The sequence below is a fragment of the Coregonus clupeaformis genome, unplaced genomic scaffold, assembly GCF_020615455.1.
Source record: "Coregonus clupeaformis isolate EN_2021a unplaced genomic scaffold, ASM2061545v1 scaf0141, whole genome shotgun sequence".
Classification (NCBI taxonomy): Eukaryota; Metazoa; Chordata; class Actinopteri; order Salmoniformes; family Salmonidae; genus Coregonus; species Coregonus clupeaformis.
In genome coordinates, this window is record NW_025533596.1 from 430,569 (window position 1) to 502,657 (window position 72,089).

Consider the following 72,089-nt stretch of genomic DNA (forward strand, 5'->3'; position numbering starts at 1 on the left):
ACCAATTTGTAAGTCGCTCTGGATAAGAGCGTCTGCTAAATGACGTAAATGTAAATGTAAATTTTATATCAAGGCTGGCAGCCATCCTCCAGAATAGCTACTGGGTGTGCAGGCTTTTGTTTTTCTCCAGCCCCATCCCTCAGCTTTTCACCAAAACAGGGGCGAGGAAACACTTTGTAATTGTTTCAACTGCTGATAGCCGCTGTAAAAGTTTCTCCTGCTCTCTCTCCTGCAGCAGCTCTCTGTTCAGAGGGTTGCAGTTGTTGTGGACCGCAGCAGCTCTCTGGTCAGAGGGTTGCAGTTGTTGTGGACCGCAGTAGCTCTCTGGTCAGAGGGTTGCAGTTGTTGTGGACCGCAGTAGCTCTCTGGTCAGAGGGTTGCAGTTGTTGTGGACCGCAGCAGCTCTCTGGTCAGAGGGTTGCAGTTGTTGTGGACCGCAGCAGCTCTCTGGTCAGAGGGTTGCAGTTGTTGTGGACCGCAGCAGCTCTCTGGTCAGAGGGTTGCAGTTGTTGTGGACCGCAGCAGCCGGAAGTAACGGTTCTTCTCAGCGTCAAAGTAGAACCCTGGCAGCTCTGGAGATGGAAGGAGGGAACTAAGAAGGGAAGAGGGGAGGAAGAAAGGAAGGGAAAAAGGACACGGTGGACATGCAAGGAGAGGACACGGTGGACATGCAAGGAGAGGACACGGTGGACATGCAAGGAGAGGACACGGTGGACATGCAAGGAGAGGACACGGTGGACATGCAAGTAGAGGACACGGTGGACATGCAAGGAGAGGACACGGTGGACATGCAAGTAGAGGACACGGTGGACATGCAAGGAGAGGACACGGTGGACATGCAAGGAGAGGACACGGTGGACATGCAAGGAGAGAGGACACGGTGGACATGCAAGGAGAGGACACGGTGGACATGCAAGTAGAGGACACGGTGGACATGCAAGGAGAGGACACGGTGGACATGCAAGTAGAGGACACGGTGGACATGCAAGGAGAGGACACGGTGGACATGCAAGGAGAGGACACGGTGGACATGCAAGGAGAGGACAACATTTAAAAAATAAAAATATGCCATTTAGCAGACGCTTTTATCCAAAGCGACTTACAGTCATGTGTGCATACATTTTTACATATGGGTGTCCCGGGGATTGAACCAACTACCCTGGCGTATCCAAGGTGTATCCGAATGCATGTTGTGATAACCTCCTGACACCGCCAGGCCAGGCCAGGTGCGGTTCACCAAACACCTCTGATATAGCCAGGTAGACATAAAAAGGCAGTCCGAGTGTAACTGACCTGGAGGATGATGAGGAGGGTGAAGATGAAGAGGCATCAGAACTAGGCCTACTCTCTGGAGTCCTGTCGCTGAAGGAGGGGCCTGCTCCACTGCTGCCATACCTGGGCTATACTGGACAACTCTCACACAGCCAACACCATAGACATTATAACAAAGCCTTGTGTCAATCAGCTGATAGCAGATGTACTAAACTAAATATTAAGAACATCAATGGTCCACTAACACATGTTGATTGCCTTGTCAGTTAGCTATAGGCTACACTGACTAATTTGGTCCAACCAACTAACCTGCAGTGATGAGAACCAATCATCATGATCACCATCCTACCTTTATTCCCGTGACTGTGTTCTCTTCTGTGCCTTGCGCGGTCCTGTTCCCAGTCCAAGCGGTGACCGTGCCGCCTCCTCTTCAACCCTGCTATTGGACACAAATACTGGACAGTAAACATCAACGTGAGATCTGTCACTTGCTTCTGTGTTGTTTACTTTGTAGCAAGTTAGCTGGTTCGGTTAGCCATTTCGCTTATAATAATAATATGCCATTTAGCAGACGCTTTTATCCAAAGCGACTTACAGTCATGTGTGCATACATTTTTACATATGGGTGGTCCTGGGGATCGAACCCACTACCCTGGCGTTACAAGCACCATGCTCTACCAATTGAGCTACAGAGGACCACTTATGTGGTAAGTAGACAATTTCAATTATCTATCTTTATCTTATTTAAAGATGCCCTATGCCGAAATCGGTCCACCATTCAAATTCTAATAGTTTGCCAAATTTCAGTTTATGTGACTAGTCTAGTGTAGAGAATCATTGTACCATCTAAACCACTGTGAAATATTTTTTCAATAACCTAAAATATTGTATTTTCTGCTGTTTGAAGCTGGTGTACAAAACCAGAAGTAAAATATGCAAAAATGAAACTTAAGCACAGGAAGCTTAGAAATAGCGCACATAGAACAGATCTACCGCTTCTTAGACCAGATCTATAACTCAAATTTCTATGTGAATCTGGTCGGGTCGCCCAAAAAGTTACATATTGCAGCTTTAAAATTAAATGGTGTTATTTGTGTATTAATAAGAGATTGCGATTTTGATCATTTACATTTACGTCATTTAGCAGACGCTCTTATCCAGAGCGATTTACAAATTGATCAAATATATGATTGAACATACTGTAGGAGCTTGACACAAAGTTCCTGTCCCTGCTACAATGTGCGTCCATTTGACCAATTTAACACCCGTCCGCCAAATCTCATTGGTTTATCGCTGACAATAATGGCCCTCTTTGAGGCTTTACGATTCGATGCTTGTGCTTTCAATCACTCTCCCCACCTCCAAAAGGACATGTAACATTTTAAAGATCGTTGTCATGAACTAAACATCGTAACAGAGAGTGGAAAATATGAAATGTGTTGTCTGTAGTGATACAGTAGTTGTGATTTGTTTACATTCTAGATAGAGCATCAGCCATTGCTCTGTTTGATTTTCTTGTGTACACAAACCTTCATGTGTTATTAATGCTTCTACAATATATACATCTAAATCTGCCTCATGTTAATGTATTTTACTGCACTACTGCATAATATATTATATATATATTATAATACCATTCTATTTGTTTTGCTAAATGCCACTGAAGGAAGAAGAGTCTCCATATGCTGAGAAAATATAAGATGGTCTGTTTGGGACAGGCACAAAGGAACACAGGACAACTGGCAATGTTTTTCCTTTTCCCTGCTAGAAAATGCAGCCACTCCTTCGTATATCTCTTTCATATGCCCGGGGATATACCCACGCTATTCAAAGGACTTATACTGACTAGTAAACTGTAATGATTTGCATGTGTGCAATATAAAGTTGTACTGTATGTAGCCTTGGTTCATCGCCTTTATGAAACGCTTTTTGACAGTTTTCTCATAAGCCACGCCTTTTCTCCTGGATCCTGGTATTGTATTGGTTAAGGAGCGGGGCGCCTTGGACCTTATTGTTTTGTTTTTTCATAGGTCCCAAACAGCTCCGAGATTTGGAATATTTGCTTACGGTCTAGCAGCAAAATGGCGACTGTCATTCAGAATCCTCTCAAATCGTAAGTAATTCTCAAAATGCTATATTCTATACCAAGAAAACGCTTTCACTTGCATGCAAAGGTTGCGTTCAAGAAAGAAGAAAAGGATAGCAAATTGAGTGGAATAATGGAATAGCTATTTTGATTTTATATGATGTTTATAAACATATCACAACGTGCATTAAAACAATTACACGTTAGGACAAATATGCGTTGTTTTGTTCGTATTTATTGGTTTCTACGCGAATGTTTTCGGAGCACAAAGCATGTCATGCACACGCTTTTAAGAAAATATTTTTCAATGTGCATGAAACATATTTCATTTTTCAATGTTCTTCTGCGCTCCGATTTATGCTCTGTGGACAAGTCAATTGTGTATGGACTTTTTCTTTCTTCAGAAGTTGTTCCATATTCTGTTACATGTATAGCCTAAGAACCTTAGAATAAGTGTTTGTTGATCTTTCACATTTCCATTGTCCTGGTCCGTTTTATTACTTGGAATTCATGTCAACCAACCAGCGCTTCTGGTGCGCTCGCTTACTGAGAGACAGCCTACAGTCTGTCTGCCCATCACTCAAAGATGTATAATGTGGGTTTTTTCCCCCACTGAAAAACATAAGAGTTGCAGAGATGATGGGCTATCATTTGAGTATGCATGGGACAGCTTTTTACTGTCTGCGACAAATTTAGGGAGCGAGAGGTTCGATCAGGCTGAGCGGGCATGAGCCGTGTCCTCGAAGGGAAACTACAGTATTTACCATTAGTGCCATCAGGGATCGCTTTCTAGGATCAGCTCATAGGCCTAGTTGTCTATTGTGATGAATAACAAGTCTGGCTGTGTGTGTCAAAAGTGTCAACACTGTTTTTGACTCTTCACTAGTCATTGTTTCTCTCCTGTAGTCATTGTTGCTCTCCTGTAGTCATTGTTGCTCTCCTGTAGTCATTGTTTCTCTCCTGTAGTCATTGTTTCTCTCCTGTAGTCATTGTTGCTCTCCTGTATTCATTGTTTCTCTCCTGTAGTCATTGTTTCTCTCCTGTAGTCATTGTTGCTCTCCTGTAGTCATTGTTGCTCTCCTGTAGTCATTGTTTCTCTCCTGTATTAATTGTTTCTCTCCTGTAGTCATTGTTGCTCTCCTGTAGTCATTGTTGCTCTCCTGTAATCATTGTTGCTCTCCTGTATTCATTGTTTCTCTCCTGTAGTCATTGTTGCTCTCCTGTAGTCATTGTTTCTCTCCTGTAGTCATTGTTTCTCTCCTGTAGTCATTGTTGCTCTCCTGTAGTCATTGTTGCTCTCCTGTATTCATTGTTTCTCTCCTGTAGTCATTGTTGCTCTCCTGTAGTCATTGTTGCTCTCCTGTATTCATTGTTTCTCTCCTGTATTCATTGTTTCTCTCCTGTAGTCATTGTTGCTCTCCTGTAGTCATTGTTTCTCTCCTGTATTCATTGTTGCTCTCCTGTATTCATTGTTGCTCTCCTGTATTCATTTAATTAATTTAAATATTAATTTAATTTAATATGCCATTTAGCAGACACTTTTATCCAAAGCAACTTACAGTCATGCGTGCATACATTTTTGTGTATGGGTGGTCCCGGGGATCGAACCCACTACCCTGGCGTTACAAGCGCCATGCTCTACCAGCTGAGCTACAGAAGACCACCATTCATTGTTGCTCTCCTGTATTCATTGTTTCTCTCCTGTATTCATTGTTGCTCTCCTGTATTCATTGTTGCTCTCCTGTATTCATTTAATTAATTTAAATATTAATTTAATTTAATATGCCATTTAGCAGACACTTTTATCCAAAGCAACTTACAGTCATGCGTGCATACATTTTTGTGTATGGGTGGTCCCGGGGATCGAACCCACTACCCTGGCGTTACAAGCGCCATGCTCTACCAGCTGAGCTACAGAGGACCACCATTCATTGTTGCTCTCCTGTATTCATTGTTTCTCTCCTGTAGTCATTGTTTGCTCTCCTGTATTCATTGTTTCTCTCCTGTAGTCATTGTTTCTCTCCTGTAGTCATTGCTGCTCTCCTGTATTCATTGTTTCTCTCCTGTAGTCATTGTTGCTCTCTTGTATTCATTGTTGCTCTCCTGTAGTCGTTGCTGCCTGTTGCCTGGATATAACCTCGTCTCTGTGTAAAGGCCTTTCAGCTCTATCTGTCTGTGAGAAGTGACATGGATCTATTCACAGACAGGCTGTATGTCTCTGTCCCAAATTGCACCCTATTCCCTATATAGTGCACTACTTTTGACACCCTATTTATGGAATAGGGTGCCATTTGGGACACAATCAGACTCTCCCTGGTAGACAAAGACTATCAGGAGATATTTACCCGCATTTGCTGTGGAATGTAGTGAAGGGGTCCGACACAGAGTTATGACACAGCTTATTGTTGGAGTGGTAGTCATGGTCCTCTGTAGCTCAGCTGGTAGAGCATGGCGCTTGTAACGCTAAGGTAGTGGGTTCGATCCCCGGGACCACCCATACACCCAAAAAAAATGTATGCACGCATGACTGTAAGTCGCTTTGGATAAAAGCGTCTGCTAAATGGCATATTATTATGAAAACAGGCTGCATTCCAGGTTTTCACTAAACAAGCTACATTGTTTGGTCTAACAGATGGGCCTTCACTGACATCAGAGCAGAGCAAGCAACCAGACACAGTGCAGTCAACATGTTTGTGTCCGGACGGTGCGTGGGCTGAAATATGCATTCAGTTACACAAGATACCTACTTTCTTATGATGCCAATCATAGTCTCTTGACTGTTACCATCCAGTGAAGTAGCTGGCCAGTGGACAAACGAGATTAGGTTCTGGGTGCCGAGATTATGTCACGCACAACTCACTTTTCCAAAGAACTGATTGTAGTAAGTGTATTCTATATCATATTATTTAACCTGCCCCAGACTGTATCCCAGTCTGTCTATATAGTAGGGCTATTATTAACCATTGCAGAAGATCATTCCATGGGGAATTCAGTTACAGCAGGAAGGAAAGTACATTTTGTTTGCATTGTGTCAGAGGGAAAGAGAGGGGTCTGGTTTGACATAGATACAATTCAGATATTAGAATATATTCTCTTTGTGCTGGGCCTTATCACGTTGGGTTGAGTGGTTTCTATCTGACTGTCCTGTTTCTATGAGAGGTGTTGGGTTTGCATTTAGCTAGTAACAACAGCCCTGTTCTGTTCTGTTGATAAGAGCTATTCTGGCCTTCTTCCTGGTTTGGGACAGTGGGAGGTTCGTTGTCCATGGCTTGTCTCCTGCTCTCTACATAAAATAAAACCATTTTTATATGATTCTTAGGACATAGGCTTAAGAAGAGGGAATGCATTAGTTTCTGATTGTTTATTTAACTTTTGTTTATTATCTATTTCACTTGCTTTGGCATATGTTTCCCATGCCAATAAAGCCCTTAAATTGAAATTGAATTGAGAGGGGGAAGAGAGAGAAGGGGGAAGACAGAGAGAGAGAGAGAGGAGGGAGAGAGAGAGGAGGGGAGACAGAGAGAGAGAGAGAGAGAAAGGGGGAAAGCCCCATCTGCTCACCAGGACCCCACTTCTCCCCTAAACACACACACACACACACGGAGGATCAGGGACAACTCCTCCCACTACAGAGACATTGGTCCCAACCTACGTTAGTATAATAAGACACTGTGTCCCAGGGAATGGTCTATAGTGGAACCTTTATTTTCAGTCTTCTGAGGTTTGAAAGAGACCAGGGCCCGTATCCACCCAGTGTCTCAGAGTAGGCCTGCTGATCTAGGATCTGTCCATATCATCTTTGACGCCAGAAAGGGAAAAATATTGCTTACATGCCATAACAATGCAGCTTGCAGAACAATACCATTACCCACAAAGACAGTCGGCCACGATGGCCTACTTCTGCAGGGTCGCGCGTGCAGTGCACTCACTGTAAATGTTTGTCTCTGTGTGATTTGAACTGTGAGGTTGGAGGGAATACCCATGAGGGATATAGAGGTGGGCAGGTCCGGCTCTGTGTGTGTAAATTGACGGGGGCCGGGCTGTGCAGAGGGGAAATGTTTAGGAGAAGGGGTGTGTGTTGGCGGGAGAGGGGGCTCTGTGTGTGTGTGTACATGGGTGGGGTGTGTGTGTGTGTCCCAAATGTGTGTGTGTGTGTCTGGCCTACAGAAGTTTGGCCTGCGCCCCCATTTTGCATGAGAGGGAGAGGGAGCTAGAGTGAGTGATGGGGGAATTGTCTGTCTGGGTGCTTTCAGACCAACCTGCACTCTAAACACTGGAGCAGCTCTCCTGCTCCCTGGCCTCTCTAAACACTGGAGCAGCTCTCCTGCTCCCTGGCCTCTCTAAACACTGGAGCAGCTCTCCAGCTCCCTGGTCTCTCTAAACACTGGAGCAGCTCTCCAGCCCTCTGGTCTCTCTAAACACTGGAGCAGCTCTCCTGCTCCCTGGCCTCTCTAAACACTGGAGCAGCTCTCCCTGGCCTCTCTAAACACTGGAGCAGCTCTCCCTGGCCTCTCTAAACACTGGAGCAGCTCTCCTGCTCCCTGGCCTCTCTAAACACTGGAGCAGCTCTCCAGCTCCCTGGCCTCTCTAAACACTGGAGCAGCTCTCCAGCTCCCTGGCCTCTCTAAACACTGGAGCAGCTCTCCAGCTCCCTGGCCTCTCTGAACACTGGAGCAGCTCTCCAGCTCCCTGGCCTCTCTAAACACTGGAGCAGCTCTCCAGCTCTCTGGCCTCTTAAACACTGGAGCAGCTCTCCAGCTCCCTGGCCTCTCTAAACACTGGAGCAGCTCTCCAGCTCCCTGGCCTCTCTAAACACTGGAGCAGCTCTCCTGCTCCCTGGCCTCTCTAAACACTGGAGCAGCTCTCCCTGGCCTCTCTAAACACTGGAGCAGCTCTCCAGCTCTCTGGCCTCTCTAAACACTGGAGCAGCTCTCCTGCTCCCTGGCCTCTCTAAACACTGGAGCAGCTCTCCAGCTCCCTGGCCTCTCTAAACACTGGAGCAGCTGTCCTGCTCCCTGGCCTCTCTAAACACTGGAGCAGCTCTCCAGCTCCCTGGCCTCTCTAAACACTGGAGCAGCTCTCCCTGGCCTCTCTAAACACTGGAGCAGCTCTCCAGCTCCCTGGCCTCTCTAAACACTGGAGCAGCTCTCAGCCTCTGGCCTCTCTAAACACTGGAGCAGCTCTCCTTCTCCTGGCCTCTCTAAACACTGGAGCAGCTCTCCTGCTCCCTGGCCTCTCTAAACACTGGAGCAGCTCTCCAGCTCCCTGGCCTCTCTAAACACTGGAGCAGCTCTCCTGCTCTCTGGCCTCTCTAAACACTGGAGCAGCTCTCCTTCTCCCTGGCCTCTCTAAACACTGGAGCAGCTCTCCAGCTCCCTGGCCTCTCTAAACACTGGAGCAGCTCTCCAGCTCCCTGGCCTCTCTAAACACTGGAGCAGCTCTCCCTGGCCTCTCTAAACACTGGAGCAGCTCTCCAGCTCCCTGGCCTCTCTAAACACTGGAGCAGCTCTCCAGCTCCCTGGCCTCTCTAAACACTGGAGCAGCTCTCCTGCTCCCTGGCCTCTCTAAACACTGGAGCAGCTCTCCTGCTCCCTGGCCTCTCTAAACACTGGAGCAGCTCTCCAGCTCTCTGGCCTCTCTAAACACTGGAGCAGCTCTCCTGCTCGCTGGCCTCTCTAAACACTGGAGCAGCTCTCCAGCTCCCTGGCCTCTCTAAACACTGGAGCAGCTCTCCTGCTCCCTGGCCTCTCTAAACACTGGAGCAGCTCTCCTGCTCCCTGGCCTCTCTAAACACTGGAGCAGCTCTCCAGCTCCCTGGCCTCTCTAAACATTGGAGCAGCTCTGCAGCTCCCTGGCCTCTCTAAACACTGGAGCAGCTCTCCAGCTCCCTGGCCTCTCTAAACACTGGAGCAGCTCTCCTGCTCCCTGGCCTCTCTAAACACTGGAGCAGCTCTCCTGCTCCCTGGCCTCTCTAAACACTGGAGCAGCTCTCCTGCTCCCTGGCCTCTCTAAACACTGGAGCAGCTCTCCTGCTCCCTGGCCTCTGTGTTTCCTGCTCTGCTTTGGGAATGGCCGGGTTGGCGAGAGCGGAATGTGTTCCAGGCGTTGGGAATTAGAATGGCCGGGAACATTTTGTACGTCTCAAATGGCACCCTATTCTATAGTGCACTACTTTTGACTAGGGCCCATAGGGTAGTGCACTAAATACAGAATAAAATAGGGTGCCATTTGGGACGCAGGGGTTGTTTTATTGGGAGACTCCATGGAGGGATCATCAATCTCTTTTCCTGTTCAGCACATAGACCTGTGTGTAGGCTGAATGTATCAGGGGGAGAGGTAGAGGGGTGTGTGAGGTGTGTGTGTGTGTGTGTGTGTGTGTGTGTGTGTGTGTATATATTAATGTGTGTGTGTGAGGGGGGAGAGGGACAGGTTGTGTGTGTGTGTGTGTGTGTGTGTGTGTGTGTGTGTATATATTAATGTGTTTGTGTGAGGTGGGAGAGGGACAGGTTGTGTGTAGGTTATGTATGAGCAGGCTGACCACTAGAAGTAGACTTCGACCAAAATAATACAATATATTGCGCGGCAATGGCGCTAAGTCATGATGCTCGGAGGCGAAGCGTGCTGCAAGCCGGGAGAATACTTGATGAAACTTGATGGAAACAGCGAGTTGTTTTTAATTATTTTGCTTTAAGCCTTCCCCAAACAATAGCCCTGACCTTAACCACTCTGAATTAATACCTAAACTTAACCTGTTGAGTTGTTTCTGTTTTAACTCTGTAACCACGTGGAATTAATGAGTAAAAAATAGACGTTCATCCATAAAACGGCGTATTTCGAAGTGAAACTATGAGATCTTGTTGTGAATGAGAGGTGAGAGGGGGGGGGGGAGTGTGTTTCTGTGTGTAGGCTGCATCGTCCAGGGTAGGGGAGGGAATGGCCGGCAGGGATGTAGCTCAGTTGATAGAGCATGGCGTTTGCAATGCCAGGGTTGTGGGTTTGATTCCCACGGGGGGCCAGTATAAAAAAATATGTATTCACTAACTGTAAGTCGCTCTGGATAAGAGCGTCTGCTAAATGACTAAAATGTAAATGTCAATGTAGGCTGTCTGAGGTGAGGGGGAGGGGGATGGGAGGGGGGGGGAGTGTGTTTCTGTGTTTAGGCTGTCTGAGGGAGGGGAGGGGGAGGGAGTGTGTTTCTGTGTTTAGGCTGTCTGAGGTGAGGGGGAGGGGGAGGGGAGGGGGAGGGAGTGTGTTTCTGTGTTTAGGCTGTCTGAGGTGAGAAGGGGGAGTGTGTTTCTGTGTTTAGGCTGTCTGAGGGGAGGGGGATGGGGTAGAGTGTGTATAGAGACATTATTTTTGGCATGCCATACGACCTATGGACTTAGTTTGGGCTGTTGATCCACTGTGCTGTAAGTTAATCATCAGTGATCCACTGTGCTGTAAGTTAATCATCAGTGATCCACTGTGCTGTAAGTTAATCATCAGGGATCCACTGTGCTGTAAGTTAATCATCAGTGATCCACTGTGCTGTAAGTTAATCATCAGTGATCCACTGTGCTGTAAGTTAATCATCAGTGATCCACTGTGCTGTAAGTTAATCATCAGTGATCCACTGTGCTGTAAGTTAATCATCAGTGATCCACTGTGCTGTAAGTTAATCATCAGTGATCCACTGTGCTGTAAGTTAATCATCAGTGATCCACTGTGCTGTAAGTTAATCATCAGTGATCCACTGTGCTGTAAGTTAATCATCAGTGATCCACTGTCCTGTAAGTTAATCATCAGTGATCCACTGTGCTGTAAGTTAATCATCAGTGATCCACTGTGCTGTAAGGTATTCATCAGTGATCCACTGTGCTGTAAGGTAATCATCAGTGATCCACTGTGCTGTAAGTTAATCATCAGTGATCCACTGTGCTGTAAGGTATCCATCAGTTATCCACTGTGCTGTAAGGTAATCATCAGTGATCCTGGCTCAGCCCACAGATCAAAACCAAAGTAGATCTGGAGTCTTCCATCTCAATCTCTCTACCTGTCCCTCTCTCCCTCGCCATCTCTCTCTCTCTCTCCCAGTCTCCCTGTCCCTCTCTCCCTCGCCATCTCTCTCTCTCTCCCAGTCTCCCTGTCCCTCTCTCCCTCGCCATCTCTCTCCCTCTACCAGTCTCCCTGTCCCTCTCTCCCTCGCCATCTCTCTCCCTCTCCCAGTCTCCCTGTCCCTCTCTCCCTCGCCATCTCTCTCCCTCTCCCTGTCCCTCTCTCCCTCGCCATCTCTCTCCCTCTCCCAGTCTCCCTGTCCCTCTCTCCCTCGCCATCTCTCTCCCTCTCCCAGTCTCCCTGTCCCTCTCTCCCTCGCCATCTCTCTCCCTCTCCCAGTCTCCCTGTCCCCTTTTCTATCTCTATTTATCCTTTCCCTCTCTTTCTCCCTCTCTTCTTCCTACATGAGTCTGTCTGGGTCTAGGGGAACATGACCTTGGCATAAACCCCCTCTCCCCCCTCCTCTCCCTCCTCCTGTCCTCCTCTCCCTCCTCCTCTCCTCCTCTCCCTCCTCCTCTCCCCACTCCTCTCCCTCCTCCTCTCCCCCTCTCCCTCCTCCTGTCCACCTCTCCCTCCTCCCCCTCTTCCTAGAAAACCTCACAAAGGCTTCCCGAGCCCCTCCCCTGCTCCTCTTCTCCCCCCTGCCATCTTTTCCAGATCGGAGCCCCTCTCCTGGCTGTCTTTGTCCAGGCCAGTGGGGAGTCTCCTGGAGCAGGCCGTTGATATCATAACCTTAGCTCTAATCTGATTGAGCTCCTATGTTAGGGCCAGGAGGGTTCTACAAGGGCTTGAGGAGGGTTAGATAAAGGTTAGGAGGGTTCTACAAGGGCTGGTGGAGGGTTAGATGAAGGTTAGGAGGGTTCTATAAGGGTTGGAGGAGGGTTAGATGAAGGTTAGGAGGGTTCTATAACTTGTGGTCCTCTGTAGCTCAACTGGTAGAGCACGGCGCTTGTAACGCCAAGGTAGTGGGTTCGATCCCTGGGACCACCCATACACAAAAATGTATGCACACATGACTGTAAGTCGCTTTGGATAAAAGCGTCTGCTAAATGGTATATTATTATTATTATAAGGGCTGGAGGAGGGTTAGATGAAGGTTAGGAGGGTTCTAGAAGGGCTGGGGGAGGGTTAGATGAAGGTTAGGAGGGTTCTAGAAGGGCTTGAGGAGGGTTAGATGAAGGTTAGGAGGGTTCTAGAAGGGCTGGGGGAGGGTTAGATGAAGGTTAGGAGGGTTCTAGAAGGGCTTGAGGAGGGTTAGATGAAGGTTAGGAGGGTTCTAGAAGGGCTGGGGGAGGGTTAGATGAAGGTTAGGAGGGTTCTAGAAGGGCTTGAGGAGGGTTAGATGAAGGTTAGGAGGGTTCTAGAAGGGCTGGAGGAGGGTTAGATGAAGGTTAGGAGGGTTCTAGAAGGGCTGGAGGAGGGTTAGATGAAGGTTAGTAGGGTTCTAGAAGGGCTGGGGGAGAATTAGATGAAGGTTAGGAGGGTTCTATAAGGGCTGGAGGAGGGTTAGATGAAGGTTAGGAGGGTTCTAGAAGGGCTGGTGGAGGGTTAGATGAAGGTTAGGAGGGTTCTAGAAGGGCTGGAGGAGGGTTAGATGAAGGTTAGGAGGGTTCTAGAAGGGCTGGAGGAGGGTTAGATGAAGGTTAGGAGGGTTCTAGAAGGGCTGGTGGAGGGTTAGATGAAGGTTAGGAGGGTTCTAGAAGGGCTGGTGGAGGGTTAGATGAAGGTTAGGAGGGTTCTAGAAGGGCTGGAGGAGGGTTAGATGGAGGTTAGGAGGGTTCTATAAGGGCTGGTGGAGGGTTAGATGAAGGTTAGGAGGGTTCTAGAAGGGCTGGGGGAGGGTTAGATGAAGGTTAGGAGGGTTCTATAAGGGCTGGGGGAGGGTTAGATGAAGGTTAGGAGGGTTCTAGAAGGGCTTGAGGAGGGTTAGATGAAGGTTAGGAGGGTTCTATAAGGGCTGGAGGAGGGTTAGATGAAGGTTAGGAGGGTTCTAGAAGGGCTTGAGGAGGGTTAGATGAAGGTTAGGAGGGTTCTATAAGGGCTGGAGGAGGGTTAGATGAAGGTTAGGAGGGTTCTATAAGGGCTGGAGGAGGGTTAGATGAAGGTTAGGAGGGTTCTAGAAGGGCTGGGGGAGGGTTAGATGAAGGTTAGGAGGGTTCTAGAAGGGCTGGAGGAGGGTTAGATGAAGGTTAGGAGGGTTCTAGAAGGGCTGGATGAGGGTTAGATGAAGGTTAGGAGGGTTCTAGAAGGGCTGGGGGAGGGTTAGATGAAGGTTAGGAGGGTTCTAGAAGGGCTGGAGGAGGGTTAGATGAAGGTTAGGAGGGTTCTAGAAGGGCTGGTGGAGGGTTAGATGAAGGTTAGGAGGGTTCTATAAGGGCTGGGGGAGGGTTAGATGAAGGTTAGGAGGGTTCTAGAAGGGCTGGTGGAGGGTTAGATGAAGGTTAGGAGGGTTCTAGAAGGGCTGGGGGAGGGTTAGATGAAGGTTAGGAGGGTTCTAGAAGGGCTGGGGGAGGGTTAGATGAAGGTTAGGAGGGTTCTAGAAGGGCTGGGGGAGGGTTAGATGAAGGTTAGGAGGGTTCTAGAAGGGCTGGAGGAGGGTTAGATGAAGGTTAGGAGGGTTCTAGAAGGGCTGGGGGAGGGTTAGATGGAGGTTAGGAGGGTTCTAGAAGGGCTTGAGGAGGGTTAGATGAAGGTTAGGAGGGTTCTAGAAGGGCTGGGGGAGGGTTAGATGGAGGTTAGGAGGGTTCTAGAAGGGCTTGAGGAGGGTTAGATGAAGGTTAGGAGGGTTCTAGAAGTGCTGGGCGAGGGTTAGATGAAGCACTGCTTTCTATGGTAGGGACACACACACGTACAGGCAGCACGCTCACATATACTGTATACAAGCAACAAGCACTGGATAGTGTTGTCACGACACCGGTATCTCAACACTAGGAAGCAAAGAAGCAAAGGAAACAAAACATGAAGCGGACTAAATGTCTTGAGGAAAAGCAATATCCTGATGGATATTTAATGGATGTCTGGAGGGAACACTGTAAACATTTCCTGTGAGTGTCTTTAGAATGACCCAGGGGTTTAAACTGATACAGATGTGTTTGCCAGTGATACTGTCTTTCTCTGAATATGGCCGGCTAAGAATCTCTCTTTCCTCTCTTATTGTCTTGCTGACTGTCTATACAACTCTTGTTACAAGGTGGTGCGGGGTTGTCGTCTTCTTTGAAGAAACCTCTCTCTCTCTCTCTCTCTCTCTCTCTCTCGGTCTCTCTCTCTCTCTCTCTCTCTCTCTCTCTCTCTCTCTCTCTCTCGGTCTCTCTCTCTCTCTCTCTCTCTCTCTCTGTCTCTCTCGCTCTCTCTCTCGCTCTCTCTCTCTGTCTCTCTCGCTCTCTCTCTCTGTCTCTCTCGCGCTCTCTCTCTGTGTTTGTGTGTGTGTCTTTATGAGCCTGACAGCATAGGGAGTGATGGTGATAGAAACTTCAGGTCTTGGGGGTGAGGAGAGAGAGAGAGAGAGAGAGAGAGGAGAGAGAGAGAGAGAGAGAGAGAGAGAGAGAGAGAGAGAGAGAGAGAGAGAGAGAGAGACAGAGAGAGAGAGAGAGAGAGAGAGAGAGAGAGAGAGAGAGAGAGAGAGAGAGAGAGAGAGAGAGAGAGAGAGAGAGAGAGAGAGAGAGAGAGAGAGAGAGAGAGAGAGAGAGAGAGAGAGAGAGAGAGAATCCCTGCAGAGCTGCTATTTAATTAGAAACATAGAAGTGATCTTTCAATTTATACTCATGAACAAGAGGTTTGCCTGTTCCCATGGGGGAGGGGCTGTTACCAGCGTTTTATGCATACGGAATGTAATTACAATAGAATCTCAGCCATCCAATGAAAAGCTCCAGGTCATGATTATTCATGATTATTCATTAGGCACCTGTGAGTGGCCAGGGGGCCGTAGAGGTTGAATAGGAGGAAAGAGAGAACATTAGAATATAGAAGCGAGGGAGGAGACGGATATAGTGACAGGGGAGATGGAGGAATTGAGAGCGAGAGAGATGGAGGGAGATACACACACACACAGAGACGCAGAAAGAAAAATACATTTTTAAAGTCTGTTTGGCATTTCAGTTCTCCAACGTCTTGATAAGTGTCACTCGCCTCCTGACTGCTGCAGAGTATCACTCTCCTCTCCTCTCCTCTCCTCTCCTCTCCTCTCCTCTCCTCTCCTCTCCTCTCCTCTCCTCTCCTCTCCTCTCCTCTCCTCTCCTCTCCTCTCCTCTCCTCTCCTCTCCTCTCCTCTCCTCTCCTCTCCTGTCCTCCCCTCCTCTCCTCTGAAAACGTTCTACTGGCCTCTCAGTGTGTGTGTGTGTGTGTGTGTGCGTGTGCGTATGTGCGTGCGTGTGTGCACCAATTATATATATATATATATATATATATATATATATATATATATATATATATATATATATATATATAAACCCTGGATTGCTGAAGCTATTTATTGGCCATTGAGAAGCGTTAACGTCACCGGTCGGCCATATTGGAATTCTACAGTATTTCAATTAAATGTTTCAAGGACCAAATTACATTTATTTAAGTATCTTGTTGTTGTAGTGGGGACAGTAACATTAGTCATCTAAAAAAATAATACTTTAAGGGAAATGTTTTATTTTATTTTTTATTTTTGGAATGTTTAGTTCACATAATATATTTTAAAAGTATGCATCACCGTGTCGTTAATAGAATAAACGTAGCGAAAACTAATATTTTTTACAACGGTGGGGGAGTGCCAAGATTGAGGCGCGTTGGTTTCAAAACAGCGCTCCCTGTCAGTCATCTAGTGTATATATAAATCATTGTTGTGCACTCACGTGTCTGATCCTTTGGTTGCTACTAAAAAGTGGAGTGCATTTGAGTCCTTTGACAATACTGACAAAGCTGTTTCCACTACCAGACACACAACAACAATGGAAAGATTCCATCAGTATCCAGGGGACTCTGCCTGGACTATTCCATCAGTATCCAGGGGACTCTGCCTGGACTATTCCATCAGTATCCAAGGGGACTCTGCCTGGACTATTCCATCAGTATCCAAGGGACTCTGCCTGGACTATTCCATCAGTATCCAGGGGACTCTGCCTGGACTATTCCATCAGTATCCAGGGCACTCTGCCTGAACTATTCTATCAGTATCCAGGGGACTCTGCCTGGACTATTCCATCAGTATCCAAGGGACACTGCCTGGACTATTCCATCAGTATCCAGGGGACTCTGCCTGGACTATTCCATCAGTATCCAGGGGACTCTGCCTGGACTATTCCATCAGTATCCAGGGACTCTGCCTGGACTATTCCATCAGTATCCAGGGGACTCTGCCTGGACTATTCCATCAGTATCCAGGGGACTCTGCTTGGACTATTCCATCAGTATCCAGGGGACTCTGCCTGGACTATTCCATCAGTATCCAGGGGACTCTGCCTGGACTATTCCATCAGTATCCAGGGGACTCTGCCTGGACTATTCCATCAGTATCCAGGGGACTCTGCCTGGACTATTCCATCAGTATCCAGGGGACTCTGCCTGGACTATTCCATCAGTATCCAGGGGACTCTGCCTGGACTATTCCATCAGTATCCAGGGGACTCTGCCTGGACTATTCCATCAGTATCCAGGGGACTCTGCCTGGACTATTCCATCAGTATCCAGGGGACTCTGCCTGGACTATTCCATCAGTATCCAGGGGACTCTGCCTGGACTATTCCATCAGTATCCAGGGGCCTCTGCCTGGACTATTCCATCACTATCCAGGGGACTCTGCCTGGACTATTCCATCAGTATCCAGGGGACTCTGCCTGGACTATTCCATCAGTATCCAGGGGACTCTGCCTGGACTATTCCATCAGTATCCAGGGGACTCTGCCTGGACTATTCCATCAGTATCCAGGGGACTCTGCCTGGACTATTCCATCAGTATCCAAGGGGACTCTGCCTGGACTATTCCATCAGTATCCAGGGGACTCTGCCTGGACTATTCCATCAGTATCAAGGGGACTCTGCCTGGACTATTCCATCAGTATCCAGGGGACTCTGCCTGGACTATTCCATCAGTATCCAGGGGACTCTGCCTGGACTATTCCATCAGTATCCAAGGGGACTCTGCCTGGACTATTCCATCAGTATCCAGGGGACTCTGCCTGGACTATTCCATCAGTATCAAGGGGACTCTGCCTGGACTATTCCATCAGTATCCAGGGGACTCTGCCTGGACTATTCCATCAGTATCCAGGGGACTCTGCCTGGACTATTCCATCAGTATCCAGGGGACTCTGCCTGGACTATTCCATCAGTATCCAGGGGACTCTGCCTGGACTATTCCATCAGTATCCAGGGGACTCTGCCTGGACTATTCCATCAGTATCCAGGGGCCTCTGCCTGGACTATTCCATCACTATCCAGGGGACTCTGCCTGGACTATTCCATCAGTATCCAGGGACTCTGCCTGGACTATTCCATCAGTATCCAGGGACTCTGCCTGGACTATTCCATCAGTATCCAGGGGACTCCTGCCTGGACTATTCCATCAGTATCCAGGGGACTCTGCCTGGACTATTCCATCAGTATCCAAGGGACTCTGCCTGGACTATTCCATCAGTATCCAGGGGACTCTGCCTGGACTATTCCATCAGTATCCAGGGGACTCTGCCTGGACTATTCCATCAGTATCCAAGGGACTCTGCCTGGACTATTCCATCAGTATCCAAGGGACTCTGCCTGGACTATTCCATCAGTATCCAGGGGACTCTGCCTGGACTATTCCATCAGTATCCAGGGGACTCTGCCTGGACTATTCCATCAGTATCCAGGGGACTCTGCCTGGACTATTCCATCAGTATCCAGGGGACTCTGCCTGGACTATTCCATCAGTATCCAGGGGACTCTGCCTGGACTATTCCATCAGTATCCAGGGGAATCTGCCTGGACTATTCCATCAGTATCCAGGGGAATCTGCCTGGACTATTCCATCAGTATCCAGGGGACTCTGCCTGGACTATTCCATCAGTATCCAGGGGACTCTGCCTGGACTATTCCATCAGTATCCAGGGACTCTGCCTGGACTATTCCATCAGTATCCAGGGGACTCTGCCTGGACTATTCCATCAGTATCCAGGGGACTCTGCCTGGACTATTCCATCAGTATCCAGGGGGACTTTGCCTGGACTATTCCATCAGTATCCAGGGGACTCTGCCTGGACTATTCCATCGGTATCCAGGGGGACTCTGCCTGGACTATTCCATCAGTATCCAGGGGACTCTGCCTGGACTATTCCATCAGTATCCAGGGGACTCTGCCTGGACTATTCCATCAGTATCCAGGGGACTCTGCCTGGACTATTCCATCAGTATCCAGGGGACTCTGCCTGGACTATTCCATCACTATCCAGGGGCCTCTGCCTGGACTATTCCATCACTATCCAGGGGACTCTGCCTGGACTATTCCATCAGTATCCAGGGGACTCTGCCTGGACTATTCCATCAGTATCCAGGGGACTCTGCCTGGACTATTCCATCAGTATCCAGGGGACTCTGCCTGGACTATTCCATCAGTATCCAGGGACTCTGCCTGGACTATTCCATCAGTATCCAAGGGGGACTCTGCCTGGACTATTCCATCAGTATCCAGGGACTCTGCCTGGACTATTCCATCAGTATCCAGGGGACTCTGCCTGGACTATTCCATCAGTATCCAGGGGACTCTGCCTGGACTATTCCATCAGTATCCAAGGGACTCTGCCTGGACTATTCCATCAGTATCCAAGGGACTCTGCCTGGACTATTCCATCAGTATCCAGGGGACTCTGCCTGGACTATTCCATCAGTATCCAGGGGACTCTGCCTGGACTATTCCATCAGTATCCAGGGGACTATGCCTGGACTATTCCATCAGTATCCAGGGGACTCTGCCTGGACTATTCCATCAGTATCCAGGGGACTCTGCCTGGACTATTCCATCAGTATCCAGGGGAATCTGCCTGGACTATTCCATCAGTATCCAGGGGAATCTGCCTGGACTATTCCATCAGTATCCAGGGGGACTCTGCCTGGACTATTCCATCAGTATCCAGGGGGACTCTGCCTGGACTATTCCATCAGTATCCAGGGGACTCTGCCTGGACTATTCCATCAGTATCCAGGGGACTCTGCCTGGACTATTCCATCAGTATCCAGGGGACTCTGCCTGGACTATTCCATCAGTATCCAGGGGACTTTGCCTGGACTATTCCATCAGTATCCAGGGGACTCTGCCTGGACTATTCCATCAGTATCCAGGGGACTCTGCCTGGACTATTCCATCAGTATCCAGGGGACTCTGCCTGGACTATTCCATCAGTATCCAGGGGACTCTGCCTGGACTATTCCATCAGTATCCAGGGGACTCTGCCTGGACTATTCCATCACTATCCAGGGGACTCTGCCTGGACTATTCCATCACTATCCAGGGGACTCTGCCTGGACTATTCCATCACTATCCAGGGGACTCTGCCTGGACTATTCCATCACTATCCAGGGGACTCTGCCTGGACTATTCCATCAGTATCCAGGGGACTCTGCCTGGACTATTCCATCAGTATCCAGGGGACTCTGCCTGGACTATTCCATCAGTATCCAAGGGGACTCTGCATGGACTATTCCATCAGTATCCAGGGGACTCTGCCTGGACTATTCCATCAGTATCCAGGGGACTCTGCCTGGACTATTCCATCAGTATCCAGGGGACTCTGCCTGGACTATTCCATCAGTATCCAGGGGACTCTGCCTGGACTATTCCATCAGTATCAAGGGGACTCTGCCTGGACTATTCCATCAGTATCCAAGGGGACTCTGCCTGGACTATTCCATCAGTATCCAGGGGACTCTGCCTGGACTATTCCATCAGTATCCAGGGGACTCTGCCTGGACTATTCCATCAGTATCCAGGGACTCTGCCTGGACTATTCCATCAGTATCCAGGGGACTCTGCCTGGACTATTCCATCAGTATCCAGGGGACTCTGCCTGGACTATTCCATCAGTATCCAGGGGACTCTGCCTGGACTATTCCATCAGTATCCAGGGAATCTGCCTGGACTATTCCATCAGTATCCAGGGGACTCTGCCTGGACTATTCCATCAGTATCCAGGGGACTCTGCCTGGACTATTCCATCAGTATCCAGGGACTCTGCCTGGACTATTCCATCACTATCCAGAGGACTCTGCCTGGACTATTCCATCACTATCCAGGGTCTCTGCCTGGACTATTCCATCAGTATCCAGGGGACTCTGCCTGGACTATTCCATCAGTATCCAGGGACTCTGCCTGGACTATTCCATCAGTATCCACGGGAATCTGCCTGGACTATTCCATCAGTATCCAGGGGACTCTGCCTGGACTATTCCATCAGTATCCAGGGGACTCTGCCTGGACTATTCCATCAGTATCCAGGGGACTCTGCCTGGACTATTCCATCACTATCCAGAGGACTCTGCCTGGACTATTCCATCAGTATCCAGGGGACTCTGCCTGGACTATTCCATCACTATCCAGAGGACTCTGCCTGGACTATTCCATCAGTATCCAGGGGACTCTGCCTGGACTATTCCATCACTATCCAGAGGACTCTGCCTGGACTATTCCATCAGTATCCAGGGGTCTCTGCCTGGACTATTCCATCAGTATCCAGGGGACTCTGCCTGGACTATTCCATCAGTATCCAGGGGACTCTGCCTGGACTATTCCATCAGTATCCAGGGGAATCTGCCTGGACTATTCCATCAGTATCCAGGGGACTCTGCCTGGACTATTCCATCAGTATCCAGGGGACTCTGCCTGGACTATTCCATCAGTATCCAGGGGACTCTGCCTGGACTATTCCATCACTATCCAGAGGACTCTGCCTGGACTATTCCATCAGTATCCAGGGGACTCTGCCTGGACTATTCCATCAGTATCCAGGGGACTCTGCCTGGACTATTCCATCAGTATCCAGGGGACTCTGCCTGGACTATTCCATCAGTATCCAGGGGACTCTGCCTGGACTATTCCATCACTATCCAGAGGACTCTGCCTGGACTATTCCATCAGTATCCAGGGGACTCTGCCTGGACTATTCCATCAGTATCCAGGGGACTCTGCCTGGACTATTCCATCAGTATCCAGGGGACTCAGCCCAGCCTCCTGAGTGGCGCAGTGGTCTAAGGCACTGCATCGCAGTGCTAGCTTTGCCACTAGAGATCCTGGTTCGAATCCAGGCTCTGTCGTAGCCGGCCGCGACCGGGAGACCCATGGGGCGGCGCACAATTGACCCAGCGTCGTCCAGGGTAGGGGAGGGAATGGCCGGCAGGGATGTAGCTCAGTTGGTAGAGCATGGCATTTGCAACGCCATGGTTGTGGGTTTGATTCCAGTATAAAAAATAAAAATGTATGCACTCACTAACTGTAAGTCGCTCTGGATAAGAGTGTCTGCTAAATGACTTAAATGTAAAATGTATAATAGAATACTGCATAGAATGAATGGCTGGTTTGCTCATATCTAAAAGCCTACCTGTGATTTGGCTGGAGGAATGGGAGGAAGGACTATACATGCATAATGATCTGCATGTCATTGTGTCAGTAAGGGGAAAACACTGCATGAAACCTTCTACTCTTCAGTTAACACACACACACACACACACACACACTTCCCCCGTCTCCCTCTCATAAACACACCACTCTCTCTCCCACAAACACAAACACACACTGCTACCAACTTTAAAAACACTAGACACCAAAGGGAATATAAGGATCACCAGAAATAAATGGATTGTTGATATAGTTTAATCTTCCATTAGGCCTATACCTTTGAAGCACATCTCATGAGTAGCAGACCCCTTTCCTGTCTTCCTGGGCCAATCAAATGTGCCCAAACGTACTGTCAAGTTAACAGGTTGTTAACTAGCTAGGAAACATGACTGAACACCGTTGTGCGTTATCAAACCAATAATTAGCAGCCCAGGATTAGTTTACAACGGCCCACAGCATGGTTCGTGAAATTATATAAAATGCGTGTGAATCCCGATAGAAAGAAGAAAATACAGTGAGGGAAAAAAGTATTTGATCCCATGCTGATTTTGTATGTTTGCCCACTGACAAAGACATGATCAGTCTATAATTTTAATGGTAGGTTTATTTGAACAGTGAGAGACAGAATAACAACAAAAAAATCCAGAAAAACGCATGTCAAAAATGTTATAAATTGATTTGCATTTTAATGAAGGAAATAAGTATTTGACCCCTCTGCAAAACATGACTTAGTACTTGGTGGCAAAACCCTTGTTGGCAATCACAGAGGTCAGACATTTCTTGTAGTTGGCCACCAGGTTTGCACACATCTCAGGAGGGATTTTGTCCCACTCCTCTTTGCAGATTTTCTCCAAGTCATTAAGGTTTTGAGGCTGACGTTTGGCAACTCGAACCTTCAGCTCCCTCCATTGATTTTCTATGGGATTAAGGTCTGGAGACTGGCTAGGCCACTCCAGGACCTTAATGTGCTTCTTCTTGAGCCACTCCTTTGTTGCCTTGGCCGTGTGTTTTGGGTCATTGTCATGCTGGAATACCCATCCACGACCCATTTTCAATGCCCTGGCTGAGGGAAAGAGGTTCTCACCCAAGATTTGACGGTACATGGCCCCTTCCATCGTCCCTTTGATGCGGTGAAGTTGTCCTGTCCCCTTGCAGAAAAACACCCCCAAAGCATAATGTTTCCACCTCCATGTTTGACGGTGGGGATGGTGTTCTTGGGGTCATAGGCAGCATTCCTCCTCCTCCAAACACGGCGAGTTGAGTTGATGCCAAAGAGCTCGATTTTGGTCTCATCGACCACAACACTTTCACCCAGTTCTCCTCTGAATCATTCAGATGTTCATTGGCAAACTTCAGACGGGCCTGTATATGTGCTTTCTTGAGCAGGGGGACCTTACGGGCGCTGCAGGATTTCAGTCCTTCACTGCGTAGTGTGTTACCAATTGTTTTCTTGGTGACTATGGTCCCAGCTGCCTTGAGATCATTGACAAGATCCTCCCGTGTAGTTCTGGGCTGATTCCTCACCGTTCTCATGATCATTGCAACTCCACGAGGTGAGATCTTGCATGGAGCCCCAGGCCGAGGGAGATTGACAGTTATTTTGTGTTTCTTCCATTTGCGAATAATCGCACTCAACTGTTGTCACCTTCTCACCAAGCTGCTTGGCGATGGTCTTGTAGCCCATTCCAGCCTTGTGTAGATCTACAATCTTGTCCCTGACATCCTTGGAGAGCTCTTTGGTCTTGGCCATGGTAGAGAGTTTGGAATCTGAATGATTGATTGCTTCTGTGGACAGGTATCTTTTATACAGGTAACAAACTGAGATTAGGAGCTCTCCTTTAAGAGTGTGCGCCTAATCTCTGTTCGTTACCTGTATAAAAGACACCTGGGAGCCAGAAATCTTTCTGATTTAGAGGGGTCAAATACTTATTTCCCTCATTAAAATGCAAATCAATTTATAACATTTTTTACATGCGTTTTTCAGGATTTCTTTGTTGTTATTCTGTCTCTCACTGTTCAAATAAATCTACCATTAAAATTATACTCTGATCATTTCTTTGTCAGTGGGCAAACGTACAAAAGCAGCAGGGGATCAAATACTTTTTTCCCTCACTGTACGTCTCTGGTAATATGGGTCATATTGTTTTAACAACTCTGGTAATATGGGTCATATTGTTTTAACAACTCTGGTAATATGGGTCATATTGTTTTAACGTCTCTGGTAATATGGGTCATATTGTTTTAACATCTCTGGTAATATGGGTCATATTGTTTTAACATCTCTGGTAATATGGGTCATATTGTTTTAACATCTCTGGTAATATGGGTCATATTGTTTTAACATCTCTGGTAATATGGGTCGTATTGTTTTAACATCTCTGGTAATATGGGTCATATTGTTTTAACGTCTCTGGTAATATGGGTCATATTGTTTTAACGTCTCTGGTAATATGGGTCATATTGTTTTAACATCTCTGGTAATATGGGTCATATTGTTTTAACATCTCTGGTAATATGGGTCATATTCTTTGAACCATTTAGGCTAGAGGCAAGCCGTTTTATTTGCTGTAAAGCTGCATGCATGCCTGTCGCAAAGCTATGCTCCATTTTCCCTCTCTGTCACTCAGAGGCTTCTTGACAGCGAACTTGCAAAGCCTACTCAGACTGGCCTGTGCTCTTGGTTATACCAGGCGATGAAATGATACAATGTATCAACTTTGCTAAGCTCTGCGTGCTGCTCCAACAGATAACATGTACAAATGTAACAACTCATCAGGGTCTGCATCCCCGCCCGTCACCACGGCTAAATTGGAGAGCTGAGCCCATGCATGATAGTATTTCTGATTGTCTTAACTCACCACCACTAAGGAGCTATGGAGCTTCTCAAAGTAATTTTTTTCTTCACCTCAAACAGCAAATAAACAAAGTCTGTTTTTACATCCATTGAGAATGACAATAGTTCCTCAATGTATTAGAAAAATATTTCCAGCTCTCTCTCTTTTATTTGTACCCCTTTTTCTTCCCAATTGGTAGTTACAGTCTTGTCCCATACAGACTCAGGAGAGGCGAAGGTCGAGAGCAATGCGTCCTCCGAAACACGACCCTGCCAAACTGCACTGCTTCTTGACACATTGCTCGCTTACCCCGGAAGCCAGCCGTACTAATGTGTCGGAGGAAACACCGTACAACTGGCGACTGTGTCAGCGTGCATGCACCCGGCCTGCCACAGGAGTCGCTAGAGCGCGATGGGACAAGGACATCCCGGCCGGCCAAACCCTCCCCTGATCCGGACGACGCTGGGCCAATTGTGCGCCGCCTCATGGGTCTCCTGGTCGCGACCGGCTGCGACACAGCCGGGGATCGAACCCGGGTCTGTAGTGACGCCTCAAGGCCACTGCGCCACTCAGAAGGCCCAGCTCACTCCCTTTTTATAGTGGGAAACTCTGATGCCCCAGAATAATTGAAGAACATAAACAAACCTCCACGTGTAGCCAATGTGATTTATAGAATATTTATTTTTATCAGAATATTTTCTACCTGCAATGTTTTTATTTGTTGGCTTTATGTAGGCAATTTTTTACCAATTTGGCAATAGAACAAAAATACGTTATTATAATTAGAAAATTTAACTGTTGCACGAAAATGTGCATATTCAAATCGTAACTGGCACGCAGATCGGCAGAAATGGTAAGATAAATTGGCACTCCACATGAAAAAGGTTGCCGACCCCTAGTCTAGCCTATTTACCAGCAACATCAAGAGTGTTACGGCATAATCTGTGAAGGCCAGCAGGAGCGGGAAGAGGAGGGTTGGGAACATTTTTTTTTTTTCCTTCTGGTTATCTTGATCTCTGGCTCCCTCTTGGGTAATTTGTGTGTCTTAATTATTTCATCAAACAGTGCACTTAAAGCATCAGACAAGCTCAGTGCAAATAGTTGATTTTATTAAAACACAAGGTGTGTCTATATATGGGAAAAATATACGTTTTAAAAGTTTGTCCAATCGATTGGTTGAAAGAACAGATTACTCTCGGTAGACCAGGATTTATTTTAGTCAGGGACAGCCCTAGCTCCCTCCCTCCCTCTGAACACTGGTCTTCTTTGTGCCCTGGGTGTGACAACAGCCTGTCTTCATTGTCTAGCCTGGCATTCCTCACAGAGTAATCTGTGAATCTTCTGGGGGAGGGAGCGAGGGAGAGAGAGAGAGAGAGAGAGAGAGAGAGAGAGAGAGAGAGAGAGAGAGAGAGAGAGAGAGAATCAGATCTAATCAGACTAGGAGAGAGACCCACAGACATCCAGACAGGTCCATGTCGACTGAGATCTACCCAGGGAGAGAGACACTCTGACCCCTCTCTCTAGCTCTCTTCCCCTCTTGTTCCTCTAATAAAGATGTAATTGAGGACTTGTCCCTGCTGTTCTCTTGGTGTGGTATTGGGCACAAACATCAGCCTGATCCACCATCCAGATCTTGCCAAAGTCTGCTCTGTGTCCCCAGTCTGCAATGGCTGAACTCTGATGATGATTCACTGCTGGGGTTAAAACACACATCCGTGTCCCCAGTCTGCAATGGCTGAACTCTGATGGTGATTTTACTGCTGGGTTTGAAACACACACTTGCAGCCATGCTTAAGGTTTTCCATTAGGAACATAGTGACCGGGAAGAGTTTAATTTAGCGGCCATTTGAGAAATTTACCGGACCCATGGTGTGTAACCCATCAGGGCGTCCACCCACGGTGCTCAGAATGACATAAATCACGTTTAAATTATGGTAATTCATCTTAACAGAACATGCAACTCCTGTAATGAAACAGCCAATAGAACGTCATTTTCAAACAATTCCCCAAAATGGAATTCCCGGGATAACACCATTCTAAACAGCGCACCTGATGCGAGCAGTATATGACAGAGATGAAAATCTCAGTTAGAAACTTAGAAAGAGGGTGAATCTAAAGATGCAACAACTAGGATGGGGTTGCTAATATGACTGGGATTGTGCCCTTTGGCTTCTGGACAATCAAAGAAAGTTGATATGTGACCGACCGGCTCGATTCGGTCTTATGTAGCAACATTTGCAATTGTGTTTTTTACATTGGATAAAAATAGAGACTAAGAGCTACAAAATGGTATATAATACACTACAGTTGAGGAACAATGGGAAAGTAATTGTGCTTTGACAGTTGATAAACTTGTACCCTCACTTTTGAGAAAATGGCCCTTGAATGTTTTGGTAAACCTACTGGCTCTTCTTTGTCTACACCCATTCAGCATCGTTCACACCCCCATAAGCCTTAGCCCCACCCATCTCTTTAAGGATTCCCATGTGAGGCCATGTACTAAACAACCAAAGATTTCAAGACTAAAGGCTGGTTTATACTACGGGTGTGTTCGTACATTCAATCTGGAGTGCCAGAGTGCACTCTGGGCGTTCGTAAGCTCAGAGCGTTGTCAGATTGTCCGTTCGTAAATTCAGAGCGTTTCGCTCTCGGAGCGTTCAGAGCGCACACTGGACGTTCTGGCCGAGGAATAGGGTTGATCCAAGCATTCAGACCTAACAACAGCAGTCAAGCACCCAATCTAACTGGCTAACGTTGGCTAGCTTGCTAGCTACTTCCAGACACAAATGAGAGAACAGCTCACACTGACCATTTTACTCGCCCTAGCAGAGCTGGTTAGGCTGTTTTTATGTTATCCAGAGCCCTAGTCTTTTGTTTAGACATGTAGCTAGGTAGCTAAACAATGAACCATAATCCCAACTCCTAACGTTACTACCCTGCATGAACCTGCAGGTAGCTAACCAACCAGGTTCAATGTTAGCTAGCTAGCTAACATTAGGCTATAACTAGCAATGCAAATGGCTCTGAGATATGAATAATATTACTACACAGATCTTACATGTAATGTTAGCTAACGAGCCAGCCAGCTAACGTTAGCTAGCTAGCTAACAGTATGCTTTAACTTGAAATGAAAACGACTTTCTGACAAAATTTGAAACGTGTAATATCTGAAAATGTAGCTAGCTAGACTATCTTACCCGTATACATGGATGGACGCTTCTCCCTCTCTGTCACGGATGACATGGTTGCCCTTAGTTTGAAGATGTAATCCGGAGACAGGTGTTTTATACAACAGCCTTCTGTGTGTTCTCTTTTCGACTCCCTCTGCGTATTTGCAATCAAACGAACGCCAGAATTTTCTCCATCTCCTTAGCTATCATACTCTAATTCCACTGATTTCAAAACTCGGTCCTCCAGAAAGTGGAGAGCAACACTTTTGCAGTTCTACTTTGAGATATCTTTAAAAAAAGCCGCGTTAGAAAGGATTAACTACACATACTGACCAGCTCATGTTATAGACAGAAGCGTGCCATATGGCAGACCAATCCAAACTCATCTCTCGGCATGTCCAGCCCACCCATTATCTCAGTCAATCATGGCTAGCGGGAAGGTTCCTGTCTTTTTCCGTGGCTAAACCAACTAGGCTCCTAATGTAACAATTGTATTCGTATTTACAGATGGCATACAAGTTTGTTATTAAGGCACATGAAAGTTGACATGTTCCAGAAGGCATTTCTGCCAAAAACTGAATTTTGATTTTAAAAATAAAGTTTATGTTCAAATGGCTCTCCTGTGAAGTAGTGACACGCGACATACGCCTAGTTTCCTGAAACGAGTCACGTATGAAAACCAATAGAACAGGAGAGAAATGGGATATGAGGAAGTATTTCATAGGGCAGCGCACGTGGCAAAAGTAGTCCCCTGTAGCTCAGTTGGTAGAGCATGGCGCTTGCAACGCCAGGGTTGTGGGTTCGTTTCCCACGGGGGGCCAGTATGAAAATGTATGCACTCACTAACTATAAGTCGCTCTGGATAAGAGCGTCTGCTAAATGACTAAAAATGTAAATGTAAAAAAGGCCTAGCTGATTATTGAGTTGTGGCTGTCAGTGAAAAGCATCTAAAATATGTGTGAAGATAATGCGTCTTGAGTATAATTTAAAATGTTGAGACAAGAAGAAGGGGAGGGGTGTGTGGCGAAGATAGCCTATAGGCTGGTCTCTCTCCAGAATGCATGGGCTCAGCTCTCCAGAATGCATGGGCTCAGCTCTCCAGAATGCATGGGCTCAGCTCTCCAGAATGCATGGGCTCAGCTCTCCAGAATGCATGGGCTCAGCTCTCCAGAATGCATGGGCTCAGCTCTCCAGAATGCATGGGCTCAGCTCTCCAGAATGCATGGGCTCAGCTCTCCAGAATGCATAGGCTCAGCTCTCCAGAATGCATGGGCTCAGCTCTCCAGAATGCATGTGCTCAGCTCTCCAGAATGCATAGGCTCAGCTCTCCAGAATGCATGGGCTCAGCTCTCCAGAATGCATGGGCTCAGCTCTCCAGAATCCACTCAGCTGTCTCCCGCCAGTTCTTGTGCTTTCATTGTGTGCATTGTTTGCCCTTTGATTGTTTGTTTTGATCAATTCCCCATTACATATGTCACCAGTAGTAAATGTACCGTAACCGTTAATCCCCATTATTGGGTTACATTAATTGCTGTTAATGCATTGTATTACTAATTAGGCCTACAGTAATTTACCATTCTCATTCTCAGAGTGGAAACGTTGTTTGCAGAGTTCACAACCTGCTACTACACTTGTGAGAAACAAGTTTTGGTTTATTTCATAACCATTATTTATGAGATTTGTAAATTGTTTTAGTTGTCTTTTGTTTGGAGTGCTCCATGTGATCAATGAGCATGAGTCTGGTTTCTCTGTCCTGTTAATGTAGAGGGAGCGGTCACACCTGAGCATGCATAGAAGGAGCCTACCTGGCCTGCTGTGCAGAAATATAGGAAAGTGCCCATTTGGGGATGTGTGATGTGTGATTGTCTGAACTCACCACGTCCACCACTAATGAGCTCCTCAGTCAATTATTCTTCACCCCACACAGTCAATGAAGTCTGGTTTGTTTTAACATCCATTGTGAATGATAGCTTAATAGTTCCTCACAGTAGGCCTATTTGAAAAATCTTTCCAACAATCTCCCCCTCGATAATCACCAAGCCTCGGTGTGAAAGAGTAAAATATAATAATCTGATGATCCCATATAGCCAGTGGAAAAGTCATTAAAAAAGAAAGAATCCCTTGCGCAAAAACAGCTATCTGACCCGAGCTCTCTGGGGCGGGAAATTCCGGAATAGGCTAGTTGATACAATGTTGCAAGTTCACTAGAGACAGCTTCAGGACTGATCCAGTTGATTGATTTGATACAATGTTGCACTTCACTAGAGACAGCTTCAGGACTGATCCAGTTGATTGATTTGATACAATTTTGCACTTCACTAGAGACAGCTTCAGGACTGATCCAGTTGATTGATTTGATACAATGTTGCACTTCACTAGAGACAGCTTCAGGACTGATCCAGTTGATTGATTTGATACAATGTTGCACTTCACTAGAGACAGCTTCAGGACTGATCCAGTTGATTGATTTGATACAATGTTGCACTTCACTAGAGACAGCTTCAGGACTGATCCAGTTGATTGATTTGATACAATGTTGCACTTCACTAGAGATGGCTTCAGGACTGATCCAGTTGATTGATTTGATACAATGTTGCACTTCACTAGAGACAGCTTCAGGACTGATCCAGTTGATTGATTTGATACAATGTTGCACTTCACTAGCGATAGCAAAGGGGCGGCAGACAGGCTGAGTAGAGAGATTCACGTGATTGAAAGAAACTGATTTTTCATCAGTATATGTTCTACTGTTTTTATATGTCGGTTTTATGTATTTTTACCTAGTTTGCGATGGAAGTTAGAGGCCAACGGCTGCGTTGGGCATCTCTGAGTTCCATGCGCTCATTTAGGCTATTTAGCTGCCAATGATCAAGGTGTATCAATGTGTCCATATGCAACCTGGTCTCAGAGTATTTCATATTATTCTGTATGTAATTCCGAGACACTCAAATGAATATGAATGTTACGTTTTGTCTGGTATGTGTTAATTTTTTTATGATATGTTACGAATTACAATTCGTATTATATGTTACAATTGAGCTAAACTAACAATATGTTACAAATTTGCTAAACGTACAATATGTTACGAATTTGCTAAACCTATGATATGTTACCAATTCTAGCTAAGTGGCTAGGTGACTAATGTTAGCTAGGCTAGGGGTTAGGGGTTAGGGTTGAGGTTAGGGCTAAGTTTAGGAGTTAGGTGAAAGGGTTAGGGTTAGGGGAAGGGTTAGCTAAAAGTGTTAAGGTTAGGTGAATGGTTAGCTAAAAGGGGTAGGGTTAGGTCTAGGGGAAGGGTTAGCTAACATGCTAAGTAGTTGCAAAGTAGCTAAAAAGTAGTAAGGAGTTAAAAAGTTGATAACTAGCTAAAATTGTCCGTGATTAGATTCGAACTCGTAACCTTTGGGTTGCTAGACGTTCGCGTTATACGCCCACCCCGACCATCCAAAATGTAGCATATCATACTAAATGCATCGCGGATTGTGTATCGGCTTACGTACAGAATAATACGAAATGCGCTGAGACCAGGTTGCCATATGGCATAAGTTTGAATTGTAACTTTTATATTTTTATCTCTTTAATTAAGATTTTTATGATTTACCACGTGACAATGATTTTGAGAAACTAAAACATTAAATTAAAATGAAACTGTTCCACAAAAATGTGCGTCCGTCCTGTCTGTCTGTCTGTCTGGTCTGGTCTGGTCTGGTCTGGTCTCGTCTGGTCTCGTCTCGTCTCGTCTCGTCTCGTCTCGTCTCGCTGATGGATGGCTTCCTGGTGTTTGTGTGTGTTTTAAGTGCGTGCGTGTGTGTCTTGGTGTTCCCCAGCAGTAAATCATTTGTGTGTCTGCCATAGCTCTCCCTCATTCATCATTCCCTTAACCCATCCATCTATGTGGACAGTAAACATCTTCCCTATAGTAACTCTTCTGTCCACAGTGTGTTTCTCCCTGTTAGAATGCTTTACTATACTGTAGGTTGTTGAAATACATTAGGATAATGGAGTATGTTTGCACAGCATAGCCACCAAGCCACAGTGGTGTTGGTGTTGCTGTGACTTGCCCTAAACTGCCTACAACACTTGATTTATTCTGGCCCGGCTGATGCATTCAGAGTAACTGAAATCAACTCAGCACGTGTCTCCATGCTAATAAACAACCCTAACAATGTTTGGTATTCAGAGGACATGTCTCGGTAGCAGGACGGCTCAACAGCAGCTGTGTGCTCTGACTAAGACGAAGGGGATATGGTAAGCTAAGATAGCTCTAGCATGCTACATTAACCTGAGCGAGCTGAAGACAAGTAGCATCCCAGTATGTACGATTGATTAAGAGGTCTGGACATTTGGCACCAGGTTTAAGGCCTGTTCCAGCTGCTCCCTCAATCACTATTAGCCTACTAAGCTAACCTAACCTAGTTAACCTAACCTAGTTAACTAAAATTGTCTCTGTTCTCTTGTGTCTGTAGGCTAGGCGACCAGTTCTACCGGGAGGCCATAGAACACTGTCGCAGCTACAACGCCCGTCTGTGTGCCGAGCGGAGCGTCCGTATGCCCTTCCTGGACAACCAAACTGGCGTGGCCCAGAACAACTGCTACATCTGGATGGAACAGCGCCACCGCGGGCCAGGTGGGTGAACTGCAGGCTGGGGAAGAGAAATGGCACGCACACACACACACACACACACGACACGACACTTGATAGCCCTTCAGTGTCTGTAGATACATAACTGGTCTTAATAAACTAAACTGTTTTCATAGTTTTAAAACCAGCGGACTGTTTACAGTCATGATTACATCTAAAACATAGAGCTGGTCAATGTGGACAGAAATCCATATTAATCCATATGAATTATAACATTAATGTGCACCAGTTTTTATTTTATTATCCTTTAAACTACTACTACTAGTTTGATGGTTTAAGCCATCAATTGTCCCATTAACGATCACCTATATTAGCAAACTTATTTCATTTCAAACTTCACATTTCTCAAGTGTAGGCTACTTATCGTAATGAACGATATCAGCAAAATGCCTGCGATAAGTGGTCGGTGTAATTTTCGGTTTATCATCCCAGCTCTAGTAGAACATCTCACGAGAGAGAGAGAGAGAGTCAGAGAGAGAGTCAGAATGAATACATATAATGGAACCCAACAGGCCACAAAGTATAGGGTGTGGTCCCAGGGCCCAGCATGCTAGCTGAAGGGAGAGGCTATTGGCCCAGCATGCTAGATGAAGGGAGGGGCATCAAAACTATGAAATAACACATATGGAATCATGTAGTAACCAAAAAAGTGTTAAACAAATCAACATATATTTTATATTTGAGATTCTTCAAATTGCCACCCTTTGCCTTGATGACAGCTTTGCAGCCTCTTGGCATTCTCTCAACCAGCTTCACCTGGAATGCTTTTCCAACAGTTCCCACATATGCTGAGCACTTGTTGGCAGCTCTTCCTTCACTCTGCGGTCCGACTCTGTCACGTTCGTTCATTGACGGGTCAGACCAAGGCGCAGCGTGATATGCGTACATGTTTATTAAAGTAATAAACAACACGACAAAACAACAAAGGAAACGAAACGTGAAGTCCAAGGTAGTACAGAACAACAAACCTTACACGGAACAAGATCCCACCACTAGAACGTGCCAAATAGGCTGCCTAAGTATGGTCCCCAATCAGAGACAACGAGCGACAGCTGCCTCTGATTGGGAACCACACCGGCCAACATAGATCCATACATACTAGATCGACAAACATAGAACAAGTACAACAAGGAATATACACACCCTGACTCAACATATAAGCGTCCCCTGAGTCAGGGTGTGACAGTACCCCCAAAGGTGCGGACTCCGACCGCACAACATAAACATAACAGGGTAGGGGCCGGGTGGGCAATCCGCCTCGGGGCGTGACGACCTCTCCCTCTCTGCCTCCCCGTTGCGCCCCTGGTCTGGTCTAGACCTCGGCGCGCTGCTTCCCCTCTCCTTCCTCTCACGATATGCCAGGCCCTGTCTGGACCCTGGTGTGGGAGACCCCGAACCTGGGGAGGGGCTGACGTCATGGTCTGGACTGGAGCCGCTGACCGGAGCTGGACTGGGCACCGGTGGAGTGGACTGCTTTGGCTCCGGAGTGGAGCCGCTGACCGGAGATGGATCAGGCACCGGTGGAGCGGACTGCTCTGGCTCCGGAGTGGAACGGCTGACCGGAACTGGATCAGGCACCGGTGGAGCGGACTGCTCTGGCACCGGAGTGGAGCAGCTGACCGGTGCCGGACCAGGCACCGGTGGCACGGGCCATGCCGGACTGGACAAACGCACCACTGGTCTGGTGCGAGGAGCAGGCACGGACCGGACTAGGAACACGCACCACAGGCTTGGTGCGAGGAGCAGGAGCAGGCCGGGCCGGACTGGCGACGCGCACCACTGACTTGGTGCGAGGAGCAGGAACAGGCCGGGCCGGGCTGGCGACGCGCACCACTGGCTTGGTGCGAGGAGCAGGAACGGGCCGGACTGGCGACGCGCACCACTGACTTGGTGCGAGGAGCAGGAACAGGCCGGGCCGGACTGGCGACGCGCAACACTTGCTTGGTGCGAGGAGCAGGAACAGGCCGGGCCGGACTGGCGGCGCGCACAACTGACTTGGTGCGAGGAGCCGGAACAGGCCGGGCCGGGCTGGCGAAGCACACCACTGGCTTGGTGCGAGGAGCAGGAACAGGCCGGGCCGGGCTGGCGACGCGCACCACTGGCTTGGTGCGAGGAGCAGGAACAGGCCGGGCCGGACTGGCGACGCGCACCACTGGCTTAGTGTGGGGAGCAGGAACGGGCCGGACCGGACTGGCGACACTTACCACTTGCTTGTTGCTTGGTGCGAGGAGCAGGACTGGGTTCCTTTATTAACCCCCGCTCCTTCTGCTGCCTAACCAGCTCCTCTCGCCGTGCCTCTACACTTTCCTTCTCCCTTTTAGCCTTCTGTAGCGCCTCCCTCTGACCGAATAACTCCTGCTCCCTCTGAACCAACAGCCCCCGTAACATGGTGGCCTCCTCTCCTAACCTGCAAATCCGCCCTTTCACGGCCTCCTGCTGCCTCGTCGTCCACACTGTGTGCCCCCCCAAAAAAAAAATGATTGGGGTTGCCTCTCGGGTCTCCGTCGTCGGCACTGTTGGCGCCATTTCTCCTCTCCTACCTGGGCATCCTCCTTCATCGCCCTCCGATAACGGACGGCCTCCTCCTCCGTAATTCTCCCCCAACCGAGGAGGACATCTACTAACGTAACCTCCTGTTGAGTCCCAGGTGTTTGCTCCTTCTCGGCACGCTGCTTGGTCCTTGTTTGGTGGGATCTTCTGTCACGTTCGTTCATTGACGGGTCAGACCAAGGCGCAGCGTGATATGCGTACATGTTTATTAAAGTAATAAACAACACGACAAAACAACAAAGGAAACGAAACGTGAAGTCCAAGGTAGTACAGAACAACAAACCTTACACGGAACAAGATCCCACCACTAGAACGTGCCAAATAGGCTGCCTAAGTATGGTCCCCAATCAGAGACAACGAGCGACAGCTGCCTCTGATTGGGAACCACACCGGCCAACATAGATCCATACATACTAGATCGACAAACATAGAACAAGCACAACAAGGAATATACACACCCTGACTCAACATATAAGCGTTCCCTGAGTCAGGGCGTGACAGACTCATCCCAAACCATCTCAATTGGGTTGAGGTCGGGGGATTGTGGAGGCCAGGTAATCTGATGCAGCACTCTATCACTCTCCTTCTTGGTAAAATAGCCCTTACACAGCCTGGAGGTGTGTTGGGTCATTGTCCTGTTGAAAAATAAATGATAGTCCCACTAAGCCCAAACCAGATGGGATGGCGTATCGCTGCAGAATGCTGTGGTAGCCATGCTGGTTAAGTGAGCCTTGAATTCTAAATAAATCACAGACAGTGTCACCAGCAAAGCACCCCTACACAATAACACCTCCTCCTCCATGCTTTACGGTGGGAACTACACATGCAGATATTATCTGTTCACCCACACCACGTCTCACAAAGACACGGTGGTTGGAACCAAAAATCTCCAATTTGGACAAATTTCCACAGGTCTAATGTCCATTGCCCATGTTTCTTGGCCCAAGCAAGTCTCTTCTTCTTATTGGTGTCCTTTAGTAGTGGTTTCTTTGCAGCAATTCGACCATGAAGGCCTGACTCACACAGTCCCCTCTGACAGTTGATGTTGAGATGTGTCTGTTACTTGAACTCTGTGAAGCATTTATTTGGGCTGCAATTTCTGAGGCTGGTAACTCTAATGAACTTATCCTCTGCAGCAGAGGTAACTCTGGGTCTTCCATTCCTGTGGCGGTCCTCATGAGAGCCAGTTTCATCATAGCGCTTCATGGTTCTTGCTGCTGCACTTGAAGAAACTTTCAAAGTTCTTGAAATGTTCCTTATTGACTGACCTTCATGTCTTAAAGTAATGATGGACTGTCGTTTCTCTTTGCTTATTGGAGCGGTTCTTGCCATAATATGGACTTGGTCTTTTACCAACCAAATATAAAATATATTTAGATTTTTTAAAAACTTTTTTGTTTACTACATCATTCCAAATGTGTTATTTCATAGTTTTGATGTCTTCACTATTATTCTACAATCTAAAAATAGTAAAAATAAAGAAAAACCCTTGAATGAGTAGGTGTGTCCAAACCTTTGACTGGTAGTGTTTATTTGTTAAAGTAACTGTCCGGTGAAAATCTCACTTTTAGAAATTCATATTCTGTTAATTCATAACCAAATAATGTTGTTGACTCACATGTATTTGTGTCCAAAGCATAAATGAGAGAAAATAACACTTCAAAAACCCCACCTCAAACTTGTATCTTAAACAGACAGTTTCAAAAATGTTGCTTTTTCCTCATAGAGGATTATGTCATACTCCTGAGGAGGATGAGCTGGCCAATCAGTGGTCCAGAGGAGGATGAACTGGCCAATCAGCGGTCTAGAGGAGGATGAGCTGGCCAATCAGTGGTCCAGAGGTGGATGAGCTGGCCAATCAGCGGTCTAGAGGAGGATGAGCTGGCCAATCAGCGGTCTAGAGGAGGATGAACTGGCCAATCAGCGGTCTAGAGGAGGATGAACTGGCCAATCAGCGGTCTAGAGGATGATGAGCTGGCCAATCAGCGGTCTACTCACATTAATATTTTTAATGACCGCTATACGTCCACACCATTCTGTTGTTGGGGTACGCCCCCACCATTCCAACACAGAAAAGCTGCTTTTGAACATACTTAAATACCATTTGTTGGAATGACAACTATTTCACTTATATTATAATTAATTATAGGTTATATTTCATAGAAATCTGGACAGTTACTTTAAACAATTTTTGTTCTGACACTTTTGTGTGTGTGTGTGTGTGTGTGTGTGTGTGTGTCTGTGTGTGTGTGTGTGTGTGTGTGTGTGTGGGTGGGTGTGTGTCTGTGTGTGTGTGTGTGTAGGTCTGGCTGCTGGACAGATGTATGCGTACCCTGCACGGTGTTGGAGGAAGAAGAGGAGGCTTCACCCCCCTATGGACCCTCAGCTACGCCTCTGTGAACTACGACTGGGTAAGAATATGACACACCTCTCTCTCTCTCTCTCTCTCTCTCTCTCTCTCTCGCTGTCTCTCGCTGTCTCTCTTTCTCTCTCTCTCTCTCTCTCTCTGTCTCTCTCTCTCTCTCTCTCTCTCTCTCTCTCTCTCTCTCTCTCTCTCTCTCTCTCTCTCTCTCTCTCTCTCTCTCTCTCTCTCTCTCTCTCTCTCTCTCTCTCTCTCTCTCTCTGTCTCTCTCTGTCTCTCTCTCTCTCTCTCTCTCTCGCTCTCTCGCTCTCAATTTCTGTATTTGTCTCTCAATTAAATTAAATTAAATTTGCTTTATTGGCATGGAGATTAAATTATTCATTTACAATATTAACATCATTAAAATAATAATTATCAATATTGTCAACGGGACAGCAGTAACAACAATAATCAAGGGTACAAATAGCCATACAATGAACAGTAACAATAACAATGTCATAGAGGACATGTCCAGGTTGTTTGGTCTGTCAGACACTGTCCCTCATCTTATGGAAGGCAGCAATGTAGTGTGCTGCCAACCCACAGCTCTCTGTGTCCTCCCCCAACAGGACGGGTAGCCTATTCTCATCAGAGAGGTCTTTGAAACCTTGAATAAGGTTTGATTCTTTGCCTGAATCAATGCCTCCTCTCTCTTTCCTCTAGGACACACGCACACTCACACACACACACACACACGCACGCGCACGCAAGCACACACACACGCGCACGCACACATATACACAGACTCTCCTACATTCTCATGCCGCATGGACAAATGATTAGAGGGGCCCAGTACAGGGTGCTTATGTTCCTCAGCTAAGGAGAGGGCTGTGTGGCTGAGTGCGTGCGTGCGTGCGTGCGTGCGTGCGTGCGTGCGTGCGCGCATGCGTGTGGAGGAACCCCAGGGGAACCTGTTAAGAGGGCATTCTAAAGGCTAGTCTCTGTCCCATACTGTAGTATTCCCAGCTCTCTTCAGCAATATGATACTCTGACTTTGATTCCCAAATGGTACCCTCTTACCTTCGTAGCGCACTACTGTTGACCAGGGCCCGATAGAGGACCATTTGGGACGCAGCCATAGTTTCACCAATAACATATTCAGCTACAGAGGGAATCATTATCAGGAGGATATTCCTAGAGCTTAGCGTTGGCCATACAACAGTTTATGCATGAAATAAACACAGTTGTACATAGCTAAAGCTTTACCTTTCTTTATAAAGATTGTTTTAGGCATTTTGCATTATTCAGACAGATTAGAAACAGCGGGGGAGACAGACTGGTAGGAGACACAGTGGGAAGACATGAGGGTCAAACCACGGTGCCTGGACCTCCAGACAGACAGACAGACAGACAGGCAGATAGACAGACAGACAGGCAGATAGACAGAGAGACAGACAGACAGACAGACAGACAGACAGGCAGGCAGACAGACAGGCAGATAGACAGAGAGACAGGTAGACAGACAGACAGACAGACAGACAGACAGACAGACAGACAGACAGACAGACAGACAGTTCTCCAGGCAGACAGACAGACATACCTCCAGGCAGACAGACAGCTCTCCAGGCAGACAGACATACATACCTCCAGGCAGGCAGACAGACAGACCTCCAGACAGACAGATGAAAGACAAATGGCACCCTATTCCCTACATAGTCTATGGGTTCTGGTCAAAAGTAGTGCACTAAATAGGGAATAAGGTACCATTTGGGACACAGCCTAACAGTACACTGACTACAGTACACTGACTACAGTACACTGACTGAACCACTGATATGAATCATAACACCAGAAGACAGGAATGTAACAGTACCTTTTCTGGGTTTTAGAATATGCACCGTGTTTATTCTGTGAGAGAATACATTTATTTGGCTGTAGGAAGAGGAGGAGGACAGGGGTTAAAAGAAGAGGGGGAGGACAGGGGTTAGAGGAAGAGGAGGAGGACAGGGGTTAAAAGAAGAGGGGGAGGACAGGGGTTAGAGGAAGAGGAGGAGGACAGGGGTTAGAGGAAGAGGAGGAGGACAGGGGTTAGAGGAAGAGGAGGAGGACAGGGGTTAGAGGAAGAGGAGGAGGACAGGGGTTAGAGGAAGAGGAGGAGGACAGGGGTTAGAGGAAGAGGAGGAGGACAGGGGTTAGAGGAAGAGGAGGAGGACAGGGGTTAAAAGAAGAGGGGGAGGGAGGTTAGAGGTCTGAGACCTTGACCTCTGGTGGCGGCGATGGAAAATGTACAGAATTAGCTAAGAAAACGGCCAGACCTCTTCCCCATTGACCCCCCTGGTTTAGACCAATAGGAAACAGCATAACATTTACATTTTAGTCATTTAGCAGACGCTCTTATCCAGAGCGACTTACAGTTAGTGAGTGCATACATTTTTCATACTGGCCCCCCGTGGGAAACAAACCCACAACCCTGGCGTTGCAAGCACCATGCTCTACCAACTGAGCTACAGGAGGCTACAGGGGCATAAGGAAGGAGACTGGTCATTGGTGCTCTCTTGTCTCATACACACAGACATGATCTAGTACACACACACACACAGACACACACACACAGAGACACACACCCACAGACACACACACACACACACACACACACACACACACACGACACACACATACACACACACACAGACACACACACACACACACACACAAAGTCTACATGATCATAAAGGTCAGGGTGAAAAGGTCGCAGGGGTTCTCACTACGGAATATCAAATCCTCACAGAGCAGCTGAGAAGGAAGCTGTGCTATGGTAATTGCTCTATAACTAAAGGATGCTGATAGCATTAGTAGCACAGAGCTCAGAGGCCTTGCTGGGTTGGCTAGCTGCATATGTATGAAGGAGGACAGGATGGAAGGGCTTAGCCTCGAGGGAGCTAAACAATAATGAAACTGAATCATTCTCATATCTCTCTCTGTCTCTCTGTCTCTCTCTATCTCTCTCTGTCTCTCTGTCTCTCTCTCTCTCTGCCTCTCTTTGTCTCTCTCTCTCTCTGTCTCTCTCTGTCTCTCTCTCTCTATGTCTGTCTCTGTCTCTGTCTGTCTCTCTCTCTGTCTCTGTCTGTCTTTGTCTCTTTCTCTGTCTCTCTCTGTCTCTCTCTGTCTCTCTGTCTCTGTCTCTGTCTCTGTCTGTCTCTGTCTGTCTCTGTCTCTCTCTCTGTCTCTCTCTCTCTCTCTCTCTCTCTCTCTCTCTCTCTCTCTCTCTCTCTGTCTCTCTCTTTCTCTCTCTCTCTCTCTCTCTCTCTCTCTCTCTCTGTCTCTCTCTCTCTCTGTCTCTCTCTCTCTCTCTCTCTCTCTCTCTCTCTCTCTCTCTCTCTCTCTCTCTGTCTCTCTCTCTCTCTCTTTCTCTCTCTCTCTGTCTGTCTCTCTCTGTCTCTCTGTCTCTCTCTGTCTCTCTATCACGCTCTCTCCTTCTCCCCCCGCCAGAGGCAGAGCTGGCCCCTAAGAGGGAGCCCTCCCCAGTAGAGGCCACAGCTCTGGAGGCCTTGCTCAGAGGGGAGGGACTACTGGAGAAGAAGAAAGACATCATCAAGGAGGATGAGACCCTTCTGGAGATACAGGTACGGCAAGAGAGAGGAGACACACACACGGATGCATGCACGCACACACAGGTGAGAGGACATACACACGGATGAAGGCAGACTTCAACCCATACACAGTAGATGGGCGTATTGGTGTAGCATGCAGTCAAATACCTTAACTTCACATATCCTGCTCTAAGATTAGACTTTCAACTGTGATGACGGAAACGCAAGAAAAGCTTATTTTTCCTGATGTGTGAATTGTGTGAAATATCTACCTGTCACTCTCCTCTCCCTTCTCCTCACCCCTACTTCCCCTTCTCCTCCCCCTCTCCTCCCCCATCTCCTCCCATCTCCTCCCCTCTCCTCCCCCCTCTCCTCATCCCTCCTCCCCCCTCTCCTCACCTCTGATACTCCTCTGCAGAGGGTCTTGGAGGCAGACGAGAATGGGGACGGTTTCCATCATGACAACGAGGACTTTGAAGTGGACACTCCAAAGAGGAAGCAGAGGAAAGGAAGGGTGAGTGTTGGAGAGAAAGAGGAGGGGGAGGGAGAGAGAGAGGAGGGGAGGGAGAGAGAGAGGAGGGGAGGGAGAGAGAGAGGAGGGGGAGGGAGAGAGAGAGAGGAGGGAGAGGGAGAGAGAGAGCGGAGCGGAGGGAGAGAGAGGGGGAGAGAGAGTGGGGAGGGAGAGAGGGGGAGGGAGAGAGAGAGAGGAGGGAGGGAGAGAGAGGGCGGAGGGGAGGGAGAGAGAGAGAGGGGGAGAGAGAGGGGGAGAGAGAGAGAGAGAGGAGGGAGGGAGAGAGAGAGAGGAGGGAGAGAGAGAGAGGAGGGAGGGAGAGGAGAGGGAGGGAGAGAGAGGAGGGCGGGAGAGAGAGGGGGAGGGAGAGGAGGGGGAGGGAGAGAGAGGAGGGAGAGAGAGGAGAGAGAGAGAGAGGAGGGAGGGAGAGGAGAGGAGAGGGAGGGAGAGAGAGAGGAGGGCGGGAGAGAGAGAGGGGGGAGGGAGAGGAGGGGGAGGGAGAGAGAGAGGTCTCAAATTTTAAGTCTAAAATAAAAAAAATGGAAAATGTCTATACATTTCAGCTGTTTCAAAATCATTGCTCTGCTATTACCATTTATACTGTAGGAGTGTTGGGCTGAACGAGACAATTGTGTTCACACTGCCCTGCTCTGAGGGGGGCGACTGTCGGGCGAGTGTCGTGCGTTACCTCCAGCAAGTAGCAAGTTCGCAAGTTCACATTATTAAAAAAGGTATAGCCGAGGGTAGGGCTGTTGTGGTGACTGTATTAACGCCACACCGGTGGTCGCGAGTCATGAAGGCAGTCAAATTCCACGTGACCGTTTAGTCACAGTAATTAGGCTTCTCCAAGCTCTGATGCTGCTGATGGTCATTAGTAGCCTTCCAAACTTGCTAACTGCCTGGTACTCAGCACTCTATTGTCCCTCTAATCACTCTGACATCAATGCAAATGTTATTGAAAATCTAATCAAACACTTCATGAGAGCCCATGAGCTCATGTTGGGCAACATTTCTATAGGCTATGCAATTGCGCGAGAAGACATAGTGATGGCCTCTACTAAAAAGAGGAGGATCCCATCAGCTTTCTATAGGCTAGGCCTACTATATTTATTTCTCAACTTTGCTAATATTAAGCACATTGTTTATCTTTACAACAGGAGTATAGCCTACCTGGCTGGCATGAAAATGAACCACCAGAAAAGTATCCTCCATTCGCTATTTAGTAATAATAATAATAATATGCCATTTAGCAGACGCTTTTATCCAAAGCGACTTACAGTCATGTGCGCATACATTTTTACATATGTGTGGTCCCGGGGATCGAACCCACTACCCTGGCGTTACAAGCGCCATGCTCTACCAATTGAGCTACAGAGGCCAAAGAACTTCTTAAAATTAAGCACATTAATCCACTTTACAAGGGGTGTAGAGCCTAACTTGCATACATACGCAGCGTGTGAGTTTCAAGTTTGGGGAAGATAATTTTCACCATAAAAACGCACCTATTTAAATAAAACCAATACATGCATAATCACATTTGTGGTCACTTTTGATAATGGCGTTTTCCCACTAATGGAACATTCGCGCTTATCGCCTACTGCCATGTGCTCATTGCTGCTGCTAAGAAATAGCCTAATAGTTTATCAACATTTTAAAGCTAAACGTTCTGATCTGTTGCGTCAGCCTCATTGCATAAAAAATGTTTTTTGATGCTAGTGGTTGTATAAATTTGGGATCTATTGCATCCCACAAATGTCCCAGACTATGTATGGAATATTTATTTCTCACACAGAATTTAATAGGTCAACTTTTCTACTATGGGGGATAGTAGATTGACATAGGCTAGTGCTTTTGCTGTTTGTTACTCATCTTGATGGCTGACGAAAAGTAAATGTGGACAGTTCTTCCAATATCTTCAATGTGCACACATGCGGCTATTCTGTGTTGAGCGGTTAACAAAGAAATAGGTACTCCTATATGCTTAATTTAGAGTTATTCATGTAACTTTAGTTGTTCTACAAACGTTGGGCTATATGTTTGGATTTTTAATACATTGTAAGGCTACATGATGCGACTCTAATGATGATTTGAAAAAAGTCGCTTGAAATGCATGAGCACTGCCTTGTTTTTCGCGCAGGCTGTACACACTTCATCAGTCTCTCATTCACAATTTGACAAGCACTTGATAATGCCTCGAATTTCACTGCGGCATCCCCTTTGTGTGGCCGTAATGCACCCTAAAAAAATCCATGCCTTCTGCGGCCAGTGGCCATTGTGCCCTTGGCCCGGAGTACTGCGTTGTGCCCTTCTCCCTGAGTGCTGCGTTGTGCCCTTGGCCCGGAGTACTGCGTTGTGCCCTTCTCCCTGAGTGCTGCGTTGTGCCCTTGGCCCAGGGTACTGCGTTGTGCCCTTCTCCCTGAATGCTCCGCGCTCTGAAGCACCTCTCACTCACATGGCTCTCCATCACGTGATCGGGTCTTTCTCATAGGCTACATTGTGAAGACAGATACATCGGGGACAAAACTGCGCGCGTCCTTATCCAACACTCCCTCAAATCGTTTGGAGAAAATATTTATATTTTATTCAGCTTTTTCAATTGTTTTCTTCAAACTATAAAATAATATAAAATAATGCCACTGATTTCTAAGCAAATCCTGTTTGCTAAATGAACTAGTGTAGCCCACAGCCGTATGACATAGCCAGATCAGGACCTAACATATCGACAACTCAGAGTATGCTATACTGTTCTTCTGAAATAGACTACATTTGATTAATATCATGCTTCTTTAGACCAGTCTAAAATAAATAATGGATTTATTGTGAAGGTGTAGGCTATATTACATGGATTTATTAGACTTTTTTAAATGTAGATGTTCCAAAGGTCTGCACCAGTGGCTTGTAGGCTATGTGTGGAAGCCAGGAGATGCTAAATGTGTTTATGTTAATTAACGGTCAATTACCGTGAGACCGGCAGCTATTTGCTTGGCAATCACCGGCTGACTAAATTTCATGACCGCCACAGCCCTAGCCGAGGGTATTCTACCTCTAGGGAATCTGTCGTAGTGTGAAAAGGATTTAAGAATGAGAGATTTAGAGAGAAAAGAGAGAATGATCCTGTTCTTCTCTCCACAGGGCCGAGGATCCGGCCGCAGGAGGACAGAGGCTGTGTCCAACGACGACGTGGATAAACCTTATGTCTGTGACAGTAAGACAACAGCAAACTCCCAGACATCTCCTATATTTCTTTACTCAATATACATCTTTGTATAAGTTACACAGTTTAAAAACATGGTTACGTTAATAACATTAATAACGTGTGACCTCCTCATCAGAATATTCTTGCCACGTATGTAGACACAGTTTGAGTATTAAAAAAAAACGATTTTCTTGTTTTATTTGTTAGGTCTCAATATTCTCTATTTATTTTCTGAAGGTGAAGGTGCGTATCTGGACATTTTCAGCTGCCTGAGATAGTTTTAGATCAATCACCTTATTTAGCTTTCATTGGGATGAGAGCAACCCTCTTCCCTCTCTAGCATGGAGATAGCCGAGTATGTGGATAGTCCAGCTAGCATGTTGGACGTTAGCACAGCAAGCTACTTCTACTTAAAGGAAAACATTGAAGGAACTGGTGCTCATGTCATTGGATATTATATCCTCTTTGAATGAAACTCTTTATCTTCTTCTTTTTCTTTATTTTCATTTTCTTTCATTTCTTTTGTGTTTCCTTTGTTCCTTCTAGACAGATACAAACAAAAGCATAACTCAAAACACTGCTGACTCAGGTCACTATCTTTTCTCTGTCTGGCTCTCTCTAACGACAAGATCAGGTGCTGCTGGGGCTAATTTGAGCCTGGCCTGGGTCGTGTTCAGATGGGTACAACGTTACAGGATATCCAGATAGAAATAGAGGAAGTAGAAGAGACATGCGTCTATGTCATGTAGAATAGGGAATAATGTCAACTCTATACAGTATATTTCTATGTTGCACCCTCCTGAATGCGACCCTGCTTGGCTTTTTTTTGTTTCTACTTTGGCTAACAATAGGATTGGCTAAAGCAGAAATACCTTTGGCTTCCATGCTACGTTTGAGCTAAACCAATATGTATCACTATTAGGCTTTGTAATTGCATAAGCATTGATTGTTAATTCTAAGACCAAAGCGAGCTTGCATGGCACCAACATAACTCTACAGCATCTGCTGGTTTGTGATCAAGTTGCTGGGGAAGAGTGTCTCCTGAGTGGCGCAGTGGTCTAAGGCACTGCATCGCAGTGCTAGCTGTGCCACTAGAGATCCTGGTTCGAATCCAGGCTCTGTCGTAGCCGGCCGTGACCGGGAGACCCATGGGGCGGCGCACAATTGGCCCAGCGTCGTCCAGGGTAGGGGAGGGAATGGCCGGCAGGGATGTAGCTCAGTTGATGGAGCATGGCGTTTGCAACGCCAGGGTTGTGGGTTCGATTCCCACAGGGGGTATGAAAAAAAATAATGTAAGTCGCTCTGGATAAGAGCGTCTGCTAAATGACGTAAATCATTTTTTTGATTTACGTCATTTAGCAGACGCTCTTATCCAGAGTGACTTACATAATTTTTTTTTCATACCCCCTGTGGGAATGCTAACGCATGTTTCTCTAGCGTTGTAACAATGCTGTCGCTACAGTTTCTGGATATCACAGACAACCTAACCTGCTGTCACTGAGATGTTACCAAACAACCTAAGCAGTGCAAAGAAAACAACATTCTCAACAGAGTGTCCTTCGAGTGTTCACTCTTTTCCCACATCGTTTTGTTTTACAATGGCTACCCGGATGTGTTGAAGTATTACAGCGCTGTAACTTTCTAGGGAGTCATTTCATAGAGATGTTGTTTGTATAAGTGATCACATGCTACTATCCTAGTAGGAATTTGCTTGTAAATGAGTTCTCTAGTATTGTTGTTAGTTAGACAATTAGAAGTGTTAATACCTTCAGATGTCTTTTGGAAGAAAAAGCCCTCCTCAACGAAACATTGAGTACTGTGTAAACGGTTGGTCCTTTGCCTTGAGAGCTGGGGCATGTTCAGTAGTGCACACAGTAGCAAAACGTTTTGAAACAGAAACAGAACATTTTAGTTTGTTATTGGACTAGTTCAGTTAGAACCTCAGCATTTCCCTCTGTTTCAAAACATTTTCTCGTGTTCTGTGGTTCCAATGTATTCTAACGCTTCTGTGTTCTGTGTTCTGCAGTCTGTGGGAAGCGCTATAAGAACCGACCGGGCCTGAGTTACCACTACGCCCACACGCACCTGGCGGAGGAGGAGGGGGAGGAGAGGGAGGAGAGGGAGGAGAGGGAGGAGAGGGAGGAGAGAGAAGAGATGGCACCGTCCCCGCCACCACACCGATCAGACCCAGACCCTGACAACCACAAACGTAAGAGACTACTGTCTGATCAGGTTTTAAACTAATAGTAGTACAGGCTTATAAAAGTTGGTGATGAAACCAGTAATAGTGTAATAACAGCTTTTACAGATGACTGTATATGTGTTGCTAGTCCTCTATTGACTGTTACTGAACAACACAATCATGATCACAGTAGAACTGCATTATGGTAATGATTCGCCTAACACTGTGTCTTTTTGGGAACGCCGCCTCAAATAGCGTTTTTTTAGGACTTCTCGATTTACGTTCTTGCCAACTCCATCGCTGTCATTGTCAAGTCGAGCATGATAATTCCATCAGAAGAAGAAACGGACAGGCACCCAGACGACTTCTTCTCTCACACGTGTACTCCTGTCTTCCTCCTCCGCAGGTCAGAGGGCGGCAGACGGCTCCATCATCCCTAACGAATACTGTGATGGAGAAAGATAGATGCTGTAACTCTATAGACTATCGATAGATACTGTAGATGTTTATTTATCTCTCCATTATGCTTACAGCTCAGAGGGCGGCAGACGGCTCCATCATCCCTAACGACTATTGTGACTTCTGTCTGGGAGACTCCGACTCTAACAGGAAGACTGGCCAGGCTGAGGAGCTGGTGTCCTGCTCCGACTGCGGACGCTCCGGTGAGTAGACTGCACTACTCTGTGCTTGACTGCTGTGTACCTCTGGTTCAGCAGAGCTGTACGTAACTGTAGGAAGGCCAAGCAGCGTCCTTCATAACTAGAAATACCCACACTTTAAACTGTAAATAGATTCTTCAGGACAGAGACTGACTGTCATGACCTAGCCAGGATAGAGACTGACTGTCATGACCTAGCCAGGACAGAGACTGACTGTCATGATTTAGCCAGGACAGAGACTGACTGTCATGACCTAGCCAGGACAGAGACTGACTGTCATGATTTAGCCAGGATAGAGACTGACTGTCATGATCTAGCCAGGACAGAGACTGACTGTCATGACCTAGCCAGGACAGAGACTGACTGTCATGATTTAGCCAGGACAGAGACTGACTGTCATGACCTAGCCAGGACAGAGACTGACTGTCATGACCTAGCCAGGACAGAGACTGACTGTCATGACCTAGCCAGGACAGAGACTGACTGTCATGACCTAGCCAGGACAGAGACTGACTGTCATGACCTAGCCAGGACAGAGACCGACTGTCATGACCTAGCCAGGACAGAGACCGACTATCATGACCTAGCCAGGATAGAGACTGACATTGGAGCTCTCTATCTGTTAGGGTTCGGCAAGGTAGCACTGTGTGGTTGGCTGCGTGCCCAGTCCCATGATTCTCTACCAAGACTGTTTGGTGTCAGTGAGATGAGATGAGTGCTTAGGTTTAGTTTATGGCTCATCGATATCCCATTGACACTGATGAGAACTATGAATGGGTAACGTTTTTTATTCTTACTGACAGGGACAAGCCTGCTGTATCTAAATCAGCAGAAACCAGGCTGTATCTTTAATGGCTACATTTAACTGTAGTGTGACTTTAGCCACAACTTATGAATTACCTACCTATCTCTGAGAAGACAGACAGCAACAGGATACCTCTTTTTGCTTTATCTAACTTATTCACCGTTATTGCAGTTTATAAAACAATCGGAGCTGTTGTCTTTCTGTGTTGAGTTGCAATGTAAATGAGGCGTCCTTTTATTTTCTCCCTCCCTCCCTCCCTCCCTCCCTCCCTCCTCCCTCCCTCCCTCCCTCCCTCCCTCCCTCCTCCCTCCCTCCCTCCCTCCTCCCTCCCTCCCTCTCCCTCTCTCCCTCTCTCCCTCCCTCCTCCCTCCTCCCTCCCTCCCTCCCTCCCTCCCTCCCCAGGCCACCCTACCTGTCTGCAGTTCACAGACAACATGATGACTGCGGTGAAGACCTACCAGTGGCAGTGCATCGAGTGCAAGTCCTGCAGCCTCTGTGGCACCTCTGAGAACGACGTAAGTGCATTGGATAACTGTTCCTAGACCTGGTCCTGTATTCAAAAAGTGCCTACCCTGAAACTCTTTATTCTGGGCCCAGAAAATTCCGTTTAGACTGAAGACTCTTGTTAGCTCCTACAACTACCTAGCCTTTAGGCTTTAGCTCAGTGGGCTACCATTGTCTTGAAAGGCATTTTGTCAATTCACAGTGGAAGGGATTTTTGCATTGTGTCAGTTGTATTGTGTCAGTTACCACGTTGTGTAAGTTATCCCTGCTACTACTGTCTTGAGAAGTGAGTTAACATTGTGTGGTTGTCTCTGTGTCTTTAGGACCAGCTCTTGTTCTGTGATGACTGTGATAGAGGATACCACATGTACTGTCTGAAGCCCCCCATGACACAACCTCCTGAAGGTAAGACCACTGAGTTATACTGTATATATTATAGACCCAACCTCCTGAAGGTAAGACCACTGAGTTATACTGTATATATTATAGACCCAACCTCCTGAAGGTAAGACCACTGAGTTATACTGTATATATTATAGACCCAACCTCCTGAAGGTAAGACCACTGAGTTATACTGTATATATTATAGACCCAACCTCCTGAAGGTAAGACCACTGAGTTATACTGTATATATTATAGACCCAACCTCCTGAAGGTAAGACCACTGAGTTATACTGTATATATTATAGACACAACCTCCTGAAGGTAAGACCACTGAGTTATACTGTATATATTATAGACCCAACCTCCTGAAGGTAAGACCACTGAGTTATACTGTATATATTATAGACCCAACCTCCTGAAGGTAAGACCACTGAGTTATACTGTATATATTATAGACCCAACCTCCTGAAGGTAAGACCACTGAGTTATACTGTATATATTATAGATCCAACCTCCTGAAGGTAAGACCACTGAGTTATACTGTATATATTATAGACCCAACCTCCTGAAGGTAAGACCACTGAGTTATACTGTATATATTATAGACCCAACCTCCTGAAGGTAAGACCACTGAGTTATACTGTATATATTATAGACACAACCTCCTGAAGGTAAGACCACTGAGTTATACTGTATATATTATAGACCCAACCTCCTGAAGGTAAGACCACTGAGTTATACTGTATATATTATAGACCCAACCTCCTGAAGGTAAGACCTCTGAGTTATACTGTATATATTATAGACACAACCTCCTGAGATATTAGCTTCCTGAAGGTACGGCAGACCACAGACCACACATGGAGGCTCAGTGATAATCTCTCTTGACTTGATTTACGTGTGTACCGTGAGACTTTGAGTGTGGCTTGTGAAACAGAGAGTTCCTGAACAACGTTTTTAAATTTCACACAATAGACCGAGGTACAGCACACCACTTAGTGGTCTGAAAATAACACAGTCCAGAACAACAAGATCACCTCTCTCTCTCTCTCTCTCTCTCTCTCTCTCTCTCTCTCTCTCTCTCTCTCTCTCTCGCTCTCTCTCTCTCTCTCTCTCTCTCACTTTCTCTCTCTCTCTCTCTCTCTCTCTCTCTCTCTCTCTCTCTCTCCTTCTCTTCTCTCTCTCTCTCTCTCTCCCTTCTCTCTCTCTCTCTCTCTCTCTCTCTCCTTCTCTCTCTCTCTCTCTCTCTCTCTCTCTCTCTCTCTCTCTCTCTCTCTCCCTCTCCCTCCCCCCTAGGGAGCTGGAGCTGTCACCTGTGTTTGGATCTGTTGAAGGACAAGGCCTCAGCCTATGAAGAGCCATAGCATCACACACACACACAATGGATTTACAGGCTCAGGGCGCATATTCAGTCTCATCTCGTTCAGTTTCTCCGTTTCTTGTGTGAGGAGAAAGTACTATCCTTTACCTCTGAAATGGAAACAATGTCATGATGTGGGCTATAAAAAAACAAAGAAAACCCTCAAATAGTAATCTTGCTACACAGTGTTTGACACTATGGTGTTCTACCCTGTAGTGTCTTCTGACTGTTAGCTAGCTAGAGATGTTTGTGCTGAGGTCAAAAATGCATTATATACCGGAACAGGGAGAATTTGTGTCCGTTTGTTTAAATTTCAGTTTCCAGTCCTCTCCGTGTGTTAAGATTTCACAGTGACGTTCTTTCATATTGCACCAAGACATATTGAATATTTGAAATAGCGTTACTCACAGGACTTTTATTTATGTTTAATGCTATCCCCGTTAGGGGTCATTGCAGCAATTATTTAATTTCAGTTGGATCTTAGCCATGTTTGTGGTTACTAGGATACTAAAAGTACCTCATGACAATGATCTAAACAGTTATTAATTTAAAACTGGTCTTATTTATGCATTTCTGGTTATTGTGACTGTTACTATGGATGGATTCTTTGTTTGTAAGAAGAAGCAATGCAAAATGGTGGCAACCCTGTTTCCCTCCAAGCTCTGGTCTCTAGACCATATTGCCTGTTAATGTGTTACCATACAAGAGGGTTTACATGTTGTTGAATCACATTTTGTATATCGATGTAGGAAACTGGTAAAGTATAGGACTGCAAACATAGACCATAGAGAGAAACGTTCAGTGCCTTCAGAAAACATTCACACCCCTCCCTTGACTTTTCCCACATATTGTTGTGTTACAAGCTGGGATAAAAATTGATTTAATTGTCATTTTTTTGTCAACGATCTACACAAAATACTCTAATGTCAAAGTGGAAGAAAAAATAAATAAATAAAATAATCTTGATTACATAAGTATTCAACCCCCTGAGTCAATACATGTTAGAATCACCTTTGCCAGCGATTACAGCTGTGAATCTTTCTGGGTAAGTCTCTAAGAGCTTTACACACCTGGTTTGTACAATATTTGCACATTATTATTAAAATGGTTTTAATGCTCTGTCAAGTGGGTTGTTGATCATTGCTAGACAGCCATTTTCAAGTTTTGCTATACATTTTCAAGCCGATTTTAAGTCAAAACTGTAACTCGGCCACTTGGGAACATTCAATGTCGTCTTGGTATGCAACGACAGTGTATATTTGGCCTTGTGTTTTAGGTTATAGTCCTGCTGAAAAAGCAGACTGAACCAGGTTTTCCTCTAGGATTTTACCTGTGCTTAGCTGTATGCCGTTTATTTTTATCCTAAAAAAAAACTCCCTAGTCCTTGCCGATGACAAGCATACCCATAACAGGATGCAGCCACCACCATGCTTGAAAATATGAAGAGTGGTACTCAGTGATGTGGTGTGTTGGATTTCCCCCAACCATAACACTTTGTATTCAGGACATAAAGTTAATTTCTTTGCCACATTTTTTGCAGTATTACTTTAGTGCCTTGTTGCAAACATGTACATGCTTCCTTCTTTTCACTCTGTCATTTAGGTTAGTATTATGGAGTAACTACAATGTTGTTTATCCATCCACAGTTTTCTCCTATCACATCTGTTAAACTCTGTAACTGTTTTAAAGTCACCATTGGCCTCATGGTGAATTCCCTGAGCGGTTTCCTTCCTCTTCGGCAACTGAGTTAAGGTAAGAAACTGAGTTAGGAAGGACGCCTGTATCTTGGTAGTGACAGGCTGTATTGATACACCATCCAAAGTGTAATTAATAACTTCACCATGCTCAAAGGGATATTTAATGCCATCTTTTTTATTTTTACCCATCTACCAATCGGTGCCCTTCTTTGCGAGGCATTGGAAAACCTCCCTGGTCTTTGTGGTTGAATCTGTGTTTCAAATCCACTGCTCGACTGAGGGGTCTTACAGATAATTGTATGTGTGGGGTACAGAGATGAGGTAGTCGTAATAAAATCATGTTAAACAATATTATTGCACACAGAGTGAGTCCATGCAACTTATTATGTGACTTGTTAAGCAACATTTTACTCCTGAATTTATTTAGACTTGCCATAACAAAGGGGTTTGAATACTTATGACTCAAGATATTTCAGCGTTTCATTTTTTTATTAATTTGTCAAAATATCTAAAAATATAATTCCACTTTGACATTATGGGGTATTGTGTGTAGGCCAGTGACACAAAATCTCAATTTAATCCATTTAAAATTCAGGCTGTAACACAACACAATGTGGAAAAGGTCAAGGGGTGTGAATACTTTCTGAAGGCACTGGATTCACATAGACACAATCCATTCACACTTACATAGTCAGGAACATACACGACATACACTAAACACATACCTCGTAGCTCTACCACCACGTTTCAGTCAATCAATGGTACATAGCTATCATTCAGCTGGTGTGTAGGATACCTCACATTCTCCATGTGTGATGCATCAGTTTTTTGTACATATTTATTTTATGTATTAGTAAACGTCAACTTGTTTTATAGGCTTCCCTTCAACTTTGTATATCATTCAAAACTTTTCATGTAAAACTCCAAATTATTATATAATGATTCACGTTCTTCCATGTGAACAAGATGTTAATAGATTGCACTGAACACAGGTAATATACTGTATATTTCATATGGATTTCTTATAGGACTATTGGATAGATTTGAAGAATCCTGGAGAAAAACTATAGCCGGAAATACAATCTTGAAATATAGTGGCAGAAGACCAGAGGATGTTTTAGCGATGTTGTTAAAAAAAAATGCAATAATAGTATTTTAATGCAAAAATGAATTACAGTGTCGTGACTGGAAATGTCTTACAGCAATTTTCTTATTTTGTTTTGTGCTTTTTTTATTTGATATTGTTTCTCCACAGACAATCATGAAGTAGAGTGGATATTTGGGCTGCGTCCCAAATGGCATCCTATCCTATGGTAGTAGTATACACGGAGCAGGGTGCTATTTGGGACGTGTCCATGATGTGAAGAACATGTGAATGTTTTCCTTGTTCTTCCCCCCTCATGTCGGCCATTTTAACAACATGTCTTCCTGTTCATATCACCATGCCAACTTCCCACTCCAAGAAATATATGTGTCAATATCATTTTGTTTTATATTGGAGACCATCAATTATATATGGATATCATACTGTGTCAGTTTTGGGTACATTGTTGAAAGTTTGTATGTTCGTTTTTGTGTTGAAATAAAGATTTTTGAAGAAATCCTTAGTTACCCCTGACAATGAATTAGTTTGAGCTGGTTTGCATTATACTCAGAAGTTAACCTCACTCCAGACACTCCACTTCAAGGGTTTACGCGAGATGGCTGCTTTTCAAATCAAATCAACCTTGCTTTGTTGAATGTAGTCATTGTAAGTTGCTCTGGAGAGCGTCTGCTAAAATGGCTACAGTGTAAAGACGTGTAAAAACTTTTCAATTAGGAGTGCAAGAACTATGCAGGCTCATTCAGTAGGCTTCATTTCCTACATGTGATGAGTATTTTCTTCTCTGTCTGCACAAGTCATTCTTACATGTCTGTTCCCCCTCTGAGTTAAAAGGGGCCAAGAATATCTGCTTATTTCAATAACCCACTGTCTGAAGAGGTGAATAAGTTAGTTAATGCAGTTTCAACAATTGCATACGTATCATTAATAACCTGTTAGTTCAGAAGTAAATAATACATCATTTGGTGGGTGCTTATTTTTGTCCCATTTCACACGTCAATTAGTACGCATGTGTGAATTGGAAATGTGTTTCTTTGCATGTCCCAACTCCCCCTGAGACACCCTCTGAGAGTGGGGACACGGCCAGGGATCAGCCATTATCAACGGCTGTTGGATGAAGCTATTCAACATAGTTTAACCAGCTAAGGCATCTCAACCAATACAGCATATTAGTAGAGGCTTAGGGTTATTCAGTGACTCCATTTTAACCTCCACTCACAATGACATCCTTCTTCAAGCTTGACCCTTGACCCCTCCTAATGGCCCTGTGTGACCCCTGCACATGCTTTCCCTGAGGCGTTCACCGTGCTTCAAAATGGCCAACAAAGTGTTTGTCTTCTTGATGATGTTGGGATGAACCATAGCTACTTTAGACCATTACCAGATACTTTGAATGAATGAACACTTACTAAAACATGATGCCATAGACCAGGGATATTCAACTCTTACCCTGCTAGATCCCTAGTACTGCTGGTTTTCTGTTCTACCTGATAATGAACACCCAGCTGGTGTCCCAGGTCTAAATCAGTCCCTGATTAGAGAGGAAGAATGGGGGGGAAAAAAGCAGACTTCAAGATCCAGATTTGAATCTGATGCTACTGTACACAGGTGTCATTCAATGCTTTGAACACTGAGGTATAGTATTATCTGGAGACTGCATCCAAGATGTCTGCATCCAAGTCACCTTGTCTGAGAGAGATTTACATGGTTATCAAAACGTCACGCCAGGGCAAGCCTACACAAAACAGTGTTTCTAAAATGAATCGTGGAAAAACAATTGGAACCATTTCCCTGTTTGACTGCTAGGTTTTATGGGTATTATGACAACTCCACTGTGGGGCTCTATGGACCGGAACCTTGACCCCTTGGATTTGTAACTTCTTATCTATAATCCAAACGCATTCAATGACCAAGATTCAGTGCGAACGCGCTTTGTCTGCTATATGCACCATGTAAAGGTAATTGTGATTGAGACGACATATGCAGCGTTTATCGTGAATGCAGTCTCCGCGAACACGGTAACATTGCCTTTTAAAGGTGGGTAGCCGACAAATCGCGATCGGATTGAATCCTGGCCAATCTCAGTGAAGTCTGAAAAACAAGCTATTTCTGCAAAACATGGATAAAAAAAACAAAAAAACATCAGCTGTATTTGTGTCATTGTTCTTCTTTTTTATTATGATACTGTATATAATTTACAATTACAGTGTAAAATGCTGTCCATGTACACTCTGCCATCCTAGCACAGTATGTTACCGTTCCCATGTAAGATAGCTCGGCTTGGATGGAATGTGGGCCTGAGTCACAAATGGCACCCTATCCCCTATTTAGCGCACTACTTTGGACCAGGAACGATAGGGAGCTGGTCAGAAGGACTGCACTATAGAGAATAGGGGTGCCATTTGTGACGCAAGCTTGGAATGCTAAGAAGGTAATGTTCCCCATAACAAAGTGCTTCAATAACAAGTCTGCGTACCTACACTACCGGTCAAATGTTTGGACACACCTACTCATTCCAGGTTTTTTTTCTATATTTTTACTATTTTCTACATTGTAGAATAATAGTGAAGACATAAAAACTATGAAATAACACATATGGAATCATGTAGTAACCAGAAACGTGTTAAACAAATCAAAATATATTTTATATTTGAGATTCTTCAAATAGCCACCCTTTGCCTTGATGACAGCTTTGCATACGCTTGGTATTCTCTCAACCAGCTTCATGAGGTAGTCACCTGGAATGCATTTCAATTAACAGGTGTGCCTTGTTAAAAGTTAATTTATGGAATTTATTTCCTTAATGCGTTCGAGCCAATCAGTTGTGTTGTGACAAGGTAGGGGGGGGGGGGTATACAGAAGATAGCCCTATTTGGTAAAAGACCAAGTCCATATTATGGCAAGAACAGCTCAAATAAGCAAAGCAAAACAACAGTCCATCATTACTTTAAGACATGAATGTCAGTCAATACGGAAAATATCAAGAACTTTTAAAGTTTCTTCAAGTGCAGTCACAAAAACTATCAAGCGCTATGATTAAACTGGCTCTCATGAGGACCGCCACAGGAATGGAAGACCCAGAGTTACCTCTGCTGCAGAGGATAAGTTAATTAGAGCTACCAGCCTCAGAAATGGCTGCCCAAATAAATGCTTCACTGAGTTCAAGTCACAGACACATCTCAACATCAACTGTTCAGAGGGGACTGTGTGAGTCAGGCCTTCATGGTTGAATTGTTGCAAAGAAACCACTACTAAAGGACACCAATAAGAAGAATAGACTTGCTTGGGCCAAGAAACACGAACAATGGACATTAGACTGGTGGAAATGTGTCCTTTGGTCTGGAGTCAAAATTTGAGATTTTGGTTCAACCGCCGTGTCTTTGTGAGACGCGGTGTGGGTGAACGGATGATCTCTGCATGTGTAGTTCCCACCGTAAAGCATGGAGGAGGAGGTGTTATGGTGTGGGGGTGCTTTGCTGGTGACACTGTCTGTGATTTATTTAGAATTCAAGGTACACTTAACCAGCATGGCTATCACAGCATTCTCCAGCGATACGCCATTCCATCTGGTTTGGGCTTAGTGGGACTATCATTTGTTTTTCAACAGGACAATGACCCAACACACCTTCAGGCTGTGTAAGGGCTATTTTACCAAGAAGTAGAGTGATGGAGTGCTGCATCAGATGACCTCCACAATCCCCCGACCGCAACCAAATTGAGATGGTTTGGGATGAGTCGGACCGCAGAGTGAAGGAAAAGCAGCCAACAAGTGCTCAGCATATGTGGGAACTCCTTCAAGACTGTTGGAAAAGCATTCCAGGTGAAGTTGGTTGAGAGAATGCCAAGAGTGTGCAAAGCTGTCATCAAGGCAAAGTGTGGCTACCTTGAAGAATCTCAAATATAACATATATTTAGATTTGTTTAACACTTTTTTTGGTTACTACATGATTCCATATGTGTTATTTCATAGTTTTGATGTCTTCACTATTATTCTACAATGTAGAAAATAGTAAAAAATAAAGAAAAACCCTTTTGACTGGTACTGTATATAAAATCAAGGCTGAAAAGCCGAACAGATTTTCCAAACATGTATTCACTCATTATGTTCCATTCCATTCCCCGCTCCCATGTACTTCCTAACGGGCAGATCCCAGTGAGTGAAAGATCGGAAATAAAGTACTAATTCTAAATCCATTATGACATCAGTCAAAGCGTTTAAGCATTTTAATGTTTCTGTAATTGAACAACATAGCAGTGTAACTGTTATAATAAAGGTATCATACTGTATTAACACGAGCTGGGCTAGAGTAGAAGAAGTCTGACATTCCATTTGGTTATAGAATTGATTAAAAGGAACCTAAGGGAGAGAGAGAGAGTAGCGGGCAGAGTGAAATGTCGATAAACTACACAATTATAGCGTCCCAAATGGTACCCTATTCCCTTTATAGTGCACTACTTTTGACCAGAGACCTATGGACAAACTAGCGCTCTAGTCAAAATTGGGCTCTGGTCAAAAGTAGTGCACTATATAGAGAATAGGGTGCCATTTGAGACGCAGGCAAAGACAGCACTGTCCCCGTATCAGATCTAGGTTACTTATTGCATGCTGTCTGTCCTCCACTGGAGCTCAGGGAACTGATCTGGAGTCAGTTATGTGGGCGACGTTGTGTCCAGGCTCCAGGTAGACCTCTCAGTTTCAACATCCAGCCCTCTCCCCACAGCGGAGCAGCTCCTCTGGGCATGGCTGTCTTACTCCAGCCCCAGGCCTGGTCAGGACGACTGCATCAGGCCCGTCAGCCGTTTGCCCGTCAGTGACTTTCCCTGAAGAGAGATAGTAGGGAATTAATATGATGGTTTCCTTGTTGGTTTCAGATGAGAAGTTTTGTAACAAAGTTGTGGTCGGATTCATCTCTACAGTATGTGTAGATGACAGACAGACAGACAGACAGACAGACAGACAGACAGACAGACAGACAGACAGACAGACAGACAGACAGACAGACAGACAGACAGACAGACGGACAGACTGACTGACGGACTGACCGACTGACTGACTGACGACTGACTGACTGACTGACTGACGACTGACTGACTGACTGACGACTGACTGACTGACTGACTGACTGACTGACTGACCGACGACCGACTGACTGACTGACTGACTGACTGACCGACGACCGACTGACCGACTGACTGACTGACCGACTGACGACTGACCGACCGACCGACTGACTGACCGGACTGACTGACTGACCGACTGACGACTGACTGACCGACCGACCGACTGACTGACGGACTGACCGACTGACTGACCGACTGACCGACTGACCGACTGACTGACTGACTGACCGACTGACTGACTGACCGACCGACTGACTGACTGACCGACCGACTGACTGACTGACTGACCGACTGACCGACTGACCGACTGACCGACTGACGACTGACCGACTGACCGACCGACCGACTGACCGACTGACTGACCGACCGACTGACTGACCGACTGACTGACTGACCGACCGACCGACTGACTGACCGACTGACTGACCGACTGACTGACCGACTGACTGACCGACCGGATCGACTGACTGACCGACCGACTGACCGACTGACTGACCGACTGACCGACCGACCGACTGACGCGACTGACTGACCGACTGACTGACCGACTGACTGACCGACCGACTGACTGACCGACTGACGGACCGACCGACTGACGGCGACTGACCGACTGACTGACCGACTGCGGACTGACCGACCGACTGACGACTGACTGACCGACGACTGACCGACTGACTGACTGACGGACCGACTGACTGACTGACCGACTGACCGACGACTGACTGACTGACCGACTGACTGACTGACTGACTGACTGACTGACTGACCGACTGACTGACTGACCGACTGACGGACTGACTGACTGACTGACTGACTGACTGACCGACGACTGACCGACTGACTGACTGACTGACTGACCTGACGGACCGACTGACCGACTGACTGACTGACTGACTGACTGACTGACTGACCGACTGACGACCGACGGACCGACTGACCGCTGACTGACTGACTGACCGACCGACTGACTGACTGACTGACGACCGACTGACTGACTGACCGACCGACCGACTGACTGACTGACCGACTGACTGACTGACCGACTGACTGACTGACTGACTGACGGACCGACTGACTGACCGGACTGACTGACTGACCGACTGACCGACTGACTGACTGACTGACTGACCGACCGACGACGGACCGACTGACCGACTGACCGACCGACCGACTGACTGACTGACTGACCGACTGACCGAGGACTGACTGACTGACCCGACTGACTGACCGACTGACTGACTGACTGACTGACTGACTGACTGACTGACTGACTGACTGACTGACTGACTGACTGACTGACTGACTGACTGACTGACTGACTGACTGACTGACTGACTGACTGACTGACTGACTGACTGACTGAAAGAAAGAAAGATAGGGAGGAAGAGCCACTGACCACGCTGCGTGTGAACTTCTCCAGAGAGGTGCGTCTTCCCTGCTGCTGCTCCGTCTCAGGCTGGGGCACAAAGCATCATGGGAAGAGAAGGGAGAGGAGAAATGGAAGAAAAAAAAGAAGGGAGCTGAAAACAAAGTAAAGGAGTCACTGATATCTCTGGTTCAGACTAAACAGTAGTTTACCAAGTCACTGATATCTCTGGTACAGACTAAACAGTAGTTTACCAAGTCACTGATATCACTGGTTCAGACTAAACAGTAGTTTACCAAGTCACTGATATCTCTGGTTCAGACTAAACAGTAGTTTACCAAGTCACTGATATCTCTGGTACAGACTAAACAGTAGTTTACCAAGTCACTGATATCTCTGGTACAGACTAAACAGTAGTTTACCAAGTCACTGATATCACTGGTTCAGACTAAACAGTAGTTTACCAAGTCACTGATATCTCTGGTTCAGACTAAACAGTAGTTTACCAAGTCACTGATATCACTGGTTCAGACTAAACAGTAGTTTACCAAGTCACTGATATCTCTGGTTCAGACTAAACAGTAGTTTACCAAGTCACTGATATCACTGGTTCAGACTAAACAGTAGTTTACCAAGTCACTGATATCACTGGTTCAGACTAAACAGTAGTTTACCAAGTCACTGATATCACTGGTTCAGACTAAACAGTAGTTTACCAAGTCACTGATATCACTGGTTCAGACTAAACAGTAGTTTACCAAGTCACTGATATCTCTGGTACAGACTAAACAGTAGTTTACCAAGTCACTGATATCACTGGTTCAGACTAAACAGTAGTTTACCAAGTCACTGATATCACTGGTTCAGACTAAACAGTAGTTTACCAAGTCACTGATATCACTGGTTCAGACTAAACAGTAGTTTACCAAGTCACTGATATCTCTGGTTCAGACTAAAGAGTAGTTTACCAAGTCACTGATATCACTGGTTCAGACTAAACAGTAGTTTACCAAGTCACTGATATCACTGGTTCAGACTAAACAGTAGTTTACCAAGTCACTGATATCACTGGTTCAGACTAAACAGTAATTTACCAAGTCACTGATATCTCTGGTTCAGACTAAACAGTAGTTTACCAAGTCACTGATATCACTGGTTCAGACTAAACAGTAGTTTACCAAGTCACTGATATCTCTGGTTCAGACTAAACAGTAGTTTACCAAGTCACTGATATCACTGGTTCAGACTAAACAGTAGTTTACCAAGTCACTGATATCTCTGGTACAGACTATAAAGTCGTTTACCAAGTCACTGACTGCAGAACCTGGACATCTCCAGCAGAGGGCAGAGCTTCACTACCTTGGATGCTGAGGAATGGCGTCTAACTGCAGTCTGCTCCAGGCAAAAGGAGACTAGCACAAACACACACACACCTTCATCATCAGAAGCTCCTGGTAAGCATTGGAGCGGAGGTAACGTGTGTAGCTGTCACTCTTCATCAGCTTATAGATGTGGTCCTGAAACAGGAGAGAGGGAGGAGACAGAGATCAGTTTTGTGTTTTAGCGGTATGCGGTGTTAGTCTTTTTTCTCCCTTTCTGTGTCCCTCCCTCTTTCTAACTTCTCCCCTTTCTGTGTCCCTCCCTCTTTCTAACCCCTCCCCTTCTGTGTCCCTCCCTCTTTCTAACCCCTCCCCTTCGGTGTCCCTCCCTCTTTCTAACCCCTCCCCTTTCAGTGTCCCTCCCTCTTTCTATCCCCTCCTCTTTCTGTGTCCCTCCCTCTTTCTAACCCTCCCCTTTCAGTGTCCCTCCCTCTTTCTATCCCCTCCTCTTTCTGTGTCCCGCCCTCTTTCTAACCCCTCCCCTTTCAGTGTCCCTCCCTCTTTCTATCCCCTCCTCTTTCTGTGTCCCTCCCTCTTTCTATCCCCTCCCCTTTCTGTGTCCCTCCCTCTTTCTAACCCCTCCCCTTTCAGTGTCCCTCCCTCTTTATAACCCCTCCCCTTTCTGTGTCCCTCCCTCTTTATAACCCATCCCCTTTCTGTGTCCCTCCCTCTTTATAACCCCTCCCCTTTCTGTGTCCCTCCCTCTTTCTAACCCATCCCCTTTCTGTGTCCCTCCCTCTTTCTAACCCCTCCCCTTTCTGTGTCCCTCCCTCTTTCTACATCCTTCTCTTCCTCCTAGCTTATATAATGTAATATAATTTCTGTCTATCTGTAATATAATGAACCTGTCTGTCTGTCTGTCTGTAATATAATGAACCTGTCTGTCTGTCTGTCTGTAATATAATGAACCTGTCTGTCTGTAATATAATGAACCTGTCTCTCTCTCTATCTGTAATATACTGAACCTGTCTCTCTGTCTGTCTGTAATATAATGAACCTGTCTGTCTGTCTATCTGTAATATAATGAACCTGTCTCTCTGTCTGTCTGTAATATATAGAACCTGTCTGTCTGTCTGTCTGTCTGTAATATAATGAACCTGTCTCTCTGTCTATCTGTAATATAATGAACCTGTCTCTCTGTCTGTCTGTAATATAATGAACCTGTCTGTCTGTCTGTCTGTAATATAATGAACCTGTCTCTCTGTCTGTCTGTAAAATAATGAACCTGTCTGTCTGTAATATACTGAACCTGTCTCTCTGTCTATCTGTAATATAATGAACATGTCTGTCTGTCTGTCTGTAATATAATGAACCTGTCTCTCTGTCTGTCTGTAATATAATGAACCTGTCTGTCTGTCTGTCTGTAATATAATGAACCTGTCTCTCTGTCTGTCTGTAATATAATGAACCTGTCTGTCTGTCTGTCTGTAATATAATGAACCTGTCTCTCTGTCTATCTGTAATATAATGAACCTGTCTGTCTGTCTGTAATATAATGAACCTGTCTGTCTGTCTGTCTGTCTGTCTGTCTGTCTGTAATATAATGAATCTGTCTGTCTGTCTATCTGTAATATAATGAACCTGTCTCTCTGTCTGTCTGTAATATAATGAACCTGTCTCTCTGTCTGTCTGTAATATAATGAACCTGTCTGTCTGTCTGTCTGTCTGTAATATAATGAACCTGTCTCTCTGTCTGTCTGTAATATAATGAACCTGTCTGTCTGTCTGTCTGTAATATAATGAACCTGTCTGTCTGTCTGTCTGTCTGTAATATAATGAACCTGTCTCTCTGTCTGTCTGTAATATAATGAACCTGTCTGTCTGTCTGTCTGTCTGTCTGTAATATAATGAACCTGTCTGTCTGTAATATAATGAACCTGTCTCTCTGTCTGTCTGTAATATAATGAACCTGTCTGTTTGTCTGTCTGTAATATAATGAACCTGTCTCTCTGTCTGTCTGTAATATAATGAACCTGTCTGTCTGTAATATAATGAACCTGTCTGTCTGTCTGTCTGTAATATAATGAACCTGTCTGTCTGTCTGTCTGTAATATAATGAACCTGTCTCTCTGTCTGTCTGTAATATAATGAACCTGTCTGTCTGTCTGTCTGTCTGTAATATAATGAACCTGTCTCTCTCTCTGTCTGTCTGTAATATAATGAACCTGTCTCTCTGTCTGTCTGTAATATAATGAACCTGTCTGTCTGTAATATAATGAACCTGTCTGTCTGTCTGTCTGTCTGTAATATAATGAACCTGTCTGTCTGTCTGTCTGTAATATAATGAACCTGTCTCTCTGTCTATCTGTAATATAATGAACCTATCTCTCTGTCTGTCTGTAATATAATGTACCTGTCTGTCTGTCTGTCTGTCTGTCTGTAATATAATATACATGTTCATCTTCATAGCTGTATCGTCCAGGGTCTGTTATATAATGGACCTGTCTGTCTGTCTGTCTGTTTGTCTGTCTGTAATATAATGCACCTGTGCGTCTTCGTAGCTGTATCGTCCCGGGTCTTTAAGGTTGGTGCTGGTGCGTTCGTAGCTGTGTGAGTCCAGGTTGATGGAACTGGGAGCGCCTTCTGCCAGAAACTCTGTCCAGATCTCCTGAGCCCGCTCTGCCACATTCTCCAGAGGCTGCCTCTTCAGATCCTGCACCGCCAACCAGAACCTGTATAGGGGTTACACAATATTACAGCACCAACCAGAACCTGTATAGGGGTTACACAATATTACAGCACCAACCAGAACCTGTATAGGGGTTACACAATATTACAGCACCAACCAGAACATGTATAGGGGTTACACAATATTACAGCACCAACCAGAACCTGTATAGGGGTTACACAATATTACAGCACCAACCAGAACCTGTATAGGGGTTACACAATATTACAGCACCAACCAGAACCTGTATAGGGGTTACACAATATTACTGAACCAACCAGAACCTGTATAGGGGTTACACAATATTACAGCACCAACCAGAACCTGTATAGGGGTTACACAATATTACTGAACCAACCAGAACCTGTATAGGGGTTACACAATATTACAGCACCAACCAGAACCTGTATAGGGGTTACACAATATTACAGCACCAACCAGAACCTGTATAGGGGTTACACAATATTACAGCACCAACCAGAACCTGTATAGGGGTTACACAATATTACATGACAGCACCAACCTTTCGGAAAAACTAAAAACAAAGTAATTAAAGAGGTGGATTGAATAGAGGGTGAGATAGTGGAGAGAGATAAGGTTGTGTCCGTCCGTCCTCAGTAGCCCCAAGGCTCCAGCGACCTTGGTTATCTCTCCAGTCCACAACCCTGTTATCATCTTTAGTAGAGCCCTTCATCAGAACATGCCTTCAGGGGACACACATACTCACACACAAGGTAGAGGTAGTGAGGGTAGAGGTAGTGAGGGTAGAGGTAGTGATGGTAGAGGTAGTGAGGGTAAAGGTAGTGAGGGTAGAGGTAGTGAGGGTAGAGGTAGTGAAGGTAGAGGTAGTGAGGGTAGAGGTAGTGAGGGTAGAGGTAGTAAGGGTAGAGGTAGTGAGGGTAAAGGTAGTGAGGGTAGAGGTAGTGAGGGTAGAGGTAGTGAGGGTAGAGGTAGTAAGGGTAGAGGTAGTGAGGGTGAACTTTCAAACAGAGGGATGGGAAGAGGAAAGGAAAGATGTAGGAGATGAAGGGAAGATGAAAGGAAAATATGGCGGTAGGGGATGGATGGAAGAGGATGAGGAGAACTGGGGAAGGAGAAGAATGGAGGGATGGGATGAAGCTAAGGGATCAGGTGATGGGAGATGAAGAGGGATAAGGAAGGAGGGATGGAAGGAGGAGATGGTGAGAGGAAGGGAGGGAAAATGGAGGGATAGGATGAGGGGATCAGGTGAGAGGAAATATGGATGGGATGAGATAAAGGATGTGTGAATGAAAGAAGGAGAGGAGAGGAGTGTTCTATGTGACTAACTGTAGGTTTTCTGAGCTGAACTCTGATTCCAGGAACTTGAGGAACTGGTCTCGTCCTGCCGGATCCTTCAGAGCTTCTTCTAGAGAGAAACCCCACTTCCTCACCCTCCGTTGACTGGGGTCCTTACTGAGGGGAGGGAGAGAGGGGAGAGGGAGAGAGGAGAGTGGGAGAGAGGGGGTAGGGTGAGAGGGGAGAGAGGGGGTAAGGAGAGAGGGGAGAGTGAGAGAGGGGTATGGGAGAGAGGGAAGAGGGAGAGAGGGGGTAGGGAGAGAGGGGAGAGGGAGAGATGGGAGAGGGAGAGAGGGGTTAGGGAGAGAGGGGTAGGTAGAGAGGGGAGAGTGAGAGAGGGGGTAGGGAGAGAGGGGAGAAGGAGAGAGGGGGGTTGGGAGAGAGGGGAGAGAGAGAGGGGGTAGGGAGAGAGGGAAGATGGAGAGAGGGGAGAGAGAAAGAGGGGGTAGGGAGAGAGGGGAGAGGGAGAGAGGGGGCAGGGAGAGAGGGGAGAGGGGAGAGGGAGAGAGGGGGTAGGAAGAGAGGGGAGAGGGAGGGGGTAGGGAGAGAGGGGAGAGAGAGAGGGGGGTAGGGAGATAAAGAGAGCGAGAGAGAGGGGGAGAGGGGGTAGGAAGAGAGGGGAGAGGGAGAGGGGGTAGGGAGAGAGGGGAGAGAGAGGGGAGAGGGAGAGAAGGAGAGAGTTGGACACAGGATAACGAGGAGGGAGAAAAAGTTTGAATTCATGAAAGATCAAGAGATTTAAAAAATAGATACACAGGAAAAATGAATACTGTGATCTGAAACAGTCTGAAACAGTCTGAAACTGTCTGTGATCTCAAACATATCAAACAGTCGGAAACAGTCTCTGATCTCAAACAGTCGGAAATAGTCTCTGATCTCAAACAGTCTGAAACAGTCTCTGATCTCAAACAGTCTGAAACAGTCTCTGATCTCAAACAGTCTGAAACAGTCTCTGATCTCAAACAGTCTGAAACATTCTGAAACAGTCTCAAACAGTCTCTGATCTCAAACAGTCTGAAACAGTCTCTGATCTCAAACAGTCGGAAATAGTCTCTGATCTCAAACAGTCTGAAACAGTCTCTGATCTCAAACAGTCTGAAACAGTCTCTGATCTCAAACAGTCTGAAACAGTCTCTGATCTCAAACAGTCTGAAACATTCTGAAACAGTCTCAAACAATGTGCGATCTCAAACATCTCAAACAGTCTCCAACAGTCTCAAACAGTCTCAAACAGTCTCTGATCTCAAACTGTCTCTGATCTCAAACAATCTGAAACAGTCTGAAACCGTCTCTGATCTCAAACGGTTTGAAACCGTCTGAAACAGTCTGAAACAGTCTCTGATCTCAAATAGTCTCAAACAGTCTCAAACAGTCTCAAACAGTCTCAAACTGTCTGTGATCTGAAACAGACTCAAACAGTCTCAAACAGTCTCAAACAGTCTCAAACAGTCTGAAACAGTTGACAGTCTGGACAAGCAGTCTGAAACAGTTGAAGACAGTACTGTAAGCAGGTCTGACACAGTCTCTAATCTCAAACAGTCTGGAAGACATGTCTCGAAACTGTACTTAATGTAACATCTAAACAGGATCATGAAGCTAAATTAGTCTCAATGATTAACCGTCTCAAACAGTCTGAAACAGCTATTTTTCGCCCCTTCGCTTATATAACGGTGCGGCTAATCTATGGATTTTTACAGCTAACGGCCACTAGAAGACCTCCTAAATCTATGGATTTTACAGGTTACAGTCCACCAACTTGAACTCTATGGGCTCTATGACCGGTCCGCGCCCCCCCACCTTTAGCGGCGGGCTCCAGCAGGAAAAGCTGGAGGCCGGAAAAGAGTGAGACAGGTAGCGCGCAAAAGTAAAAGTGGAACCGAGAGTGGTACGAGAGACAGAACGAGAGACAGAACGAGAGCAAGACAGACAGACATTACGAGAGCGAGACAGTTTGTCTCTTTCCCGACAATCCCCTCTGTGCACGAACCCTTACATATGGTAATTAAACATTAAAACACCTGCGGCTTATAGTCCAGTGCGGCTTATATATGTACACATCATTCAATATTCATTCAAATTAGCTGCTGCGGCTTATACTCCGGTGCGCCTTATAGTGCGGGAAAATACGGTATACGTCTGGTTGATTAACCTCTACATAAGGAGACCCAAGGCTTCCAGAACTACACTGTGCTGGGTGACAGCCTAGTCTAGCCCTGAATATATATTTTATATCTGTATTTAATAAAGATATAGGACGATGGGAGGTCATTGCTCTTTTCTAAGTCTAAAGGTGATTATGTGAGACACAGCATAGGCGAGATAGATAGCTATCTGTAAATCTGGTACTTTGAAGTCACTATATAGGAATGATATAGGACGATAGCTTGTCCTTGCCCTGTGTTCCATTCGGTCACTGACGGTGATTTTGCAGTGGAAAGGCTGTGGGCTAGAAAAGGAAAAGGCTTCACTTCCTGGAAGTATTTCCTGTGAGTTTGGGTGTTTCCTTTTGTAGTTGATGCCCTTGCAAACCATGCAACCAAATACCTTTTTTACAAGACCTTAGTATTACTTGATTCTGGGTGTTGTGGTTCTCACCTGGCCTCCAGGTCCCAGAATGAGAGGTCGTCACTAGTCCAGGGGTTGGAGGGTTCTGGTGACACCACCAACGGGTCATACTCCTGGTACTGCTCTGTGTAAGACATCAGACTGACAGCAACACAACAGACAACACACAGAGATGGACATTGTGAAGACTGACACATGATCAGTCAGATGTGGATATGGAAACTGGTGAGCCAACAGTAGTTTAGATGGAAACTGGTGAGCCAACAGTAGTTTAGATGGAAACTGGTGAGCCAACAGTAGTTTAGATGGAAACTGGTGAGCCAACAGTAGTTTAGATGGAAACTGGTGAGCCAACAGCAGTTTAGATGGAAACTGGTGAGCCAACAGTAGTTTAGATGGAAACTGGTGAGCCAACAGTAGTTTAGATGGAAACTGGTGAGCCAACAGTAGTTTAGATGGAAACTGGTGAGCCAACAGTTGTTTAGATGGAAACTGGTGAGCCAACAGTAGTTTAGATGGAAACTGGTGAGCCAACAGTAGTTTAGATGGAAACTGGTGAGCCAACAGTAGTTTAGATGGAAACTGGTGAGCCAACAGTAGTTTAGATGGAAACTGGTGAGCCAACAGTAGTTTAGATGGAAACTGGTGAGCCAACAGTAGTTTAGATGGAAACTGGTGAGCCAACAGTAGTTTAGATGGAAACTGATGAGCCAACAGTAGTTTAGATGGAAACTGGTGAACCAACAGTAGTTTAGATGGAAACTGGTGAACCAGCAGTAGTTTAGATGGAAACTGGTGAACCAGCAGTAGTTTAGATGGAAACTGGTGTGCCAACAGTAGTTTAGATGGAAACTGGTGAGCCAACAGTAGTTTAGATGGAAACTGGTGAACCAGCAGTAGTTTAGATGGAAACTGGTGAACCAGCAGTAGTTTAGATGGAAACTGGTGAGCCAACAGTAGTTTAGATGGAAACTGGTGAGCCAACAGTAGTTTAGATGGAAACTGGTGAACCAGCAGTAGTTTAGATGGAAACTGGTGAACCAGCAGTAGTTTAGATGGAAACTGGTGAGCCAACAGTAGTTTAGATGGAAACTGGTGAGCCAACAGTAGTTTAGATGGAAACTGGTGAGCCAACAGTAGTTTAGATGGAAACTGGTGAGCCAACAGTAGTTTAGATGGAAACTGGTGAGCCAACAGTAGTTTAGATGGAAACTGGTGAGCCAACAGTAGTTTAGATGGAAACTGGTGAGCCAACAGTAGTTTAGATGGAAACTGGTGAGCCAACAGTAGTTTAGATGGAAACTGGTGAGCCAACAGTAGTTTAGATGGAAACTGGTGAGCCAACAGTAGTTTAGATGGAAACTGGTGAGCCAACAGTAGTTTAGATGGAAACTGGTGAGCCAACAGTAGTTTAGATGGAAACTGGTGAGCCAACAGTAGTTTAGATGGAAACTGGTGAGCCAACAGTAGTTTAGATGGAAACTGGTGAGCCAACAGTAGTTTAGATGGAAACTGGTGAGCCAACAGTAGTTTAGATGGAAACTGGTGAGCCAACAGTAGTTTAGATGGAAACTGGTGAACCAACAGTAGTTTAGATGGAAACTGGTGAGCCAACAGTAGTTTAGATGGAAACTGGGGTGAGCCAACAGTAGTTTAGATGGGGTGGAAACTGATGAACCAACAGTAGTTTAGATGGAAACTGGTGAGCCAACAGTAGTTTAGATGGAAACTGGTGAGCCAACAGTAGTTTAGATGGAAACTGGTGAGCCAACAGTAGTTTAGATGGAAACTGGTGAGCCAACTGTAGTTTAGATGGAAAATGGTGAGCCAACAGTAGTTTAGATGGAAACTGGTGAGCCAACAGTAGTTTAGATGGAAACTGGTGAGCCAACAGTAGTTTAGATGGAAACTGGTGTGCCAACAGTAGTTTAGATGGAAACTGGTGAGCCAACAGTAGTTTAGATGGAAACTGGTGAGCCAACAGTAGTTTAGATGGAAACTGATGAACCAACAGTAGTTTAGATGGAAACTGGTGAGCCAACAGTAGTTTAGATGGAAACTGGTGAGCCAACAGTAGTTTAGATGGAAACTGGTGAGCCAACAGCAGTTTCCACCACAGTGCAAGCCCAGTTTCAAACACCCTACCTGCATCACCATAGCGACACTGGCCATGAGCTCTTTAAAGGAATTATTAGAAACACACACACACACACACACACACACACACACACACACACACACAATCCCTGGTAGAAGGTCACATTCAGAAACCATAACCCACTTCAGTCCTGCCCTCCAGCCTGTACCTTGCCCCTTGACCTTGCCTAAGGCTGAGCCCCCAATCATTCCCAGCTCTATGACAAGGGTCAAAGGTCACCCACCAGCCCACCAGATGACCCCTGGAGTAATCACAGTCTCTGTGCTGGTGCTGTGGGCAAGCGGCTTAACAACACTCCACTGCAGACCCAGGATTAACTGGAAAGCTGCATGGACTGGGGCTAGTGAGGCTACCGAGCCAAAGGGTTAAGATGGACTGGGGTTGGAGGAGTGCAGAGGAAGGGAGGAGGGTGGTTTCTTCTATTCAGAGCTCTGGAATTCCACACCGGTTGATACAATATATATGTGTTGATTTATCAACGTCAATGTGCTTTATGACAGGATATGCTTTATAGGTGAGATGGTGGAGCTTTGATCATACCTACCTCTCAGCCACTTTAGAAACCTTCATACAGTGTCTGTCCAACTGGCTGTTAAGAAACACAATCTGAACAGGGATGTGGAGGAAAAATAATAGACATCATTATTCATTGATTACAATTAAAACTGGTTTCTAATTGATAAACTCAGAGCTATGTTCTTGTGATTACAAGAACATTGTATATTGTGTGGATTACATTTTAATTGATAAAGTACATCTTAGGACATCTAATATAACATCCAATACAACATCCAACATCGAATGGAACATCCAACATAACATCCAACATCCAATAGAACAGCCAACATCCAATAGAACAGCCAACATCCAATATAACATCAATAGAACCTCTAATATAACATCCAATAGAACATCCAACATCCAATAGAACATCCAACATCCAATATAACATCCAACATCCAATAGAACATCCAACATCCAATTGAACATCCAACATCCAATTGAACATCCAACATCCAATAGAACATCCAACATCTAATAGAACATCCACATTTGAATATCCAACATCTAGTAGAACATCCAATACAACATCCAACATCCAATAGCCCAGGGGTGTCAAACTCAATCAGCGTAAGGGCCATGCTGAAAAAACACAACGAATTTGCTGGCCAGACATAGAACTTGCATAACACTGGCCCAAACTGGCCACTGTTTTATTACAAAAAATATGGCCCTTTACAATGTCCACTTTTGTACAAAGGATGCTTTATATAGCATTTTAACATAATTAAAACAAAACATTTGATAAATATTCGTCCAGCCTTTGCTGCTATGCTTGCAGATAATATGCTGCGACCCTCATCAAAAAGTATTTAATAACTCCAAATAACAAAAAGGTAACTATAGGTTGTTGTAACATTTCAACTTTAAAATATGTTTTTCCTTTTTTTCTTTCAAAACCGAAGCCAGACTGCAATATTTTAGCAGCCTATCTAGGACTGTGGCATGTGTCAGCCTATCTAGGACTGTGGTATGTTTCAGCCTATCTAGGACTGTGGTATGTTTCAGCCTATCTAGGACTGTGGTATGTTTCAGCCTATCTAGGACTGTGGTATGTTTCAGCCTATCTAGGACTGTGGCATGTGTCAGCCTATGTAGGACTGTGGTATGTTTCATCCTATCTAGGACTGTGGCATGTGTCAGCCTATCTAGGACTGTGGTATGTGTCAGCCTATCTAGGACTGTGGTATGTTTCAGCCTATCTAGGACTGTGGTATGTTTCAGCCTATCTAGGACTGTGGTATGTTTCAGCCTATCTAGGACTGTGGTATGTTTCAGCCTATCTAGGACTGTGGCATGTGTCAGCCTATCTAGGACTGTGGTATGTTTCAGCCTATCTAGGACTGTGGTATGTTTCAGCCTATCTAGGACTGTGGTATGTTTCAGCCTATCTAGGACTGTGGTATGTTTCCAGCCTATCTAGGACTGTGGTATGTTTCAGCCTATCTAGGACTGTGGTATGTTTCATCCT

At 45.9% G+C, this 72,089-nt stretch overlaps 2 protein-coding genes across 2 annotated transcripts in view; one reads left to right on the top strand and one right to left on the bottom strand.

Moving 5' to 3' along the window:
- The first annotated feature begins 3,285 nt into the window (after positions 1 to 3,285).
- On the top strand, positions 3,286 to 51,616 carry LOC121548529 (zinc finger protein DPF3-like). Its single transcript, XM_041859994.2, has 11 exons — positions 3,286 to 3,385; positions 32,427 to 32,587; positions 37,456 to 37,563; positions 40,983 to 41,116; positions 41,502 to 41,597; positions 44,727 to 44,799; positions 46,817 to 46,999; positions 47,506 to 47,634; positions 48,839 to 48,951; positions 49,264 to 49,345; positions 50,621 to 51,616. Exons 1-11 carry the CDS (start codon positions 3,354 to 3,356, stop codon positions 50,686 to 50,688), a joined length of 1,179 nt encoding a protein of 392 aa, XP_041715928.2. The 5' UTR covers positions 3,286 to 3,353; the 3' UTR covers positions 50,689 to 51,616.
- A 5,871-nt stretch (positions 51,617 to 57,487) lies between these two features.
- LOC121548530 (regulator of G-protein signaling 6-like) overlaps positions 57,488 to 72,089 on the bottom strand; it is a 146,596-nt gene continuing 131,994 nt past the window's right edge. Inside the window, exons 12-18 of the mRNA XM_041859995.1 lie at positions 70,602 to 70,663; positions 67,930 to 68,040; positions 65,326 to 65,451; positions 63,835 to 64,021; positions 61,404 to 61,487; positions 60,001 to 60,060; positions 57,488 to 58,304 (exon numbers count right to left, since the gene is read on the bottom strand). Coding sequence (XP_041715929.1) covers positions 58,254 to 58,304; positions 60,001 to 60,060; positions 61,404 to 61,487; positions 63,835 to 64,021; positions 65,326 to 65,451; positions 67,930 to 68,040; positions 70,602 to 70,663 — 681 coding nt within the window. The 3' untranslated portion in view covers positions 57,488 to 58,253. The remainder of the gene's footprint in view (positions 58,305 to 60,000; positions 60,061 to 61,403; positions 61,488 to 63,834; positions 64,022 to 65,325; positions 65,452 to 67,929; positions 68,041 to 70,601; positions 70,664 to 72,089) is intronic.

Bases quoted from the DNA above. Each gene is read 5' to 3' on its own strand.
- LOC121548529 (XM_041859994.2), top strand. From the start codon at position 3,354: ATGGCGACTGTCATTCAGAATCCTCTCAAATC. The intron at 41,598-44,726 runs GTGAGTGTTGGA...TTCTCTCCACAG, and splicing joins GGAAGCAGAGGAAAGGAAGG to GGCCGAGGATCCGGCCGCAG. The intron at 49,346-50,620 runs GTAAGACCACTG...CCTCCCCCCTAG, and splicing joins CATGACACAACCTCCTGAAG to GGAGCTGGAGCTGTCACCTG.